This window comes from Anomaloglossus baeobatrachus, unplaced genomic scaffold, assembly GCF_048569485.1.
Source record: "Anomaloglossus baeobatrachus isolate aAnoBae1 unplaced genomic scaffold, aAnoBae1.hap1 Scaffold_68, whole genome shotgun sequence".
Classification (NCBI taxonomy): domain Eukaryota; kingdom Metazoa; phylum Chordata; class Amphibia; order Anura; family Aromobatidae; genus Anomaloglossus; species Anomaloglossus baeobatrachus.
The window spans coordinates 719,881-791,969 of NW_027445052.1; the positions used below are offsets into that span (position 1 = coordinate 719,881).

The 72,089-nt window shown below is 47.6% G+C and overlaps 1 protein-coding gene and 1 long non-coding RNA gene across 2 annotated transcripts; one reads left to right on the forward strand and one right to left on the reverse strand.

The window, feature by feature from the left end:
• The first annotated feature begins 22,870 nt into the window (after window positions 1–22,870).
• Window positions 22,871–23,420, forward strand: LOC142286646 (uncharacterized). Its single transcript, XR_012747739.1, has 3 exons — window positions 22,871–23,123; window positions 23,256–23,315; window positions 23,396–23,420. It is a non-coding gene; the product is annotated as an uncharacterized LOC142286646 (long non-coding RNA).
• A 2,889-nt stretch (window positions 23,421–26,309) lies between these two features.
• On the reverse strand, window positions 26,310–54,915 carry LOC142286647 (uncharacterized). The gene is made up of 2 exons (XM_075333381.1): window positions 50,899–54,915; window positions 26,310–26,471 (listed from the first exon to the last, which is right to left on the reverse strand). The coding sequence occupies exons 1-2, from the start codon at window positions 54,913–54,915 to the stop codon at window positions 26,310–26,312; spliced, it is 4,179 nt and encodes a 1,392-aa protein (XP_075189496.1).
• Window positions 54,916–72,089: the final 17,174 nt, after the last annotated feature.

Sequence of the window (72,089 nt, forward strand, 5' to 3'; positions counted from 1 at the left end):
AACATCCGACAATAAAATGTTCCAATGTTTCTCTAGGTTTCTGAAAGGTTGTAATAAATCGTTCCTGGTTGTCATTATTCACACATTTTTTATGCTGACTGCTGTACGACAAATAATCTCTAAAAACCGAGATTGCTGTTTGATAGCCCTTCCGAATCTGTGTCCTGCTACATCCTCAATCTGCAAATCTATGTGCAAGGTCCTGTGATTGTCATTCACAAAAACAGGACTAGAAGTAATTCCGCATATCAAATATAGAAATATTTTATTTTTAGAAAAATTAATACAGTAAGTCAGGGGTGGGGAACCCCCGGCCCGCGGGCCGTATACGGCCTGTGACGACTTTTTATGCGGCCCCCGGGCACTTTTCCCGGCTGCCGGCACTTTAAATCCCACTGCCTGATGCCTTGTGGGTAGATGCTAGAATGTACGGGCTCTATACAGATCCTGACATCCAGGGCCTGACTGCAGCCCATACATTCTGGGCTTATGGAAGAAGGCAGAGAAGAAAAGGATGAGCCGGCACTGATTCTTCTTTAAGATAAAATCTCTGTAATCTTTATTAGAAATATTAAAAGCATCGTGAAGGCCGAGGTATAAATCAATACATGGAAACTTTACGCGTTTCGGACTACACCATAAAAACAGAAAGAGTCCTTAATCATAAGTGTTCCATGTATACCACAACGTTACTAAAATAGACTGACCCGCTGGATGGGTGGAAGGGAGGGGCGGGATGTCATGATTGCATGAAAAAACAGGTGAACATCGCCGTGCATATGGACAAAAGGAACACCATACTGGGTCAATATAATCCTTAGTAAATAGTGCGTGATAAACCATAAAACATTCATTCATATATTAATAATCATTTCAATAGAGGAGCTGACCTGAAATTGCAATAGGGCTGCAAATACAAGCCCCTATATATTCATAAGAATAGAAACGAAAAATTTCATGATACAGATAGAGCTAAAAATGAAATTAGATTATGTGGGTTAGTTACCAAAGGACCCAACCCTAGGTTGATAAGTAAATTATATGGAGATCACAAGTTAAATAAAATATACATTTATAAGGTTCTCAACAATATTTGCAAAGTATATCAAAAAGCAGCTCCTCCAGTGAAAAAAAGGGGGGGGGGGGAAGAGGACATGTTCAATATAAATAAGCAAGCTCCAATATGTGCATATCGTCTGACGATAAAAAGACCATAAAAAAAAATATATATACATCAGGATGAAACATGTGTGGCGCTTGACTGAAGGAATGCTCATTACAATATGTCCGAATTATGGCATCCGTGCAGGAATGGATGAATTTCATCAAAGAATGACTATAACAAACACATAAGCATAAAAGCACCTCATTGAATGTCAGAAAACGGATCAGAAATTATTCTATATCTATCGATCTAAAAAATAAATCGCAAATCGGAGCGATAGTTAAAGCCACCTGGGTATCTTGTATTTAGCTTCAAAATCCATTTTGCCTCTGCCAAAAGCAGGGCTTGGAACCAGTCCCCCCCACAAGGGTATGCTTGGCCTGAGAGGTATTACATAAATAATTTAGCCAAGGTCTTTTTCCCTGACGGGATATATTCCCGATCAAGGTTATATCTATCTATTTATCCTCTGTTCATTTAGATCAAAGGTTCTCTTTAAGAGTAGCCTCCAACCCTTAGAAAGCCTTATATGGACCTGTGGTCAGTTAGGCCAGGTTTGAGATATGGTTCCAGGCTGGGTAACATTAACCTATTAAATTGCCACTGGTAGAAACTTATATGGTTTTGTATAACCACAGGGTGTAATTCCTAAAAGTGCTGATAGAAGGATGTCCACAGGTTCTGGGGTATTCCATCCTCCACAGTATAGGGAGTTTTCCTTTAAATAAGATGCCTCCCTATATATATATATATATATATGTTTTTTGCCCTGTTTTTTAAATCACAGTGAGCTATAGTCCTAACCCTGGGAGCTATATGTGGAAAGGCTGTCCTGCTGTAACATATACGGAATGGTAGGAGTATACACGGGATAGATATCATCCACAAAAGCTCCGTGGTGTGTTCATTGCGCATGCCTGTGGATGACGATATTATATACAGAATGGGCAGACTGGGAAGGATTGGAAGATTTCGTTTGCCGGAAGTGATGTAAATAGTCACTTCCGGTCCGGCACTGTGAACCACATTGCACTACGCATACACGGAAGCGGTGTGCTTGGTGACTTCCGGCTCTGCATTGTGGAGCGCACGATGCTGCGCAGATGCGGAAATGACCTCAAGATAACTTCCGGTTGGTTTCCATGGTGCGCAGCAATGCGACTCCACGGAACGGAGACGGAAATGACATGGTTGATCATTTCCGGGGTGATACCTGGGAGCCGGGAACTTTTAGAAGTTCACCATATAAAGGACTGGGATGGATAAGGCAGGGGGTACCACATGGCAGCCGACACTTTGGGACCTGCAGATTCTGAATGCAGCCAGTGACTACACATCGGTTTTTGGACCCTATTATGGGCTGTTTTGCCATGCTGTGATTATGGACATTTATTTGGTCCTCCAGGTATGTTCCCCCAATATATAATGATTCCAAATGGCACTCCTTTTTGAGAACCTACTGTAACTATAAGAATTTAGAAATGCATTGTGTCAGAGATATATTTATATCTTTTATAGAAAGAAACCTCGGATCAGTTATTCCCCTGATGAACCCCTAAGAAAAATATATAGGGGGGAAACGCGTCGGGATTACGGGATAGACTACCGGATGATCCTGGCAGATAAGTTATCCCTGCTGGGAATTCGGATTCACATAAAGATTACAATTTTTCATTGGTCTGAGACATATGTAATATTTATAATACGGCTGGCACACATTGCTGTACGGCTGGATAGCTTTGTGGCTATTTGCATAATTTTTGTAATATTTACAATATGGCTGGCACATATTTTATGTACAGCTGAACAGTTTTGTGACTATTTGCACTAATTTCTTGGTGGCGGGTCTCCCGGTTGCAACTGATAAGCTGCAGGGAGAAAATAGGGAGAGACGACGTGGAGCGGGGGGTACCCAATAACGTATGGTGCGCCTCCGTTGGTAGGTAGGGGACAGGGAGGGATAGATAGTGTATCCCCCATCTCCCTATAAGAACCATTTGGAGTAAGAAGTGCAACTATCTAAGTTGTCCCTACCTTGAGAATAGAAAATAATAAACACTGCTCCCACGAATCGGATCTATCACCTCTCTACACGCACTTAATTCTTGTGTTTTTATATAAAAACTACGTAAAAGCAATTTTGTTTTATATTGATAAATTTTAATAATTAATTAATAAAGGTATACATTTTAGGAGTTTTTCTCATTTTGGTTTTCACTAAGGAAGAAAAATCCGCTGAATGACATTCAATGTAGTGCCTGGTCAGACCAGATAAGGAGCGTTTCTTCACCAATGCAACATAGCTTAAGGAGGTCCTGTCATGAGCTGCTGAAGGTATGCGGACGTGCTCAGAGATCCTGGTTCTAAGTGCTCTAGAGGTGCAGCCGACATAGCCCTTGCGGCATAGTGTGCACGTTGCCACATAGACCACATGTGCAGAAGCACAATTAATAAATGATCGAATTACAAAGCTTTCCCCATTATTCCCTAATAGGGATTTGGTATTGTGCATGAACCTGCAAAGGCCACATCGGCCGGACCCACATTTATAAGACCCAGAGACACTGAGCCAGGTTCTGTTACATTTCTTAGATGTGAACATGCTGGTTGCCACAAGGTTCCCAATGGTACGAGCTCTCTTGGCTACTATATTGACCCCCGGCTGAAGAACTGAATTTAGTATGGGGTCCTGACGTAAAAGGGGGATAAAACGCTGGATGGTCTGTTTAATTTGAAAAAATCAGTGCTAAATGGTGTTGAAAAAGTCACACGATTTCTAGATACTGAGGAAACAGGGCGATCTTCCAACCGATTGGTTCTGGTCCTATTCGCAACAATAGAAGAGGCCCTGTTCAAAGTCCGATCAGGATACCCCTTCCTACTGAGTCTCTCTCTAATGCGGACAGCTTCACAACGATAGGAAGCTTCAGATGAGCATAAACGCTTCACTCGTAAGAGCTCACCCACAGGTAAATTCTGTAAGGTGTGGGGCATGTGACAGCTACTCGCATGGAGAGAGGTATTGCCACAAATGGGCTTCCTATACAGAACAGAATGAATGGAACCAGTCAAGGGGTCGCCAGATAGCAGGATGTCCAGGAAGGGAGCTGAGTCCACATATAGGTTCATGGTAAATCTCAAATTGAGAGGGTTGTTGTTAAAATGTGCATTGACGGCTTCCATGGCCTCCTGGGGGGTACCAAAATCTCCTGTATTACATATCAAAACTTGATCATCAATATATCTTGCATACCAAATAATGGTATGCAACAATGGATTATCACTTGTATAGATATATTGCTCTTCCCAGTAGGCCATGTAAATATTAGCCAATGCACATGAAAAACTTGCCCCCATAGGACAACCGGCTATCTGGAGATAAAATGTACCGTTAAACTGGAAAAAATTGTGGGTCAACAGAAAACCTGTTGTCATGAGAATGAATTCTTTGAGGACATCGTCAAATGAGCTGTGTTTATTTAGATGAAAATCCAGAGCCTGTAAGGCTTCCCTATGCGGTATGCTAGGATATAATGAGACCACGTCGCTCATTATCCAAAAAGAACCACTCGTCCAGGACATCTTCTCCAAATCCTGTAAGAGACTCTTTGTGTCTCTAATATGACCAATAGTACGTTTCATGAGCGGCTGGATATAATGATCTAGCCAGTCACTCAGATTGCTGGTTAGAGACCCAGTCCTGGCTACTATGGGTCTCAATGGGGGAGGGAAAGTGCCCTTATGGACCTTGGGAAGGCCTTGAAAAATGAGACACACCAGAGAGTCGACAAAAAGATATTCGTGGACCTTTTCGTGGAATTTTGCCCCTAATAATAGGGCTGATCTTTTCCAGACTCTTAAGCTGGTGTCACACATAACGACGATGACAACGACGTCGCTGCAACGTCACCATATTCTGTGACGTTGCAGCGACCTCAACAGCACATAACAACGATCAGAACCCTGCTGCGAAATCGCTGCTCGCTCCTGAATGTTCCAGGTCATTTTTTGATCGCTGTTATCCCGCTGCACATGCTGATAAGCGCTGCATTCTTGTGTTTGACACCACAGCAGCGACCATCGCTACGACGCTGAAAGCAGTGACGTAGGGCTGAAGGCAGGATAAGGGCGTGTTTTTGCGCTCTATTTTGCAACGCCCCTACGTCTCCGATTGGTGGTTACAACAGCGTTCCGATTGGGTACCTTGCCGAAGGCGTCACTGTGATTTCATTCTTTAAGTTCTATTTTTTGTTCTACGAACTACATTCTCTGTTTGGCGTCGCTAGTGTGTCGTGTTTTCTGGATCTTTCATCAGACCTCTTATCAGACCTTGTGATTGAAAAGGTAGGTATGCTTTGAATTTGTTGTGTATAGGATAGTACTTTTGTATACGGGAACAGTATTGTACTACTTGAATTCTTGTACTTAGGGAACCAATATTATCTATATATATAATTGCCTTATTCTGTCTGTCTGTCTATCTGTCTGTCTATCTGTCTGTCTGTCTGTCTGTCATGCTCCGAAATTGTGTCCTTACGGTGACACAAAGCTGATTGGCCGCTGGGCTCGCCATGGCCCCGCCCCCCCACACGGATTGGCCTCTCGCCCCGGCTCTCTGCAGGCCCCGCCCCCTCACGCAATGCACGCTCGCTGTGGCCCAACTGACACGGGGCTCCGATTCCCAGGTGAGTACACACACATCAGATCACACTCACTCTCACACTCACTCTCACACATCACATCCACACACTCACAACATGCTGGGATATCGCTTGCTTCTACACCGGCTCCGTCAGGATCCCGGCAGCGCCAGACATAACCTTGCGATGCTGGGATCTTAACGGAGGCCGTGAAAGCTGGTAACCATTATACACATCGGGTAACTAAGGTCCCTTAGTTACCCGATGTGTATCATAGTTACCAGTGTACACCGGCTCACACTCACACACACATCACATCGCATCCACACATCAAGGTCCTGCAGCTGCAGAACATACATAACATAACAGCACACACACACACACACACACACACACACAAATCAGATCACACTCACTCACATACACACATCACATCGCATCCACATACTCACAACATCCTGAGATATCGCTTGCTTCTCGGCGGCGATATTGTGCTGTGAGCTTCCAGGACCTGACGGAGGATCACATGGCCAGAAGCATGTGATATCCCCGGATGTTGTGAGTATCAGCGCGTATGTGCAATATCGTCAGTGTCTGTGTGTGTGAGTGTATGCGATCGGGTGTGTGTGAGTGTATGCGATCGGGTGTGTGTGTGAGTGGATGCGATCGGGTGTGTGTGTGAGTGGATGCGATCGGTTGTGTGTGTGAGTGGATGCGATCGGTTGTGTGTGTGAGTGGATGCGATCGGTTGTGTGGGTGAGTGGATGCGATCGGTTGTGTGGGTGAGTGGATGCGATCGGGTGTGGGTGAGTGTCGGCAGAGGAGCACGGCGTGCTGGAGGAGGCTGGGAGCAGAGAGGCTGATCTTGGGGAAGGCTGGGAGAGGGGGGCTGATGCTGAGGGAGGCTGGAAGGAGAGAGGCTGAGCAAACGTGCTCCATCCGCCATACTGCGCACTCCCCATCGTGCTGCATCCCCCATGCTGCGCACTCCCAAACGTGGTCCATCCGCCATGCTGCGCACTCCCAAACGTGGTCCATCCGCCATGCTGCGCACTCCCAAACGTGGTCCATCCGCCATGCTGCGCACTCCCAAACGTGCTCCATCCGCCATGCTGCGCACTCCCAAACGTGCTCCATCCGCCATACTGCGCACTCCCCATCGTGCACCATCCGGCATGCTGCGCACTCCTAAGCGGATGGAGCATGATGGGGGGTGCGCAGCATGGCGGATGGAGCACGTTTGGGAGTGCGCAGCATGGCGGATGGAGCACGTTTGGGAGTGCGCAGCATGACGGATGGAGCACGTTTGGGAGTGCGCAGCATGACGGATGGAGCATGTTTGGGAGTGCGCAGCATGCCGGATGGTGCGCGATGGGGAGTGCGCAGTATGGCGGATGGAGCACGTTTGGGAGTGCGCAGTATGGCGGATGGAGCACGTTTCGGAGTGCGCAGCATGGCGGATGGAGCACGTTTGGGAGTGCGCAGCATGGTGGATGGACCACGTTTGGGAGCGCGCAGCATGGCGGATGGAGCACGTTTGGGAGTGCGCAGCATGGCGGATGGAGCACGTTTGGGAGTGCGCAGCATGGCGGATGGAGCACGTTTGGGAGTGCGCAGCATGGCGGATGGAGCACGTTTGGGAGTGCGCAGCATGCCGGATGGTGCACGATGGGGAGTGCGCAGTATGGCGGATGGAGCACGTTTGGGAGTGCGCAGCATGGCGGATGGAGCACGTTTGGGAGTGCGCAGCATAGCGGATGGACCACGTTTGGGAGTGCGCAGCATGGCGGATGGAGCACGTTTGGGAGTGCGCAGCATGGCGGATGGAGCACGTTTGGGAGTGCGCAGCATGGTGGGTGGAGCACGTTTGGGAGTGCGCAGCATGGCGGATGGAGCATGATAGGGGGTGCGCAGCATGGCGGATGGAGCACGTTTGGGAGTGCGCAGCATGGCGGATGGAGCACGTTTGGGAGTGTGCAGCATGGCGGATAGAGCACGATGGGGAGTGCGCAGCATGGCGGATGGAGCACGTTTGGGAGTGCGCAGCATGGGGGATGCAGCACGATGGGGAGTGCGCAGTATGGCGGATGGAGCACGTTTGGGAGTGCGCAGCATGGCGGATGGACCACGTTTGGGAGTGCGCAGCATGGCGGATGGAGCACGTTTGGGAGTGCGCAGCATGGGTGATGCAGCACGATGGGGGGTGCGCAGCATGGGGGATGGAGCACGATGGGAGGTGCACACCTCCCCCCAACACACACACACACGCGCACTGCACAACACACACACACTAGGAATCACAAACAACGCCCTACACAGACACCCACACACACAGACAACGCTGCACACACAAATATACGCACATACTGCACAACACACACATTGCTCAAAACATACCTCCCCCCAAAACACACCACACCCACACAAACCGCACAACACACACACACACACAACGCTACAGACACACAGCGCTCCACAAACAACGCAACACACGCAACACACATACAACACCGCTCTCACCCCCCGCGACACTCAGAACATGTACAGCGCCCTACACAAACACTTGGTAACTACACACAACAACATCTATATATATAACAAAAATCATACATGAACTACACAATACGTAAATTCTAGAATACCCGATGCGTAGAATCGGGCCACCTTCTAGTCTATATATATAATTGCCTTATTCTGTCTGTCTGTCTGTCTGTCTGTCTGTCATGCTCCAAAATTGTGTCCTTACGGTGACACTAAGTGTCCTTACGGTGACACAAAGCTGATTGGCTGCTGGGCTCGCCATGGCCCCGCCCCCCCCGCACGGATTGGCCGCTCGCCTTGCCTCGGCTCCTCCCCCGCATGGATTGGCCGCTCGCCTCGCCTCGGATCCGACCCCCCCGCACGGATTGGCCGCCACTCACACTCAGACTCACACTCAGACGCAGACTCAGACTCAGACGCACACTCAGACGCACACTCAGATGCAGACTCAGACGCACACTCAGACGCAGACACAGACTCAGACGCACACTCAGACACACCTCAGACGCACACTCAGACTCACACTCAGACTCACACACTCACACTCAGACTCACACTCAGACGCAGACTCACACTCAGACGCACACTCAGACGCACACTCAGACGCACACTCAGATGTTGACTTAGACACAGACTCAGACGCACACTCAGACGCACACTCAGACGCAGACGCACACTCAGACGCACACTCAGATGCACACTCAGACGCAGACTCAGACACAGACTCAGACGCACACTCAGACACAGACTCAGACTCACACTCACACTCACTCAGACTCACACTCAGACTCACACTCACACTCAGACTCACACTCAGACTCAGACTCAGACTCACACTCAGACTCACACTCACACTCAGACTCACACTCACACTCACACTCAGACTCACACTCAGACTCAGACTCACACTCAGACTCACACTCACTCAGACTCACACTCACACTCAGACTCACTCACACTCAGACTCAGACTCAGACTCAGACTCACACTCAGACTCACACTCAGACTCACACTCACACTCACACTCAGACTCAGACTCACACTCAGACTCACACTCACACTCAGACTCACACTCAGACACAGACTCAGACTCACACTCAGACTCACACTCAGACTCACACTCAGACTCACACTCACACTCAGACTCAGACTCACACTCAGACTCAGACTCACACTCACACTCACACTCAGACTCACACTCAGACTCACACTCAGACTCACACTCACACTCACTCAGACTCACACTCACACTCAGACTCACTCACACTCAGACTCACACTCACACTCAGACTCACCCTCAGACTCACACTCAGACTCACACTCAGACTCACACTCAGACTCACACTCACACTCACACTCACTCAGACTCACACTCACACTCAGACTCACTCACACTCAGACTCAGACTCAGACTCAGACTCAGACTCACACTCAGACTCACACTCAGACTCACACTCAGACTCACACTCAGACTCACACTCACACTCAGACTCAGACTCACACTCAGACTCACACTCACACTCAGACTCACACTCAGACACAGACTCAGACTCACACTCAGACTCACACTCAGACTCACACTCAGACTCACACTCACACTCAGACTCAGACTCACACACAGACTCACACTCACACTCACACTCACACTCAGACTCAGACTCAGACTCACACTCAGACTCACACTCACACTCACTCAGACTCACACTCACACTCAGACTCACTCACACTCAGACTCACACTCAGACTCACACTCACACTCAGACTCACCCTCAGACTCACACTCAGACTCACACTCACACTCACTCAGACTCACACTCAGACTCACACTCACACTCAGACTCACACTCAGACTCACACTCAGACTCACACTCACACTCACACTCAGACTCACACTCAGACTCACACTCACACTCAGACTCAGACGCAGACTCAGACGCAGACTCACACTCACTCAGACTCAGACTCACACTCAGACTCACACTCACACTCAGACTCACACTCAGACTCACACTCAGACGCAGACTCAGACGCAGACTCAGACGCAGACTCACACTCACACTCAGACTCAGACTCACTCAGACTCACACTCAGACTCACACTCAGACTCAGACTCACTCACACTCACACTCAGACTCACACTCAGACTCACACTCACACTCAGACGCAGACTCAGACGCAGACTCAGACTCACACTCACACTCAGATGCAGACTCACACTCACACTCACACTCAGACTCACACTCACACGCACACGCAGACGCACACGCAGACGCACACTCAGACGCACACTCAGACGCACACTCACACTCACACTCACACTCAGACTCACACTCAGACTCACACTCAGACTCACACTCAGACTCAGACTCACACTCAGACTCACACTCACACTCAGACTCACACTCACACTCACACTCACACTCAGACTCACACTCAGACTCACACTCACACTCACACTCAGACTCACACTCACACTCACACTCAGACTCAGACTCACACTCAGACTCACACTCAGACTCACACTCAGACTCAGACTCACACTCACACTCAGACTCACACTCAGACTCACACTCACACTCACTCAGACTCACACTCACACTCAGACTCACTCACACTCAGACTCACACTCAGACTCACACTCACACTCAGACTCAGACTCACACTCAGACTCACATTCAGACTCAGACTCAGACTCACACTCAGACTCAGACTCACACTCAGACTCACACTCAGACTCACACTCACACTCACACTCACTCACACTCACTCACACTCAGACTCACACTCAGACTCACACTCACACTCAGACTCACACTCACACTCACAAGCACACTCAGACTCACAAGCACACTCAGACTCACACTCAGACTCACACTCACACTCACACTCACACTCACACTCAGACTCACACTCACACTCAGACTCACACTCAGACTCACGCTCACAAGCACACTCAGACTCACACTTACACTCACACGCACACTCACACTCAGACTCAGACTTACACTCACACTCACACTCAGACGCACACTCACACTCAGACTCAGACTTACACTCAGACTCACACTCAGACTCACACTCACACTCACAAGCACACTCAGACTCAGACTCACACTCACACTTACACTCACACGCACACTCAGACTCAGACTTACACTCAGACTCACACTCACACTCAGACGCAGACTCAGACGCAGACTCACACTCACACTCACACTCAGACTCATACTCACACGCACACTCAGATGCACACGCAGACGCACACGCAGACGCACACTCAGACGCACACTCAGACGCACACTCACACTCACACTCGGACTCACACTCAGACTCACACTCAGACTCAGACTCAGACTCAGACTCACACTCAGACTCACACTCAGACTCACACTCACACTCAGACTCAGACTCAGACTCACACTCACACTCAGACTCAGACTCAGACTCACACTCAGACTCACACTCAGACTCACACTCACACTCAGACTCACACTCAGACTCAGACTCACACTCAGACTCACACTCACACTCACACTCAGACTCACACTCACACTCAGACTCACACTCACACTCACTCAGACTCACACTCACACTCAGACTCAGACTCACATTCAGACTCACACTCACACTCAGACTCACACTCACACTCAGACTCAGACTCACACTCAGACTCACACTCAGACTCAGACTCAGACTCACACTCAGACTCACACTCACACTCACACTCAGACTCAGACTCACACTCAGACTCACTCTCAGACTCACTCTCAGACTCAGACTCACACTCAGACTCACACTCAGACTCACACTCACTCACACTCACACTCAGACTCACACTCAGACTCACACTCACACTCAGACTCACACTCACACTCACACTCAGACTCACACACTCACACTCACAAGCACACTCAGACTCAGACTCACACTTACACTCACACGCACACTCACACTCAGACTCAGACTTACACTCAGACTCACACTCAGACGCACACTCACACTCAGACTCAGACTTACACTCAGACTCACACTCAGACTCACACTCACAAGCACACTCAGACTCAGACTCACACTCACACTTACACTCACACGCACACTCAGACTCAGACTTACACTCAGACTCACACTCACACTCAGACGCACACTCACACTCAGACTCAAACGCACACTCACACTCAGACTCAAACGCACACTCACACTCAGACTTACACGCACACTCACACACACTCAGACTCACACTCACACTCAGACTCAGACTCACACTCACACTCAGACTCACACTCACACTCAGACTCAGACTCACACTCACACTCACTCAGACTCACACTCAGACTCACACTCACACTCAGACTCACACTCAGACTCACACTCAGACTCACACTCAGACTCAGACTCACACTCAGACTCACACTCACACTCAGACTCACACTCAGACGCAGACTCAGACGCAGACTCACACTCACACTCACTCAGACTCAGACTCACACTCAGACTCACACTCACACTCAGACTCACACTCACACTCAGACGCAGACTCAGACGCAGACTCAGACGCAGACTCACACTCACACTCAGACTCACTCAGACTCACACTCAGACTCACACTCAGACTCACACTCAGACGCAGACTCAGACGCAGACTCAGACGCAGACTCACACTCAGACTCACACTCACACTCAGACGCAGACTCAGACGCAGACTCACACTCACACTCACACTCAGACTCACACTCACACTCAGACTCACACGCACACTCAGACGCACACGCAGACGCACACTCACACTCACTCAGACTCACACTCACACTCAGACTCACTCACACTCAGACTCACACTCAGACTCACACTCACACTCAGACTCAGACTCACACTCAGACTCACACTCAGACTCAGACTCAGACTCACACTCAGACTCAGACTCACACTCAGACTCACACTCAGACTCACACTCACACTCACACTCACATTCACTCACACTCACTCACACTCAGACTCACACTCAGACTCACACTCACACTCAGACTCACACTCACACTCACAAGCACACTCAGACTCACAAGCACACTCAGACTCACACTCAGACTCACACTCAGACTCACACTCACACTCACACTCACACGCACACTCACACTCAGACTCAGACTTACACTCAGACTCACACTCAGACTCACACTCACACTCACAAGCACACTCAGACTCAGACTCACACTCACACTTACACTCACACGCACACTCAGACTCAGACTTACACTCAGACTCACACTCACACTCAGACGCAGACTCAGACGCAGACTCACACTCACACTCACACTCAGACTCATACTCACACGCACACTCAGATGCACACGCAGACGCACACGCAGACGCACACTCAGACGCACACTCAGACGCACACTCACACTCACACTCAGACTCACACTCAGACTCACACTCAGACTCACACTCAGACTCACACTCACACTCAGACTCACACTCACTCACACTCAGACTCACACTCACACTCACACTCACACTCAGACGCAGACTCAGACGCAGACTCACACTCAGACTCACACTCACACTCAGACGCAGACTCAGACTCACACTCACACTCACACTCAGACTCACACTCACACTCAGACTCACACGCACACTCAGACGCACACGCAGACGCACACTCAGACGCACACTCAGACGCACACTCAGACGCAGACTCAGACACAGACTCAGACACACACTCAGACACAGACTCAGACTCACACGCACACAGACTCACACTCAGACACAGACTCACTCACACTCAGACTCAGACTCACACTCAGACTCACACTCAGACTCACACTCACACTCACTCAGACTCACACTCACTCACACTCAGACTCACACTCAGACTCACACTCAGACTCACACTCAGACGCAGACTCAGACGCAGACTCACACTCACACTCACACTCAGACTCAGACTCACTCAGACTCACACTCACACTCAGACTCACTCACACTCACACTCACACTCAGACTCACTCACACTCACACTCAGACGCAGACTCAGACTCAGACGCACACTCAGACGCACACTCAGACGCACACGCACACAGACTCACACTCAGACACAGACTCACTCACACTCAGACTCAGACTCAGACTCAGACTCACACTCAGACTCACACTCAGACGCACACTCAGACGCAGACTCAGACGCAGACTCACACTCACAATCACACTCACACTCAGACTCACTCAGACTCACACTCAGACTCACACTCAAACTCACAAGAACACTCAGACTCAGACTCACACTCACACTTACACTCACACGCACACTCACACGCACACTCACACTCGCACGCACACTCAGACTCACATGCACACGCACACTCAGACTCACATGCACACTCAGACTCACACACACACTCACACTCAGACTCACACGCACACTCACACTCAGACTCACATGCACACTCACACTCAGACTCAGACTTACACTCAGACTCACACAAACACTCACACTCAGACTCAAACGCACACTCACACTCAGACTCAAAAGCACACTCACACTCAGACTCAAACGCACACTCACACTCAGACTTACACGCACACTCACACTCACTCACACTCAGACTCACACGCACACTCACACTCAGACTCACACGCACACTCACACTCAGACGCACACTGACACTCAGACTCAGACTTACACTCAGACTCACACAAACACTCACACTCAGACTCAAACGCACACTCACACTCAGACTCACACTCACACTCAGACTCACACGCACACTCACACTCAGACTCACACGCACACTCACACGCACACTCAGACTCAGACTCACTCGCACACTCAGACTCACACGCACACTCAACGCAGCAGACACACAACACCCAACACACAAACACCGCGGCACACACAAATATACGCACATACCGCACAACACACACATTGCACAAAACATACCTCCCCCCAAAACACACACACCCACACAAACCGCGCAACACACATACACAACGATACAGACACACAGCGCTCCACAAATAACGACACACAACGCAACACACAAACAACACCGCTCTCACCCCCCGCTACACCCAGACAACACCCAGAACATGTACAGCCCCTACACAAACACTTGGTAACTACACACAACAACATCTATATATATATATATATATATATATAACAAAAATCATACATTAACTACACAATACGTAAATTCTAGAATACCCGATGCGTAGAATCGGGCCACCTTCTAGTAATATTTATATTCTTATACACAGGGAGCAGTAGTTATATTCTTGGATATAGTGGGCAATATTATAGTTGTATTCTGGGTCAGTATTATAGTAGTTATATTCTTGGATATAAGGGGCAGTATTATAGTTGTTATATTGTTGCATATAGGGGGCAGTATTATAGTACTTTTATTCTTGTATATAGGGGGCAGTATTATAGTACTTACATTCTTGTATATAGTGGGCAGTTTTATAGTTGTTATATTGTTGCATATAGGGGGCAGTATTATAGTACTTTTATTCTTGTATATAGGGGGCAGTATTATAGTACTTAGATTCTTGTATATAGTGGGCAGTTTTATAGTTGTTATATTGTTGCATATAGGGGGCAGTATTATAGTACTTATATTCTTGTATATAGGGTGCAGTATTATAGTTGTTATATTAATTTATTTACATAGCTGGAAGTATTTTAGCTTTTATATTCCGGTATATAGGAATATACATACATATTGTTGAAAATTCTCTTATTTCGTATTATTTTTACAGTTTGAACATCATGGATGATATGCAGTGTGCTGTTGTAGTTGCTGCAATGCTGGTGGAGGAAGCTCAGCGACAAGATGAGGCACGGATGCTAGAGAGGCGTTCAAAGCGAAAGCGTCGCATGTGGACCAGAGAGTGGCTGCAGAGGAGGTCCGAATTCTCACACATGCAACTTATCAGAGAGCTGCAGGAGAAGGATCCTCATGATTTCCGCAACTATCTGCGGATGTCAGAGGAATCCTTCAAAATGTTACTGGAAAGAGTTACGCCACTCATTCAACGAAAGGATACAAAGATGCGTGCTGCCGTCCCCCCAGATGAAAGATTGGCAGTCACACTGCGATTCCTGGCCACAGGACGCTCCCTCCAAGACTTGCATTTTTCTGCTGCTGTTTCAAGGTCCCTGCTTAGCGTAATAATTCCTGAGACATGTAATGCAATTGTTCGCAGTCTACGCAGCAATAATCAATTTCCTAAAACAGTGGAGGCATGGAATAAAATTGCCAAGGATTTTGAGCAGCTCTGGCAGTTCCCAAACTGTGGTGGGGCTTTGGATGGAAAACATGTGCGCATCACGCAACCACGGAACAGCGGATCCTATTTTTACAATTACAAGGGCTATTTCAGCCTCATAATGATGGCCCTTGTTAATGCAAACTATGAATTCATAAATGTCGATGTTGGCATGAACGGCAGGGTTTCTGATGGTGGTGTTTTGGAGCACACAGCATTTGGTGAGCATTTGCAGAACGGTGCCCTGCACTTGCCACCCAACTCTGAGACCACAGGAAACCTTAATTTTGTTTTTGTCGGCGATGAAGCCTTCCCACTTCATGCCAATCTTCTAAAACCGTTTCCACAAAACGCTCTTACGCAGGAAAGACGCATTTTCAATTACCGCTTGTCAAGGGCACGTCGGGTAGTAGAAAATGCCTTCGGGATCATGGCCAACCGCTTCAGACTTTTCCACACTCCGATTAACCTAAAGCTACAATCAATAGACTCTGTTGTTTTGGCCTGTTGCACGCTGCACAACTTCCTTCGTCGTCAAGATGTAAATGCGTACAGTCCGCCTGGTTTCATGGACTCTGTGGAACCAACAAATGGGGAAGTGGTTCTTGGTGAGTGGCGTGCTAACGCTCCCGCAATCGCAGGCCTTCAACCGGTCATACATGGCAGAAACAAGGATGATGCGAAGGCCTGCCGAGAAAACTACTGCCAATATTTTAACGGTCCTGGTGCTGTAAGTTGGCAGCAACAGATGTTATAGAGGCCTACTGAGCATTTTGCTGTCTATACTGTTTTTTTAATAATATATTTTTGTTGTCCGTTTTATTTTAATCTTTCTGAATTTTATAATGTTTGCATTTGTTCAATAAAATGTTATATATACTATTATGGTTGATGACTTTTATTACATTGACTGCCATTTGTACCAACAACCATTTAGGTCCTCTGTACCGATACCCCATCGAGTATAATTGCATGTCCGCTCTATTCTCCTTCCCATAATAGATTTGTAAATCAAAATGATACCACTAACACTTTATGCCATTGCTATACCCAGCAAAAAGTCATTGGGCCCCGGGACAACCCTCCCTACCCGCGGAGGGGTTAACATCCAGCTGCCACTACCTCTCCCCTGGGTGCCCAACAACAACAGCGGTGGTGTCCCACCTGCCCCGATGTACAAGAATATAACTACTATAATACTGCAACCTATGCACAAGAATATAAATACTTTAATACTGCCCCTATGCACAAGAATATAACTACTATAATACTGCCACCTATGCACAAGAATATAAATACTTTAATACTGCCCCCTATGTACAAGAATATAACTACTATAATACTGCCACCTATGCACAAGAATATAAATACTTTAATACTGCCCCCTATGTACAAGAATATAAGTACTATAATATTGCCCCTATGTACAAGAATATAACTATTATAATACTGCCTCCTATGTACAAGAATATAACTACTATAATACTGCCCCTATGTACAAGAATATTCCATAACTTTACATTCCATAATTCCATAACACAAAAATCCAATACACAAACATAAATCAAAGATTTAAGTGCTATCTATGCCTTTTGCTATCTGACTCGGTTACAGCCGGGATCGCAGACGGGAACGCTACTGTGACTCTGTGCTAGCTTTATTCAGACCGCTAGTTTCACGAACGGGAACGCTACTGTGACTCTGTGATAGCTTTATTCAGACCGCTAGTTTCACGAACGGGAACGCTACTGTGACGCGGTTCGAGCGGCTCGTTGATAACGAGACCGCTAGCGGGATCGCTATTGCGACGTTGTTCAGAACGTGACGTGATGACGTTGCTCACGTCGCCTTTGAAGTCTGTTGGGCGGCGTACATGTTCTGTTAATGCTCAGAGGCGGGAACATGGCGGCTAGGAGTCGCAGTTCTCCATGGGGGCCTGTGGAGGTCCGTTATTTAGTAAAAATGATGGTCAAAAAAGACTATTTCTGCGAGGCACAGCATGACCATCCCATGCTTCATAAGCAGGCTGTGCTGAGGCTAATTAGTAGAGGCCTGGCCCGTCGATTTGGGGTGGAGCGATCCACAACCCAAATTAGGAAGAAACTGGCAGACCTGCGCTATAAATCCAGTGATCTCCTCGCCAGCATCCGAGCAGACATCGAGAGGCGTCATGGTGAGTGCTGTTTAGCGGCTTTGGTCCGGTTCGGTTTTGTTTACCCATGAACAACCCATGGCTTTATGGTTCATGGATCATGGATCTAAACATCGGTGTTACCATTTAGTAAACATGTTAAATCTAATATCCCCAAAAATATATTGTAGGATCACCTTTTATGGCCTAGAGCATACCTGGGCAAGGGGCGGCCCGCGGGCCACATCCGGCCCGCCTACTCTCTGTGACCGGCCCGCCTGGCTCCGGGCATCCTTGCTGGCCGGTCACTGATGAGGGCAATCTGACGTGTTGTCCAGAGCTCCAGGCTCCGGGCGGCCTGTGGTCAGATTGCCCTCATCACACGCTGCGTGCCGGCAGGGAACAGAGGACTGATACTGCAGCACCGCACAGTGCAGCAGCGGAAGACAGGAATCTGTTCTCTGTTTCCTGCCGACACTTTCCCTGTGACACACACGCACGCGCCCTGATGTCGTCAGTACGGCGCGCGTGTGTGTCATTTGAAAAGTTCCCGCCCCGGCAGGAGAAGAAGATGCAGCAGCCGGACCCCGTACGGAGAGAGGAGGCAGCTCAGCGGGGAGCCGTACAAGAGAAGAAGGATGTCAGCGGGAGCCCGGGTGTAGTGATGTATATTACAGGTGGATATAGGGGTGTAGTGATGTATATTACAGGTGTATATGGGGGTGTAGTGATGTAGTATATGGGGATTGTTTGTGTATATATGTCTATAGCGTGTGTGTATGTATGTGTGCGTGCGTGCAGAGAGTAAAGCCCGTAACTGCGAGTGGTACCATGTGCTCTCTCCCCGCCCCCTGCAGCGCCATTCCGCCATTACAGGGCCTGATTGCATTTCTCCGGTACCTGTTTGCATACATGTGTCAGGTACCGGCGAAAACACGAGTCTGTGAAATAAAAAGATTTTCCATATTTACCTGCTTTCTTCAGCTCTGCTGCCTCCCGCTCCTGACCACTGCTCATTCATTGATTATTCACCGCACTCAGGACCTGGAAGCCGGAGCGGCGCGATGACAGCACCGGGCACAGCACCGTTGAGGGCATCAACGCAGGGACAGGTGAGTATTCTGCAAGCACAGTGGCCTCCAGGAGGTCATCAGAGTTTCCAATGAACTTTGATGACCATCCTGCGACACCCACGCTACAGCTTCATGGGTTCATCAGAGTTCATTGGGAACTGTGACGAGTCCCCGAGATGCTCCGGCTTCCAGGTTCTCAACATACACACACACCTGTATACTCACCCAGCGATGCGGTCCCCAGCACTGTCCCTGCTTCCAGCTGCTCACTGCAGTGAATATTCAGTGAGTATAATTACCATCGATAAGGAGCGGGAGGCAGCAGAGCCAGAGACAGCAGCGCTGGAGAGAGGTAAATATAGAAAATCTTTTTATTAAAAAGACCCGTGTTTTCTCTGGTATTTGTCACACTGATGTCACACAGATCACATCAGTGTGCGATCCGTGTGACACCTGTGCTGCCAGAGAAAAAAAGGATAGGTGTGCATGCAGGGCCACGAGGGGTCACACAGTCCGTAACTTACTGTTTGTGTATGAAGGATAGTATATATGCTATATACAGTATTGGTTAAAACTGAGTTAATTATATTAGTCCGGCCCTCTAAAACCATCCCAATTTCTCATGCGGCCCCATGGGAACATTAATTGCCCACCCCTGGCCTACAGGCTACTTTACACACTGCGATATCGGTCCCGATATCGCTACTGTGGGTACCCGACCCCATCTGTTGTGCGGCACGGGCAAATCGCTGCCCGGCACGGGCACAACATCGCCCAGAGCCGTCACCTATACTTACCTGTCCGGCGACGGTGTCTTTCTAAGGGTGGCGGTCCGTGCGGCGTCACAGCCACGTCAATGAACCGCCGCCCAATAGCAGTGGAGGGGCGGAGATGAGCGGGACGTAATATCCCGCTCACCTCCTTCCTTCCGCAATGTGGCCGGGAGGCATGGAAGGGGAGCTTCCTCGTTCCTGTGGCGTCACACGCAGCGATGTGTGCTGCCGCAGGAATGAGGAACAACTTCGTTACTGCTGAATTCACGATTTTTGAGAATGGACACCCATGTCGCCGATTAGCGTTTTTGCACATTTTTTCAACGATGCAAAATCGCTCATCGGAGTCACACGCAACAGACGGCATCGCTAATGCGGCCGGTTGTGCGTCAAGAATTCCATGATGCCATCGACTTATATTTGCGATGTCGTAGTGTGTCAAGCCCCCTTTAATGGTGTTGGACGCAGCTTACAGCAATAAAAAGTGGTGTGAGGTTCCCGCAGAAAACATATGGGAACATTGACTGAAAAATCTGAAAAGTTCTGTCTGGTGGAAAAATGAAAGGTATTGAAAAAAATCAGTAAAACAAAAATAATAGAACACATGGGTGCTGAACAAGTTATCGAGGACCTGTCACCCACTCCCCACGCATGCATAAGTGCAGCAATGAATGCAGCATACATACTTTCATAACATGGACATTAACTGTGATATTCTTCCCCGACACTGGTGACCCAGTGATTACAATTGGAAAAACATGGCACAAAATGCCAATGACCAATCATTAAAATAAAAAAAAAAAATCTTAATTTATATAAAATTTACAAAGAATAATAATACAATTGTGTAAAATATGAGGTAGTTTGGCGAGGACCCAAAGGAGGGGATTTATTTCTGAAACATATGAACTAGAAATATACACACACATATGGCTTCTAAACTTGCTCACTCAGATATGCAACGAGATAAGAAGGATAGTCAGATGACTGGACAATGCTCCAAACGCGATTAGAACAAGGTTGTTTGGAAAGCACAGTGTAGTTCAAATGCAATATATTGCAAAGAAAATAATCACATTATACCGAGATATCTAGTGTGCATATCAGAGGGACAAGGTGGCGAAAAAGAGCTAATTATCCTTTGTAAAAGGTATGGTATGCAAACTTGATCATAGGTAAATTTCAGATACCTAAAAACTTCAATGCTCCTGGGGTAATGGGATTATTTACTCTTTGCATATATTAGGATTTGATCAACACTGTGCCAGTCTTTACAAAAACCATTTCGCAATAAACCATGCTGTGTAATCGCGTTTGGAGTATTGTCCATTGACCTGATTATCATTGTTATCTCAGTGCATATCTAAAGAAAATAATTACATTATACCAAGATATCTAGTGTGCATATCAGAGGGTCAAGGTGGCGAAAAGGAGCTAATTATCTAACTTGATCATAGGTAAATTTCGGATACCTCAAAACTTCAATGCTCCTGGGGTATAATGGGTTTATTTTCTCTTTGCATTTGCATCTCTGATTATCATTGTTATCTCGGTGCATATCAGAGTGACATTAGAAGCCTTGAGTACAAGCCATATGTTATACTATTTACAGAACAGAATAAAATAGAATAATTTAAGTGATTGATTTTTGTGCCTTGTTTTTCCAATGAATGCAGCATGTTTGCTGCTTTGAGGCAAGTGGTCCCCATGTGTCTGGTGCCCCTAGAAAAAGGTTTGTCAAACATACGTAAAAAAGCAGGCTATACACGGGCTTTACATGCTACAATATATCTACCGATGTGTCGGCGGGGTCACGTTGTAAGTGATGCACATCCGGCATCGTTAGAGATATTGTAGTCTGTAAAACCTACATGCGATTACGATTAAACGAATAACCGTTCATCGCATACACGTCGTTCAATTACTAAAAATTGAACGTCTGGTTGCTCAATGTTCCCGAGGCAGCACACATCGCAGTGTGTGACACCCCGGGAATGATGAACTGCAACTTACCTGCGTCCCGCTTCTTACGTATGGATGGTCGTATAGAAGGGTAAGTACTTGTGACAGGAACAAAGCATAGGTGCGACACGGTCAACAAATTTCAGTTGTCGCACATAAGATGGGGGCGTGTCACATCACATACGATATCGTATGCAGAATTGTATGGTGTAAAGTAGGCGTAAGCCATAGTGGCCTGGAGTTATGCGCTCAATAAAAGTTTTCTCCTATACCTAGGACCACCTCCAGCTGCACAGGCAGCTCCACCATCTCCACCCTCTCCGGCTGTGGATCCACCATCTCCGCCAGCTCCACCATCTCCTGCTGCGGATCCACCATCCCCGCCGGCTCCACCATCTCCTGCTGCAGATCCACCACCTCCGCCTGCTGCGCCTGCTGGGACACCCTCTCCTTCTCCAACCCCATCACCTGCTGCAACCCCATCTCTTCCTTCAACCCCATCACCACCTTCTACCCTGTCTCCCCATACTTCTCCTTCTAACGATGCCTTCTCCCCCGCATCAGTTGGTGAGTTTTGTGCAGGCTACCCTTCCTGTAATTTATGCACATAACATGGTGTCCCTACAAGTTGTAAAGGATACAGGGATGTTTAAATGATGGTGGGCTGTCGTGTACTAATATTTGATTTGTGTTCCCTAGCCACAGGATCTGGTTGGGCCATCAGCGCCTCAGAGGAAGAAGGTGATGAACCCCAGAACCGTAAGTGGTCAACCAAAAACATATACCTGACAGTTCGATGTTGGAACAAGGATGGTTAACTTTTCCCATTCCCTCCACAGAAATCCCCACACTACAGGACCTGGTGGAATCACAACGGCGTTTGTCAGAAGCCGTCCGGCGTCATGGGGAGATGCTGGAACAGTTTTTGGCAGCCCAACAGCAGGGCCACTAAATGTGAATGTTTGTGATTTAAATGTTTTTTTTTGTTTTGTATGTCACATAAATCTTTCTAGTTTATTTTCGCTGTTGCTTACATTTTTGGACAAAACTTTCAAACAGGGTTTGGGAACCTATTTACTGCCGGGGACCATTTGGAATTTTCTACCAACCAACGGGGGCCACACCAAATTATCAACTTGAACACGACCAGGCTATATTTGTTAAAATAATTAATAAAATCAGCCCCAGAGTGGTGGCTGGAGAGACTGTGATGTTCGGTGAGATGGATCATTTTGATTCTCACCACTACATTTCCATGTTTGTCTTGGTCTGGAGAGGCTGGGGGCATACACAACACAGGAGAAGCTAGGGCATATACATCACAGGAAACACTGAGGCATATACATCCCAGGAGAGGCTGCGTCATATACATCCCTTAAGAGTATGGGGCATATACATCACCCTGAGCAGTAGTTGGCAGCACAAAGAGCACTGTGCCGCCCTGGCAAAACCTGGGTGTTACAGAGGTCTGCATACATGTTATTGATGCTGATTTAACTCTCCCTTGGGGAGGTTCCCACACACAAACACACACCAGCCAATCAGACCCCACTCACCCCCTCCCCACGAAAACAGGAGGACATCAAGACTGTACAGTGGCAACAAGGTTTTTTTTTTTTTCAATGATCTTGACTGTCCAGGGGAGGGTGTGTGTGTGTGTGTGATGTTACCTCTGAGACCACCTGGCTAGTCCAGGGCGTCACATAAGCAGCCCCTGTGTGGGGCTGGGGTGAGTGGTACTCACGGCCTCAGGAATGGGCCAGCCTCTTGTGGGACCCGAAGTGGACCAGGAGAGGGGTGCCAGCTGTCGGGACCCAGTACGGACCAGTGTGAAAAGAAGACACATACCTCGGGCAGGAAAAGATCACCTGAATTACACACACGGGTGTGGGACCCGTCTTCACAGCAGCGGGCCGTTGGCACCTGTTACCAGCAACTTGGTTAATTACTGGACTGGGGTTAGTTATTGGTTTATACTGTGAGTACTCCTGCACCACCCGGTACAAGGCGAGGACTGTACCCGTCACTCTACAAACTACCTCTCCCAATTGGGCCCTGGGACTATAAATCCCCCTACCCGTGGAGGGTATCCCACCTAGCTGCCCCACACCATCAGTCCTGGGCACGGTCCCCAGAGGCAGTGGCGGTGCCACCACCTTATCAACGCAACCCACGGGTGGCGTGACAGACAATTCCCCCTACCTAATCCCCCTCTTTTTTGGGAGCTTGACATTACAGACCGGGTCACGACACCGGGATACCTGCAGAAGTAACCCCTTGGCCAGGATCTCATTTCCCCCCCAATCCCTGGGCAACACAGCAATAGGTGGCAGCACAAAGAGCTGTAGGTGGCATAACACAAACAGCACTGACAGTGACAGCACTAGAAGGCAGCTCGGAGAGCATTAGGTGACAGCACTATAAGGCAGCAGGGAGAGCACTATGTTCCCCACCACAGCTTTAAAACAAAGAACCCACAAAAACATTCTTAATTAAAAAAAAAACACCCACACACACACATTATATATGTGCATCTGTAGAGTTGTGCCATGATGGCGACCCTGACCTCCACCCAGCCCTTTACCCCGTGAATAATGTTATGCAGAATTCATGAAAGCTGTACAAAAGTTTGAAATCAAAGACATTTTTTATTACAATTCCCTAACATTGCTTAAACAACAACAAAAACAGCATAAATATTATAACAAAAAACAAAAACTATAAATTTTGATATTGGTTACTAGAGTCATTTAAATGTTGCCTCTGTGGGCTGAAAAATTGGTTCATTGGGGGGAACATGGGATACTGTGCGGGGGGGTCATGCTGGAGGTGCGGTCGAGGCTCCATCCTCATCCATGGCACTTGGTTCCATGAAGAGTGTTGTTGATGATCTACTTCGCACACTTTTGAGGAGTCTGTCAGTTTCCCCAATGCCACCTTGTTGAGGGCCTCCAGCATGACCCTTTCGACATGACCTCTTTGTTTGTCATCCAGCTTACGGAGTCTTTCATCCGTAAGCTGGGCAAATCCGCAAATGGATGGTCTGCTGTGCTGCTCCAGGATTTTCTTCGCCATATCCATAAGGTCTGTTGATGATGTGTTGTTCGGCTGCCTCTTACGGGTTGAGGAGATCCGCCGCGGTAATGGAGCTTCTGCGGTCTCCTCGGAAGTCCCGGCAATTTCATCATCACCACCTGTCGCTATTGGCCCAGCTTCACAACGATCCTGCGGAACAATAAAAATGATGTTAAACTCAGATATCATGAGCAACAGGCACAGGGATACACATGCACTGGAAACTAATGGGAGGGGCAGACTAGTACTACAAGATATGAAATGTCATTACATGGTATGAAAATAGAGTGTGGAGAAACTAGTAAAGGAGTATACTTATCTGAACTGGAAGGGATACATTTTGAAATCTGCAACAGTAATCATAGAAAACCGTAGTAACTATTTTCAATTAAATAATGCCATGTACATCAAAAGTTTCACAAAGGTACTTACATCTCCAACTGTGGTGTCAGACCGGACCTCAGGCTGTGTTCCGGGACCAAAGGACAGCGATGTTATTGTACGTGGTACCTCTTGGTCTCTTATGAAGGCCAGCAAATCGTAGTACCAAAGCTTTGGAACGTAAAGTTCCTCCGTTCCGGCACCAGATTTGCTGGCCTTCTCCACCTTATTTAGTTCCTTTTTATAAACGGTGCGAAGACCCTGGATTTTCTTTCGCACAATCTCAGTCGTAATGGTCTAAGTAGGGTTATGCCTCTGGAACAATTCAACAAGCTGCTCATAGGCCTGCTTTTTCTTGTATCGATTGCTATAATCGACAGACTTAATCTTCCACAAACAAGGCAGGGATCGATACATATCAATCATCTCCCTTATAAATTCTTGTTTGTTGGAAGACATCTGAAAAAAAAGGAAATTAATGTATTACTACATTGTTATAAACTAAGCACAAGAATATAGCTGCTATAATACTGCCACCTACGTACAACTACTTTAATACTGCTCCTATGTCCAATAATATAACTACTATAATACGGCCCCCTATGTACAAGAATATAACTACTATCATACTGCCCCCTATATACAAGAATTTAACTACTATAATACTGCCCCTATGCACAAGAATATAACTACTATAATACTGCCCCTATGTACAAAAATATAACTACTATAATACTGCCCCTATGTACAAGAACATAACTATATGTACAGCGGTATTGAATATATAAATATATATACATATATACCTATATATATATATATATATATATATATATATATGTAGAAAATAGCTATATGTTCAAGAATATAATTGCTATAATACTGGCCCCATATATATATTTATTTTTATATATATATATATATATATATATATATATATATATATATATATATATATATATATATATTCCTATGTACAGGAATAGAAAAGCTATAATACTTCCCCCTATGTACATAGATAAATATAACTATAATACTGCCCCAATATACAAGAATACAGTTGCTATATTAATGTCACGATGTACTAGAATATTGGTATAATACTGCCCAAAATTACTTACCTTTAAGTCAGGAGAATATTAAAAATCCAAGACGAAATCAACAAATTGAAAGAATCACTGCAGCAAACTGCGTTCTGAAAAAGCTCAGGTAGAGTGAATGGAAGCGCTACTGCGTCGTCTTTTGTTTGATACGGTCACCCAATCAGGCGACGCTGTAGTGATGACCAATCGGAACAGAGGGGCGTGAAGAAAGACAACGCAAAGCGCTGTAGCGATCACCAATAGGAACAGAGGGGCGTGAAAAGAGATAACGCAAACCGTATCTAGGGGTTAAAACCACACCTCTGACTCGTCGTGCAATGACATGTCTGAAACCACACAACGACCGTCGACGTCGCTATGATCTCTGCTCCGTCGCTGCTTTATTTAGCATGTTTGACAGCTTACTAACGATTATCTATGGTCGCTGCAACGTCACAGAATATGGTGACGTTGCAGCGACGTCGTTGTCGTCGTCGTTATGTGTGACACCAGCTTTAGAGATGTTAATAGGTTTGTCAGGAATCTCACAATAAAAAGACATTTTTCCAATACTGATGCGGACAATACTGATAGGCCCAACTCACCTGATCCTCCGACCAACAATTCTACTCATGTCCCCCTATTTTGGAATTTGAGGGAACAGATTGCGGTTACGCACTTACAAGAACTAAGTGACACCTGTACGGGTATATCTGAACCTTCTCCTTTTGTCAATAAGAACCCGAGTTTTTATCCTATTGCCTCCAGGGTTCCTGTTATGGACACGTTCCAGGACCTTATAGAATCGGAGGTCAGAAATATACTCTTGATGAAACCCCAGATTCAGGACAATTTGTCATCCTCTGAAAAAAGAGCACTTAAAGATCTGAAGGACAATAGTCACATTGTGGTCCGGGGGGCGGACAAGGGGGGCTCAGTAGTAGTGCTGGACAGCAAACTGTATGAAAGAGAGATTAATACCATATTGAGTGATAAATCCACTTACAGGCAATTGCCTTGCGATCCCACATCTGATTTTTCCTCAAAGTTACGGGTCCTCTTCTCACAAGGTTTTCAATGGGGAGTTCTTAATGAAAAGGTCCACGAATATCTTTTTGTCGACTCTCTGGTGTGTCTCATTTTTCAAGGCCTTCCCAAGGTCCATAAGGGCACTTTCCCTCCCCCATTGAGACCCATAGTAGCCAGCACTGGGTCTCTAACCAGCAATCTGAGTGACTGGCTAGATCATTATATCCAGCCGCTCATGAAACGTACTATTGGTCATATTAGAGACACAAAGAGTCTCTTACAGGATTTGGAGATGTCCTGGACGAGTGGTTCTTTTTGGATAATAAGCGACGTGGTCTCATTATATCCTAGCATACCGTATAGGGAAGCCTTACAGGCTCTGTATTTTCATCTAAATAAATACAGCTCATTTGACGATGTCCTCAAAGAATTCATTCTCATGACAACAGGTTTTCTGTTGACCCACAATTTTTTCCAGTTTAACTTAACATTTTATCTCCAGATAGCCGGTTGTCCTATGGGGGCATGTTTTTCATGTGCATTGGCTAATATTTACATGGCCTACTGGGAAGAGAAATATATCTATACAAGTGATAATCCATTGTTGCATACCATTATTTGGTATGCAAGATATATTGATGATCAAGTTTTGATATGTAATACAGGAGATTTTGATATCCCCCAGGAGGCCATGGAAGCCGTCAATGCACATTTTAACAACAACCCTCTCAATTTGAGATTTACCATGAACCTATATATGGACTCAGCTCCCTTCCTGGACATCCTGCTATCTGGCGACCCCTTGACTGGTTCCATTCATTCTGTTCTGTATAGGAAGCCTATTTGTGGCAATACCTCTCTCCATGCGAGTAGCTGTCACATGCCCCACACCTTACAGAATTTACCTGTGGGTGAGCTCTTACGAGCGAAGCGTTTATGCTCATCTGAAGCTTCCTATCGTTGTGAAGCTGTCCGCATTAGAGAGAGACTCAGTGGGAGGGGGTATCCTGATCGGACTTTGAACAGGGCCTCTTCTATTGTTGAGAATAGGACCAGAACCAATCGGTTGCGGATGCCCTGGAAAGACCCATCTCAGAGGAGGAGTACTGGGCTGCAATTAAAAATTCCCCCACTGGTAAGGCCCCTGGCCCAGATGGCTTCCCCCTGCTTTACTACAAAAAGATGGGCTCCATGCTGCTCCCCCATTTCTCTCTGCCTTTAACAATATCTCACTCTCCGAAAAGGTCCACTTGCCGAGAGACTCTTTGGCCGCTAATATAGTAGTCATCCCTAAAGAGAGTAAAGACCCTACCTCTTGTTCTAGTTACCGACCCATCTCCCTCCTCAACACAGACTTGAAGCTCTTCACCAGAATATTATCAGAGAGACTCTCTCCATTGCTGGGGGGGATTGTCAACCCGGACCAGGCTGGGTTCATGATGGGAAGGGAAGCGAGGGACAACACCACTAAGGCGCTGAACTTAATCCACAGGGCTAATTCGGAAGGGTTGCCCCTGATGCTCCTGTCGACCGACGCAGAAAAAGCGTTCGACAGAGTCAATTGGATATTCATGGAGGAGGTTCTGCGGGAGGTGGGGTTGGGGAGGATGATGCTCAGGTGGATATGCTCTCTGTATAGTAACCCCTCTGCCGCGGTCAGGGTGAACGGTCTGGGTGAACGGTCTCCTTTCAGATAGATTTCCCATTCTTAACGGCACAAGGCAGGGATGCCCCCTCTCACCCCTGATCTTTATCCTGACCCTGGAACCCCTGCTTAGCCGAATTAGAGGTAACATTGACAGGAATGATACCAGGCCACATAGGTTTGAGCTCTAAGCCTGAGCCATAACCACGATTTTCAGGTGTTTCAAGCCTCCCCTGATGAGCAGTCGTTGTGAAACGCGTCGGAAGTCACCTGCTTGATGGATATTAGGGTCAGCCACAACAGGGCCAGCTGTGGACTGCCCTTGTAAGGGCGGGAGTTTTTGTGGATTATCTTAGGGTCAGTTGTATCCCAGACAGGGCCAGTGACCAAGCCACTGCTCCCCAAGTGCCGGTAGTTGGACTAAGCAGCACTGGAGAAGGACGACACCTCACCGACAAAAAGACTGGGTGAGATGGTTCCACTTTAAGTGGTCCTAATATTGCACTGTATATGACATCCTATTGTCCCTGACCCCTGCCGTTGTTTGTATAGAGCATGGTACAGGTATTATGAGGTCATTATTTCCTGGGCACCGCATGTCATGGTGCATATGTTTGGTTGTCCCCTGATAGAGCGTATCACACTAGCTTAGCTCTATAGTGGGACATTCACACTATTTTTGGTCTGGTGTTGATGACGCTGAGTGACAACATTCTGTCTGTTGAGTGGCATGCTACTTCTTGTGTATACATTTATCTTTGAAGGCTGCACTTACACAGCATCTGTCTAATCAGCGATACCACATCAGCTTTTTGTGTGTTGAAAAACTCATTACATCTCCGGTGTTGTTCATCTAGGTGAACGTTACCCGTTCCCCTTTTTCTGTAAATGATGGTGCCATAGATACACGCAGCACACATTGGTCCCATCATTTCCAGGTTTTAAATGGTGTTTGGATCACAGTTTGTATATTTATTTTAAATAACCCAATTAAAGGTTAAGTTTTATTATCACATGTTGCTAGATCTATATAAGTTGTACATGTTGGAATTCTTTTCTAATACCTACTGGTTCTGAATTGGTGCTATATTCATAACATTGACATTTCCGGCCCTATAGTTGCTGGTTCCACCTACAAAATTGCGGCGTACGCGGACGACTTACTTTTCTTTATTACCAACCCTCGGGTCTCCCTGCCCAATCTACTGAGAGAGCTGGAAACATACTCCTCTCTTTCTAATTTTAGAATTAACATGTCAAAATCGGAGGCTATGAATGTATCTCTCCCCCAAGATCATGTTATTTCGCTACAATCTGCGTTCGGGTTTAAGTGGGCTAATCACTCTCTGAGGTACCTGGGGGTCCAGCTGGCAGCGGACACTAGCCAACTATATAAGCTGAATTATCTCCCTCTCCTGCAGTCCATTAGAACAGACTGCGCAAATTGGGCGAGGGGCCTTTTCACATGGTTTGGGAGATGTGCAATATTGAAGATGAATATATTACCACGACTTCTATACCTCTTCCAGGCCCTGCCAATTAAGATCCCGAGCTCTTTCTTCAAGGAATTGGCCTCACTATATACTAAATTTATCTGGGCGAATAAGCCGGCGAGACTTTCCCGTTCCCTACTGTGCAGACCTAAGTGTAGGGGAGGGCTGGGAATACCTGATATGAAAAAATATTACTGGGCCACACATATGGTTAGGGTTCTGGATTGGTGCCACCACTCTAGGATGAAACCATGGGTCGCCCTGGAACAGAGCTTCTCGGAGGTACATTTACCGGCCATGCCTTGGGTCGCAAGCTTTTTCCCGTCTACTTTGAGATCTCACCCCACTATTGGCGCTACTCTGGAATGCTGTTCGAGGGGCGAGGTTCGGCGCCTCCTCCTGCCGTTGCCTTCCCCCATGTCACCAATTATAGGAGATCCGGATTTCCGTCCTGGCCTCTTGGACCCAGTTTTTCGGAGCTGGGTACAGGGGGGCAGATTCAGAGCTTACCAGCTGGGAGGGGAGGGTGACTGGCTATCTCTTTCGGATATTTGTGGTCTCCTGCCTCCGGACCCCCTGGGGAGATGGAGGGCCATGCAGTTGAGGCATTTCATGAGCTCCCTTCCCTGCTTCGCCCGGTATGCTGGGCCTCCCACAAGATTCGAGAAATTGTGCTTGGGAGAGGGGGCCCTGCGGCACTCACTTTCCCTGGCATACAATTTGCTATCAGACCCGGGAGATTTGCCCACCCCGGTCTATTTGCGGCAGTGGGAAAGGGACCTTGGGACGGCTCTATCTGACACGCAACGAAACAACGTCCTAATGATGGCACATAAAACCTCGATCAGTTCCAGACTGTTGGAGGCCAACTTCAAACTGCTGACTAGGTGGTATAGAGTCCTGACCAGACTTCATAGGATATTCCCCTCAGTTGACCCCGTTTGCTGGAGGTGTGGCTCGGGGGAGGGTGATTACGTGCACATCTTTTGGTCCTGCCCTTCCTTGCAACGGTTTTGGTCAGAAGTGAGGGAGGTAATTAGACTGGTGACCGGCACGGTTGAGACATTGGGTTCGGAACTGTTTATCTTACAGCTTTTGGAACTCCCGGCTCCTAGATACAAGCGCTCTTTGCTTAGATTTCTGGTAATGGCTGCCAGGTCTTGCATCCCGCTTGGCTGGAAGTCTTCTACCACCCCCACACTGGCACAGTGGGTTTCAAGGGTTAACGACCTAAGGCACATGGAGGACTTGACATCCTCTCTCAATGACAGACAGGAAGATTTTCATAGGACTTGGTTCCCATGGTTGGAGTTCACTCACTCGGTGGAATACGCCAGATTACTCTCTGTTCCACGGCTGCTGTGAGGCTCTGGGGAAACACTCTCCCCCCCCTTTTTTTTTTTTTTTTCTCTCCTCTCCCCCTTTCCTCTTTTTTCTTCTCTCGCTCTCCCTTCTTCTCACTTCTTTGTCCCCTATCTTCCCCTATTCTCCCCTCCCCCCCTATTCCCCTTTAGCTCTTTCTCTTAACCTGTTCTAAACTCTTTTCGGGCTTTGCTCTCTTTCTATGTTCTGTATTCCACCCTTGTTGGGTTGGTTCATAAAAGGATTAAATTGGGCCTGACTCGAGCAGTTGCAGCGACTAGATATGTACAGGGGTGCGGAAGGGTGGGCTACATGTCAATGTTAAATATTTGAAATCTGTTATTCTGTTCTTTGTGGAGCAGGTGTTACTTTGTATGTTCTCGAGTCGGTCATTAAAATAAAGAATTTAAAAAAAAAAAAAGAACCAATCGGTTGGAAGATCACCCTGTTTCCTCAGTATCTAGAAATCGTGTGACTTTTTCAACACCATTTAGCACTGATTTTTTTCAAATTAAACAGACCATCCAGCGTTTTATCCCCCTTTTACGTCAGGACCCCATACTAAATTCAGTTCTTCAGCCGGGGGTCAATATAGTAGCCAAGAGAGCTCGTACCATTGGGAACCTTGTGGCACCCAGCATGTTCACATCTAAGAAATGTAACAGAACCTGGCTCAGTGTCTCTGGGTCTTATAAATGTGGGTCCGGCCGATGGGGCCTTTGCAGGTTCATGCACAATACCAAATCCCTATTAGGGAATAATGGAGAAAGCTTTGTAATTCGATCGTTTATTAATTGTGCTTCTGCACATGTGGTCTATGTGGCAACGTGCACACTATGCCGCAAGGGCTATGTCGGCTGCACCTCTAGAGCACTTAGAACCAGGATCTCTGAGCACGTCCGCATACCTTCAGCAGCTCATGACAGGACCTCCTTAAGCTATGTTGCATTGGTGAAGAAACGCTCCTTATCTGGTCTGACCAGGCACTACATTGAATGTCATTCAGCGGATTTTTCTTCCTTAGTGATCACGGGTATAGAGTCTGTTCCCAGACCACCTCGTGGGGGGGACTGGTTCCAAGCCCTGCTTTTGGCAGAGGCAAAATGGATTTTGAAGCTAAATACAAGATACCCAGGTGGCTTTAACTATCGCTCCGATTTGCGATTTATTTTTTAGATCGATAGATATAGAATAATTTCTGATCCGTTTTCTGACATTCAATGAGGTGCTTTTATGCTTATGTGTTTGTTCTAGTCATTCTTTGATGAAATTCATCCATTCCTGCACGGATGCCATAATTCGGACATATTGTAATGAGCATTCCTTCAGTCAAGCTCCACACATGTTTCATCCTGATGTATATATATTTTTTTTTTATGGTCTTTTTATCGTCAGACGATATGCACATATTGGAGCTTGCTTATTTATATTGAACAAGTCCTCTCCCCCCCCCCTGTTTTTCACTGGAGGAGCTGCTTTTTGATATACTTTGCAAATATTGTTGAGAACCTTATAAATTTATATTTTATTTAACTTGTGATCTCCATATAATTTACTTATCAACCTAGGGTTGGGTCCTTTGGTAACTAACCCACATAATCTAATTTCATTTTTAGCTCTATCTGTATCATGAAATTTTTCGTTTCTATTCTTATGAATATATAGGGGCTTGTATTTGCAGCCCTATTGCAATTTCAGGTCAGCTCCTCTATTGAAATGATTATTAACATATGAATGAATGTTTTATGGTTTATCACGCACTATTTACTAAGGATTATATTGACCCAGTATGATGTTCCTTTTGTCCATATGCACGGCGATGTTCACCTGTTTTTTCATGCAATCATGACATCCCGCCCCTCCCTTCCGCCCATCCAGCGGGTCAGTCTATTTTAGTAATGTTGTGGTATACATGGAACACTTATGATTAAGGACTCTTTCTGTTTTTATGGTGTAGTCCGAAACGCGCAAAGTTTCCATGTATTGATTTATACCTCGGCCTTCACGATGCTTTTAATATTTCCAATAAAGATTACGGAGATTTTATCTTAAAGAAGAATCAGTGCCGGATCATCCTTTTCTTCTCTGCCTTCTTCCACAAACCGGTCGGGACTTACCGGCGGATCCGAGGCACCCGCAAGGTCTAGCAGTCCGGGCAACAGGTGAGCTGAAGAATCCCTTTTCCTTTACCCATTCTAGGCTTATCCCCAGCCTGTGCTAGTGTGCTCTGGTGGACGGAGCAAGCAGCACGCTGCGATAAAGGCACAGAAAAGCTGCAGCAGGTTTACCAGCCTCCCGAAACTGTGCTGTGTGTGTGACTCCCCCCCCCTCACTGTGAGTACTCAACCAATTGCTGCCCCCCCCCGCTCAGTGCTGTGTACCCCCTAGTGCTGTGTGCACCCCCTCGTGCTGTGTGTACCCCCTCGTGCTGTGTACCCCCCAATGCTGTGTGTACTCCCTAATGCTGTGTGTATCCCCTAGTGCTGTGTGTACCCCCTAGTGCTGTGTGTACCCCCTAATGCTGTGTGTACCCCCTAGTACAGTAAGTACCCCCTAATGCTGTGTGTACCCCTTAATGCTGTGTGTACCTCCTAATGCTGTGTACCCCCTTGTGCTGTGTGTACCCCCCAGTGCTGTGTACCTCCTAGTACAGTGTGTACCGCCAGTGCTGTGTACCCCCTCATGCTGTGTGTACCCCCCAGTGCTGTGTACCTCCTAGTACAGTGTGTACCCCCCAGTGCTGTGTACCTCCTAGTACAGTGTGTACCCCCTAATGCTGTGTGTATTCCCTTGTGCTGTGTGTATCCCCTAATGCTGTGTGTTCCCCCTAATGCAGTGTACCCCCTAATGCTGTGTACACCCCAGTGCTGTGTACTCCCTAGTACAGTGTGTACCCCCTAAGCACGGTGTAACCCCTCACTGCTGTCCGTGCCCCCCTAGTGCTGTCTGTACCCCCTGGGTGATGTCTACGCCCCCCCCAGTGCTGTCCGCACCACCTAATGCTGTCCATGCTGCACCCAGTGCTGTCCATGCCACGGTGAGTGCTGTCTGTGCCCCCCTTATGCTATCCATGCTCCCCAGTGCTGTGTGTCACCCCTCAGTACTGTGTACCTCCCAGTGCTCTTAACTCGCTACTGCTGTCTGTACCCTCCCACTGCTTTCTATGCCCCCCAGTCTGTGCCCTCTTGTTGATGTCTATGTTCCACCAGACCTGTCTGTCTCCCTAGTGATGCCACCTAGTGCTGTCCATGCTGCCACCCAGTGCAGTCCGTGCTGCCACCCAGTGCAGTCCGTGCTGCCACCCAGTGCAGTCCGTGCTGCCACCCAGTGCTGTCCCTGTCCCCAGTCATGTCTGTGCCACTGCCAGGGCTGTCCATGCCCCCTACTGATGTATATGCCCCAGCCCCTCCTGTGATATAAACTCCCAGTGTCTCCTGTAATTTATGCACCCCTGCCCCTCCTGTGATGTTTATGCCCCCAGCATCTCCAGACAGAGACAAACCTGGAAAAGCAGCTGTGAGAAACAAGATGATCAATATCACCAAACATCACAATTGCACCAAAGAGAAGCAGCTCCTGCCCCCACAGTAGGGGTGAGTTAATTAATTGTTTGACCAAATATAGCAGGGTTATTTTTCAGGTTGATAATGTTGTGCGGCCCCCAAAGGTTAGTACGAAATTCCAAATGGCCCCTGCCAGTAAAAAGGTTCCCCACCCCTGCAGTAAGTGATAGACATACAAAAACACATTAAAAATATAGTGTTACAGTTGTGAGGTAGCGACCACCAATGTTGTGGATGGTCGCTATGTGTTGCAGTGGAGAAGGATTCCCTGCCCTATTGAACTGAAGATGTGACTGTGGGACCTGTAGTTTCACAGGACTTGGGTTGTAATTAAGGGTTAGCTTCCCTTTAAACTATGGGCGGCGTGATGGACAGGGCTGGAGAATCACATACCTCCACCTGTGGGTGTGTCCGGTTGGGTTTAAGAGACTGTTAGTTTTAGAGACAGAAAAAAGTCTGAGTGTGCTGCACATGGAGATTGTGTGCTGCACATGGAGATTGTGTGCTGCACATGGAGATTGTGTGCTGCACATGGAGATTGTGTGCTGCACATGGAGATTGTGTGCTGGAGGTCTCAGTCTGTGTGAAGACTGAAGAGAGACTTCTGGAAATCAGTCCAAGTGAGGACTGGGGATAAAACTGCAGCCTGGCTGGAGGCTGCAGGAAGGAACCACAGTGAGTGGTGTTCGCTGGCAGGAGCCAGAGTGTGGAGACTCCACTATGGACATTTAATTGGACTGGAAGCCCACGGTATGTTATATTTTCCTTTAAGCCAGGAGAGGCTTTGTTACATTTTGTTTAGCAGTTTATGTTGAGTCTATTAAATAAACTGCTGGGTTTTATAAGAGACAGTGATACCTGTGTTGCCTAAGCTACCTAATACCGCTGCAAGCGAGTGAAACCCCCAAGTTTCGGTAAGCAACGTTATACAGTGTACAAAACACACAAGGATGCAGAGGGTTAACACGCTGTAAGTTGGGTTAAATTATACAAACCCTAGGAGTATAGTGAACAGATAAAGCCTAATTGGCTATTCCTTTGGATTTGGATGTAGATAATAACAGAGGTAACAGTAATAGGGCTGTCGAAATTTACAAGATGATGGTCGCGGTGTAAGTAAAGTGCAACGGCTGGCTGTAAATATATATATATATATATATATATATATAGTTCCGGAATTGCGACAGTGCAGACCTTCATTGGACCTGTGGGCTGACTAATAAAGTGTACATGTGCACTCAAAATTCATCGGTATAGACCTGTATGTTCCCAAATGCTGGTATCCCCATCATTGATGGGTCCATACCCAGGGACTCAACACGTGAATTTCACATATAATAGTGAGAGAATGATAGTAAAATTCTGTAGTAAATATTATATCTCATCACTATAGAAACAGGACTAAATGGTAATCTCAGCAGCTACAACTCTGCCTAATGGCTGAAATACTAATAAACGCACTGAGTAGTGGAAAATACCAAAGGCAGAAAGAGTGTGCAGGAGAGTAGAAGGCACCTTGCATTAAATTCAAAAGAGCTTGTTGCATTACCTGGTGGTATATGGGGCTGGTTCTGAAGGCAAGAGTAAACCTCCTTAAAGACTATTTTTATAAAGGAACATTTCTCCTTTCCACACCCTTGGTGACCGATTCCATGTTCTGTATGTCTTTTTGTACTGTTTTGTATTTGTTCTTTTAACCTTTACCAATAAAAACTTAATATTTTCAATCATAATTGTGCCTTATCTCCTTTCCTCCTCTTTTGATATGCCTTTCGGAGTTGGCATTACCCCCGAGGGATGCTATTGTGTTATCTCCTCGGTGTATTAATCATGGCCAAATTTATGTGTTTAATCCTTATATGATGTGTTTGCTTAATGGCGGCCGCTTGCAGTCTGACGCCGGCGCATGCGCGCTACTGTCCACCGACCCCAACGGGGAAGCGCCGCGCGTCAACGGTGCCAGCACATGCGCAGTGGCTATAGAAGCCAGTGCACATACGCAGCCCTAATGACAGCGGGCAGGTGGAGGACAGCGGGCACGCGCACCAGACTGCAGTAAGCAACTTACGTCACATTCCCATATGCTGCACTATAATATGCGCTTGCTTACTTGCTAATCACTATGCATGATATGCAAAGTTGAAGCGACCAAATGGTCATGGAAACCTATAAATTTATAAATTCCAAGTATGCCATACATAACGATTGAGACATATGGTAATTCATAACATGCATCAGGTCGTGCAATATTGAGAGAATATCCACGTCAGGAATATGAATCCATTAGAGTGGGTTCTTCACATACAAGGTGATCCTTAGAGTTGGTAGAAGTATACTGTAAACAAATACACTAATTAAAACCGATTAAAAACAATACAGGAAAACAGTGGAAGAGATCAATCAAATATAATGTACTAAATTGCATAAATGATCGTTGCTGCGCAGAGAGCCAGATGGATTAATTGGGGACTATAGAGCTAGTACACAGGCATTTTTTTAGGGGAAAGAGAGTCCAACTTATAAGAAACAAGCAAATTAATTGGTTTCATTCAATCCCATAGTTTCCAATAGTGTAATCCATTTGTATTCTTGCTGTAATAGTTTCTTATTTATATTGCCGCCTCGAATCCCTACGGACACATGTTCAATCCCCCTTACCTTAAAGGTACAGGGATCACTATCATGTTTTAATTTGAAATGTCGAGGGATCGTTTTCAATTCCTCCAAATTGGAGATGGTTTTTGAAGCGACAATGTCGCGTACGTGTTCCCTTGTCCTGACTCTTAGTTGGCGTGATATCAGCCCCATATAAAAATGTGGCCACAACCACACATCGCATAGTATATCACCTGCGTGGTGGATCAGGTGGATACTGGCGACTTTCAAATTCTTTGTCTCCCCATGATGACCTAAAGGTCTTAGTCCTGCACATATTGGTGCATGCCCTACATCCACCACAGGGGTATCTAGTATATACTTTTTTAGGATTGGTTTGGTCTGGAGAACTGGCCACTGGCCAATGGCGCCAATTTGTCGCTAATTATTTCTGTGTTTTTCACAGCATCCAGTAATAAGAATAAAATGGATTATGAAGTCAGAGAAAAGTTAATTGCTTTCAAAAATGAACGCAGTGTTCAGTGATGAGCCCATATTGGTGTCTACGGAAAGCAGTGGAGAGATGCAAAATAGTATAGATCGATATAAGGAGTTGCTGTGCAAGAGAACCAGAATCTGGTGGAATAGGGCATTTTTAGAAAAATATCTGGAGAAAAACCTCATACCACGGAGACTTAAGGGCACTTTACACTCTGCGATATCGGTATCGATATCGCTAGCGATTGTACCCACCTCCGTCGGTTATGCAACACGGGCAAATCGCTGCCCATGTCGCACAACATTGCTTACATCCGTCACACGCACTTACCTGCCTAGCGACGTCGCTGTGACCAGCGAACCGCCTCCTTTCTAAGGGGGCGGTTCATTTGGCGTCATAGCGCCCAATAGTAGAGGAGGGGTGGAGTTGAGCGGGCCGAACATCCCGCCCACCTCCTTCCTTCCTCATTGCCGGTGGGACGCTGATACGGTGAGTTTCCTCGTTCCTGCGGTGTCACACATAGCGATGTGTGCTGCCGCAGGAATGACAAACAACCTCGTTACTCACCTGACAACAATATTTGGTGTTTGGACGACCTCTCCAAAACCAACAATTTTTACCACTTTTGCAATTGTTGAAGGTCGCTCGTACATGTTACACGCTGCGATGTCGCTAACGATGCCGGATGTGCTTCACAAACACCATGACCCCGACGATAAATCGTTAGTGATATCGCAGCATGTAAAGCACCCTTTATAGTGCAGGTCTTTCCAGCCTTCAAGGAGCCGGATGATTAATTTAGGAATAGGTGGGAACAGGCGGCTACCACCTGCTCTAGAGAGTTCATGGAGCTGCTAGTACAACTAAATAAACAGTCAGTGACATGGATACAGAAATTGAACAAATACAGAAAAAGCTACAGGATGGCCTATCCAGTGATGCGCTGGTAAGACTAAATTCTGAGATTGAAGATGAATCCATTAAGTGGGAAAAAGAGGTAAGCGATGTTAAAATCAAAAAGTTTCAGAGATACTATGGATCACAACCAAAATAACATCTATAGATGGCATAGGAGACAGCGGGGTAAATGGAAGAACGCTGGATCAAGATCAGGGTCGTTTGCTTCCTGCACGTCCAATGAAGTTCAACGAACCAAGAATCAGGGTCTGGGAGTGGCATGACCTTGCGATCCACGGACAAGAGACAGAACAACTCTAGTAAAAGCATGCCCTCGGGATCATATAGGAAGAGTCACAAGAAAAATGATACGAACAAATTACAGGTGATTAACTTATCAGAACATGTATTGACTTATAATAAAAAAAAAAGTTGTTTGAGAGGGGGCTAACCTTTGCACCCACTAATGGCTTTAATCTTTTCACAGTTATAAAAGATGTTAATCTTTTATCAAGGAAATTTATTCTTAAAAAGCTGCATTATAAAAACAGCGATGACCATACGACCATGTCAGACTCTATAATAGAAGAAGCCTGGAGAAATTTGAATTTTTTGTTGGACGAGCAGGATGGAACGACCCAAGGTAAATACCCCAGGCATTTATATCCCAGATCGGTAACATTTCCCCCGATGTCGGCATCTCCTGCGGTGGAGATCTTCACTGATCTGGTTATCCATGATCTCAAGAGGATCTCTACTGCATGACTGAGTGACAACCTTACTCAGGGAGATCGAACGGCACTTTGTGAATTACAGTCGCTCGATGACCTTGTCATCAAACCAGCCGACAAAGGGGGAAACATTGTCCTATGGCCCAAAAAGATGTATGAGAAGGAGGCACAGAAACAGTTGAGGGATAGAATCACATATATAAAATTATCCAAAAATCCTATGTCATCATATTCTGCTGAATTAGGTCTGATACTATATGGCAGGGCATTATCCCTAAAAAAAAAATAATCTATGACGGTCTAATATTTAAATACCCTAAGACACCAACCACTTACTTCATCCCTAAAATCCACAAAAATGCCACCGAACCCCCGGGCAGACCTATCGTGTCTGGGTTGGAAGGCCTTTATGACCCGGTGTGCAAATTTGTGGATTTTTGTTTGCAACCACTGGCAGAAGCTCTCCCATCATACGTCCGTGACACCACGTACGTATTAACCAGAATTAACGGGATACATTTGGAGGATGATATGTACCTCGTGACTGCAGATATAGAGTCACTCTATACTTGCATTGATCATCAGCAGGGGTTGGAGGCGGCCCGCTTTTTTCTCGTGAACAGCAACTTGGATGGTCGCACATGTGAGTTGGTCCTTGGGCTGCTTGAGTTCATCCTAACGCATATTTTTTTTTCCTTTTAAAGAGCAATTTTATCTACAGCGGAGGGGTACTGCAAAGGGGGCGGCCTGTGCGCCTTCATTTGCAAACCTCTTTCTTGGGTTTTGGGAAAGTGGTTTGCGGGGGGGCGAGGACGCGTGGGCTGTAGACCATATACCCCTCTGGCCATGATACATTGACGATATTTTATTTATTTGGCAAGGCAGTGAGGATGGGCTTAGGCAGTTCATGGGCCAACTCAATGTGAATGATTTTAACATCAGGCGGACCTATGTGTATAGCAGGGAGGTGGTGGACTTCCTGGACATCAAGATCGATATTGACAGCAACCGACAGCTACAGTCAGACTTATTCAGGAAGCCCACCGCAATCAATTCCCTGTTGCATGCAGAGTCTAGCCACCATTACGTCACTATCAAATCTATCCCAGTTGGGCAGTTTATGAGAACGAAGCGGATTTGCTCAACCCCACAGAAATTTCAAGCTGATATATTGAGAAAGAGATTTCAGTCATGAGAGTACAGCAACAGATCCATAAAGGAAGGGTATAATAGGGTGAAGAAGTTCACATGAGAAACTTTACTCCAGTCCTCCAATGGAGTATCCAAGGACAACAATAATGTCAGATTCATCACAACATATAATTCACAATGTGAAGAGGTGAAAAGAAGTTTGCAGCGCCATTGGCCAGTTCTCCAGACCGAACCAATCCTGAAAAAGTATATACTAGATTACCTCCAGATGACCTATAGGAGAAGCAAAAATCTCAAAGATATATTGGTTAGAAGCCACTACGTGGCGACTACCAATACGCCCTTTGACACAGGGTCACCGGTTAAGGGGTGTTACCCCTGTGGTGGATGTAGGGCATGCGCCAATATGTGTGTGACCTTTAGGTCATCAGGGGAGACAAAGAATTTGAAATTCGCCAGTATATCACCTGCTCCACCACACAGGTGATATACTATGCGATGTGTGCTTGTGGCCTAAGTTATATTGGGCTGACATCACGCCAACTAAGAGTCAGGACAAGGAAACACGTACGCGACATTGTAGCTGCAACAACCATCTCCAATTTGGAGGAATTGAAAACAATCCCTCGACATTTCAAATTAAAACATGATAGTGATCCCTGTACCTTTAATGTAAGGGGGATTGAACATGTGTCCAGAGGGATTCGAGGCGGCAATATAAATAAGAAACTATTACAGCAAGAATGCAAATGGATTACACTATTAGAAACTAAATCACCTACAGGATTAAATGAAACCAATTAATTTGCTTGTTTCTTATAAGTTGGACTCTCTTTCCCCTAAAAAATGCCTGTGTACTAGCTCTATAGTCCCCAATTAATCCATCTGGCTCTCTGTTTAGAGCACGGTAGCTAGTATGCCGTGCGAATGCATGATGGCACAGGCCTGGTTATATATACAATGGAATGGCCATTATTATTGAATAAAGGTTTTTATGTTCACTATATGTGTGGTGAGTGAAGGGTTAAGAACAGCTGTGTTCTGTCATGAGGAGACTGGTTAAACCAGTTTAGGCTGGTTCTGCGCACCCGTTTTTTCTAACAGCTGATTGGTCAGCTGTTAGAAAAGTGCGGGAAATTTGTAAATAAAAGCAGGGGCTCTCCATCAGCTGGCTGTCAGAATTTCTGAAGATCAAAGAAGAACAGCTGATGGGAGCCTGCTGCAAGACCGGATGAAGAGGGCGAGCGAGGACAGTGGAGAAGCCTGGCTGAGACAATGCCTGGAGGCGTCTAGGCAGCCAGCAGACGTTGGAGAAGCTGAGGATCGTGACGCCGCGGTTATCCAGCATACCAACCCAGAAGAGATGGCAGCGCTGACAGCGGATATCCCGGAAAGAAGGCGGTCCCTGCGGCGCAGCGTCCTTCCAGCGGCAGTCGGTGAGAATGAGCAAGAAGCGGAAGCCGGAGCATCCCCGCCAATCCTGGCTGCGGAGGCGCGTCATTGTTCAGCGCCGGACAGAGCAGCCACGAAGAGGAAGAGTACGTCATCTAGTCGGCGTCGCCGTAAAAGCGCGGCACCGGCCCAGGGATTTGAAATTCCTGGTGGCAGCGGGAGATCATAGGGGAAGATCGTTCCTGAGGCCAGAAGAGCGACGGGGGCCCCCTGGTCCGAGTCCCCGTCTGAAGAGGAGGAGGTGCTTTGCCGAGGCCAGAGGCAGGAGCCTGAGGCGCGAAGCTGCTGGAGACCAGGGACGTCCACAGGAGGGCCGAGAACTGCAGAGCAGAGGACAGGGTGAGAGTTTCAATGTCCCTCTGTCTGTCTCGTGTGCCAGCCCTCTTCCTTTTAGTATAGAAGCTGTAGTGAAGAAAGTGTTATGTGAAATGTTAGCAGGGGGGCGGTGGCTAGGGAGAGTAGTGCAGGTCTTAGTGGTTGTCAGGAGTCCATGTCTCTGCATGGTTTTTTATTTAAGGAGGCTTTGACATGTGACATGTCCCCCCTGGGATTTCATTTGCCGCAGCCAGTTAGGGATAAGATTTACGAGGGGGATTATGTTGATTTGTTTTCTCTGCTTCCGTCTAGTAGAGAGAATGTTAAAAAGGATGAGAAGACGGATTTAGATGATAAGAAAAAGGCCGCCTTTAAATCATTCAATAACTGGCTGCAGGCATTTTGCATTTTTTCTTCTGTCTTGGGTGAAAAGAATCCGGCAGTTTGTTCGGGTCTTTTTCAGCACCTGGAGAACATATTAGAGGCATATCGCAGTTTTGGTGGCATTGCATGGCTGAATTATGATGAGAGTTTTCGTCAAAAATTAGCCATCCTCCGGAATATGCAATGGGGCCAAAAAGACGTCGGTCTATGGCTAAACCTTATGCTTCCTCAGAGGACTAATTTTAACAGATTTTCTCAAAATAATCCTATGGTTAAAAAAGGTTTCTGCTTTGCATTTAATGAGTCGTCATGTAAATTTACATCCAATTGCAGATTTCGACATGAGTGCTCCTTTTGTGGCGGCAATCATGCCATCTTCAAATGTTTCAAAAAACAGAACCAGAGTACACAGCAACAACACAACACTAAGGAGTCCATATTTAAAGGCGGTGACACCAGTGATAGTACAAAACATGCTGGGTTGGTTAGATCGCTATCCAGTCAGACAGAATGCTTAGTTAATTTTGGATGGATTTGTGAACGGGTTTTTTGTTCCTGAGTTTAAAGGGTCAGGGTGCATTTGGGTGGAGAATCTTCTTTCAGTAAATGAATTTGAGTCAGTGGTAGCTTCCAAAGTGCTAAAAGAGATTCAATTAGGTAGGGTAGCTGGTCCTTTTGTTAGTCCCCCGTTCAAGAATTTTCGGCTTTCGTCACTCGGGATAGTCCCTAAGAAGGAGAAGGGTAGTTTCCGTCTATTCCATCATTTATCGTTTCCAAGATATGGTTCTTAAATGTTGAGATTGAGCCGGATATAGTCTCGGTTAAATATTCCTCATTTGATCAAGCTGTGGATTTGTTAAGGGAAGCAGGTAGAGGGGCTTTAATGGCAAAATCAGATATACAGTCAGCATTCAGGCTTTTACCAGTGAATCCTTCGGGTTTCAATTCTCTGGGTTTTCAGTTTAGGGGGCACTATTTTTTTGACAAATGCCTCCCGATGGGTTTTTCTTTGTCTTGTTTTTATTTTGAATCTTTTTCATCATTTTTACATTGGGTTGTTGAGGTTGAGGGAGGTAAGGGAAAATTCTGCATTATTTAGATGATTTTTTATTTCTTGGTAAGGCGGAGTCTGAGGATTGTTTAAAGTTGTTAGTTAAGTTTCGTGAGTTGATGTGTTTGTTTGGTGTTCCTATAGCGGAAGAGAAGACGACTTTGCCCTGTCGGTGTTTGGAGTTTTTAGGCATCACTATTGATTCTGATAGGATGGAGTGTAGGTTGCCTCAGGATAAAGTTGCTAGGTTGGAAGCGGAGCTTTTGAGCTTGATTGTCAGAAAAAAAGACTACTTTGAAGAATCTGTAATCATTGCTTGGGCTTTTGAATTTTAGTTTGCAGATTTTTCCAATAGGTAGGGTATTTTCCATTTTCCGTTTTTTCTAACAGCTGATTGGTCAGCTGTTAGAAAAGTGCGGGAAATTTGTAAATAAAAGCAGGGGCTCTCCATCAGCTGGCTGTCAGAATTTCTGAAGATCAAAGAAGAACACCCACCCGCCATCCCTGGAGAAAGAACTTCTCGTGGAGGATCGCACTCGTCGTGGCATTTGTTAGAGGGAAAAGTCGTCAGCTTTGCTGGCGGACTAGTTTATGGACTGTGGTGATGAAATGGTTAATAAAGATTTGGTTATTTATTGGTAATTTTAATATGCTATTTAACCCTTAATAAATGTCACGGCCATTTAATGCCATCAAAATTATTCAGAGTGTCACGTCTATTTATTTTATATAGGCCTTGTGTTATCATGCGCAGCAATGATCATTTATGCAATTTAGTACATTATCTTTGATCTCTTCCACCGTTTTCCTGTATTGTTTTTAATCGGTTTTAATTTGTGTATTTGTTTACAGTATACTTCTACCAACCCTAAGGATCACCTTGTATGTGAAGAACCCACTCTAATGGATTCATATTCCTGACGTGGATATTCTCTGCATATTGCACGACTTGATGCATGTTATGAATTACCATATGTCTCAATCGTTATGTATGGCATATGTCGCGGGCGGAGGTGGGGACGCCGCGCTCTCCCACTGCTCGGGTCCGGCTGCCGCTGCTGCTGCGGCCTGCTGCTGCTCGGTGGCTCGAGCGATGGGCCGGATCCCGGGGACTCGAGCGGCGCTCCTCGCCCGTGAGTGAATGGGGATTGGTTTTTGGGATTGTTTATTGTCCGTGACGCCACCCACAGTTGTGGTGATTGTGTGGACACCACCGCTGCTCTGTATGGGGATCCCGGGAGCGGTGACAGGGAGCAGCAAAGTTGTTGGTTCTCCCCTCCGTGGGTAGGGGGTGGTTGTCCCGGGGCCCAGTGATGAGATGGGGGATGAGGGATGGCGGGGCCGGTGCAGGGCTTGGTGGGGTGCAGGGATGCGGGGCAGCGCTGTGCCTCACGGCACTGTGGTACTCACTCAGCCTGAGACGGGGACACAGTTCTCGGTAAAACACACGGCTGGAAAGACGGTTCCCACGGACGGCTGCTGTTGCTTTTCCCCGGTAGTTGACGATGACGGTCCCTTTTCCTGCACGTAAGTCTATATTGGTAGCGATGGGTTCCCACCGGAAAACCCACTCCCTGGCTTGGATATGGGCCGGAGGAGCCCCACTTTACCCGCAGGCGCTGGCCCTGAGAAACTGGTGCCTTGGCGGTGGCGGTGTCTCTCTCCTACGGTTGGACTGTTGCCTTCAATCGGGACTTAGTTGTTGGGAGACCCGGAGGTCCCCTTCACTGACGGATTTGGCAAATTCACGGCGACTCCTAGCCTTGCCGGGATCCGAAAGGCCCCTGCCAATGTTGCTGGCTTCTCTTCGTATACCATTCTGGTACCGCCGGGCCACCACCCGTCCACGGTCCTTTCGACAACCTCCGATCAGCCTCTCCTGCAGACGGTCACCGCCGTCTGCTGACCTTGCTGTCTCAGTCCGGGGCACGCACCCGGACCAACTTCAGGCTTCCTCAACTGTCACTTTCTCTTCCAGTTTTACTCCTCTCTCTTGCTCCTCTACCACTTCACTCTCACTTCAAACTCTGACTAAACTGATCTGACTGGTTCTCCCGCCTCCAGGGTTGTGAACTCCTCGGTGGGCGGAGCCAACCACCTGGCCCACCCCCTGGTGTGGACATCAGCCCCTGGAGGAAGGCAACAAGGATTTTTGGTTTAGCTTCGGTGTACCTATCCGGGGTGTAGGGTGTGGTGGTGTCATGACCTGTGACCCCTGGCTTGCCCAGGGCATCACACATACTTGGAATTTATAAATTTATAGGTGTCCAAGACCATTTGGTCGCTTCAACTTTGCATATCATGCACAGTGATTAGCAAGTAAGCAAGCGCATATCATAGTGCAGCATATGGGAATGTGACGTAAGTTGCTTAATGCAGTCTGGTGCGCGTGCCCACTGTCCTCCACCTGCCCGCTGGGTCACGCCGCTGTCATTAGGGCTGTGTATAAGCCCTGGCTTCTATAGCCACTGTGCATGCGCTGGCAACTCTGAAGAGCGGTGCTTCCCCGTTGCGGTCGGTGGACAGACTGCAAGCGGTGGCCATTAGGCGAACACATCATACAAGGAGAGGGAAAATTGATCTGCAATAGCCCCCTGAGGAAGCGTTTTATGCGAAATGTACATAGGGGCGGAAGTGGATGCACTGCTGACCCACCAACTCTAACATGGGTAACAAAGAAATATGATGTTTATATCTGATACTGGGTATTTACTATTTTAGCAAAGCCTGTTAGCAATGACAGATATCATATTCCTTATAAATATATATATTTATAAATATATATATATATATATATATATATATATATATATATGAAAGAGGTAAGAGTCCCGGTGCACCACCTACTCCGTGTGTTACTACACGTTCAGCTACTTGAGCCCTACTGAGCCATGGAGGGGATCATGGTGCAGACTTGCGGTGAAGACCAAGATAAATCCAAAGGAGAAAGAAAGTCGCACTTCAGATGATCACCATATAACTCCGTCTTTATTGCAGGGGAAACATGAGGGTACAAGCGGTGGGGAGGGTGAGACAAGCCATACAACGCCGGACGACGGCGTGCCGTTTCGCTAGAACTTAGCTTCCATGGGTCCAGTGCAAACTGCCATGCAGCACCGCCCTTTTAACACAAATGGTGCGGGTACTGCATTAGCAGAGTGATTTAAAATGCAAATGCAAGTATACAATTAGTAGCTGCAAAAAACAGGTGAAGACTTCAAGGGTATTAACATATCACAGTCTAATACACATATCTCTCAAAATACAATAATATACAAAAGGCGGACAGAATCACAATCCCTACAAGAACAGAACAAAATTCTGATGTACAGTACAGCGAGCACAAAAACAGTAGAAATTATTTTAAATTTGTGAAAAAAAAAAAAAAAATTTCAGAGACAGTGTATGCAATAATGTTAAAATGCAAAACAGTAGCTATTAATCAACGCCATGATCAGATAGTGCTAGCAAAACAAGGGTGTCACAGTCAGGATGTCATATAGTCGACATGCCAAAAAAAAAAAAAGGTCTTTCAAGAAAAACTGACAAGTTGTTTCTGTCATTCAAACCTAGCGGTCCCATTGCGTTTAGATCCAGAATCAATCTGGATTCTTTTTGTAACAGCGTGCGGTGCGTGTCGCCGCCTCTGCTGCTAGGATTGACTTTAAACAGACCAGCAAAAGAACAGGACAGGACTGCGATGGCGACGAATGATCGTGATAGACCTCGCAAATTTTTTTTTAAAAAAAATACCAGGAAAAATGCCGCATAATGCCGCCGGGGATAGATGCACCTTCAATTTCAAATACAATTCTGTTTGACATTGTGAGATCCAGCATAAAGAGACACTGGCATTTGTTGAAAAACGATAAAGACCTTAGAGCCCTGGTTAAAGAGGGTCCCTTGGTATCTTACAGAAGAGGCCATAATTTAGTCGACCTTTTGGTAAAAAATAGATTCGTGCCCACAAAGGAAAAGACATGGTTAGACAAGAAAAAAATTAAGGGTAATTTTAGATGTGGGAATTGTCCTTTCGGTTCGGCCCATAAAACGGGGGATGTAATAAGTGGGGTGTGAGTACCTCAGGGTTAATGATTTCATATCGTGCAAGTCCACTTATATAGTGTATGCATTATTCTGCCCCTGCAATTTTTATTACATTGGAAAAACTATCCGGCCCCTTTACGTCCGTTTTAGGGAACATTGCAAATCCTTAATATCAGGGATAGGTTCAGCAAGACTTATTAAACACATGCAGGAATGCCATAATAGTAATTCCAATCTACTTTCTTTTGCTGGTCTGTTTAAAGTCAATCCTAGCAGCAGAGGCGGCGACACGCACCGCACGCTGTTACAAAAAGAATCCAGATTGATTCTGGATCTAAACGCAATGGGACCGCTAGGTTTGAATGACAGAAACGACTTGTCAGTTTTTCTTTAAAGACCTTTTTTTTTTTTTTTGGCATGTCGACTATATGACATCCTGACTGTGACACCCTTGTTTTGCTAGCACTATCTGATCATGGCATTGATTAATAGCTACTGTTTTGCATTTTAACATTATTGCATACATTGTCTCTGAAATTTTTTTTTTTTTTTTCACTAATTTAAAATAATTTCTACTGTTTTTGTGCTCGCTGTACTGTACATCAGAATTTTGTTCTGTTCTTGTAGGGATTGTGATTCTGTCCGCCTTTTGTATATTATTGTATTTTGAGAGATATGTGTATTAGACTGTGATATGTTAATACCCTTGAAGTCTTCACCTGTTTTTTGCAGCTACTAATTGTATACTTGCATTTGCATTTTAAATCACTCTGCTAATGCAGTACCCACACAATTTGTGTTAAAAGGGCGGTGCTGCATGGCAGTTTGCACTGGACCCATGGAAGCTAAGTTCTAGCGAAACGGCACGCCGTCGTCCGGCGTTGTATGGCTTGTCTCACCCTCCCCACCGCTTGTACCCTCATGTTTCCCCTGCAATAAAGACTGAGTGATATGGTGAGCATCTGGAGTGCGACTTTCTTTCTCCTTTGGATATATATATATATATATACTAGAAGGTGGCCCGATTCTAACGCATCGGGTAGTCTAGAATGTGTATGTTTGTTAGCAGATTGAATAATAATGTAATAAATTGTTTGGATGGGTTAGTTTTAATTTAGTATTCTTAAAATAGTTTATTGGTTTAAGAATGACAAATAGAACAAACAATTTTATTTTCAATAATTTATTAGATAATGAATTGGTTTCAAACTATCAATACATATATTTCATATACTATAAATGGTTACAATTTTTTTTGTATGAGAGGAAAATGAAAGGATGGGAGGGGTAAGAATATTTTATTAGGGAAGAAAGCAGGGGAACAATAAGGTAAGTGGGTACTATGGAAAGAGGTTGTGGAAACATTCCTGGTTATTTAGTTCATGTTAAATATTTTTATGATCGGTGATTAATATGAACAGTTTTAATAGATGAGTCTAATGTTTAATGATGTCCATGGCTTGTAATGAAAGAAGGTTATGAACAGTGTAAAGTTAATTAAAAATATTTTTATACACCACATTTTGTGTAAAGATCTTTTCACTCTCTTTAAGTAACTTTCCTTGTAAAGGTGTGTCAAGAACTTGTACTTTGACGTTGCATCTCATTGTCACTCTTGAAAACGCAACGTACAGTTGTCCATGGCCAAAAACTGGTTCAGGTAGATATATGCCAATACGGTGTAGAGTTTGGCCTTGTGACTTGTTTATTGTCATGGCAAATGCAGGTTTTAGGGGAAACTGACGACGGCGAAGTTTAAATGGAAGGCGAGTGTCTGAAGGACATATATCAATACGTGGAATTAACACTTCCTTTTCTTTAGCTGATCCAGTGATGACTCTTGCTTGAATAAGGTGTGAATACATTCCAGTCACAATAAGGCGCGTTCCATTACATAGTCCTTGTTTGGTATTTAGATTCCGGAGCAACATAACAATGGTTCCAATTTTAAGTTGAAGTATGTGGGATGGCATTCCTGATGGTGTTACACTGTTTAAAAATTCAACGGGATAATGTTCACGTTCATCTTCATTATCTACATCGATTGAATCATCACTTTTGTACAACTTATATTCACCTGGCATGCGATCCATTACACGGGAATTTAGTAGAGTAACGTCTTCATTTTTGGCACAGAGAATTGCATAGGAAGAGGCTTTGTTAACATTGTTTTTGTCGTTAATATCAATGTTCAAACGTTGTCCAAAAACCTCAGTTACAATGCAGTCTTTACATAACATGTCTTCAGGTATTTCTATAATGTCTTCTCCAAGGTTATATTGATTGGTAAGTTCACCGTTACCAAGTTTCAGAAGCCATTTGCTGTAATCTGGATCAGTAGATCGCATGTTGTTAATTAGTTGGAGTTTGGTAAAGTTTTTCCAAAGTTCTGACATTTTTAAGCTGGACTCAATAATATCTGTTCTTGTTCCACTTGGTATAACTGGAAGGCATTGTCGAAAATCTCCCCCAATAACAAACACTTTTCCACCAAATGGAATTACATTTTTTTCTGCTACCTTTGTGGTCATTACTTCACGTAGAAGTCTGTCAATTAAGGTCAAAGCATATTTGGAGGCCATAGTGCATTCGTCAATTATTAAAAGACTTGCATTTTGTAAAAGTTTTCCTGCTACTGTATCTTGTTTGATTCGTGAAACGGATATTTCATTGACTGGAACTGGGATGCCAAATAGTGAATGCATAGTGCGACCTTCGTTTAATAGATTTGCTGCAATACCTGTTGTAGCAGATGTCAACACTTTTTTTCCCAACCCTCTAACGTGATGTATTAAAACATCATAAAGGTATGTTTTGCCGCTTCCTCCAGGACCGTCAATAAAGAAACATTTAGGGTTCGCATTTCCTTGGTTAAGAATGGCACTTAAAATGGTGTCATATGCAATTTGTTGTTGTTCATTTAAGGAGATTCTCAGCTCTGTTGCTAACAATAATTCTGAAGATTCATTATACTGCGGAGCTTGTGGAAGTTGTATTTCAGGGTGTGGCAAATTAAAGTCAGCATACGTTTTTCCATGTAGTAATAAAATATTTTGGACATCTTGCATGGCGTAAGCTTCACATTTGCAACAATGACCAGTTTGGTTGTGAAGATGTAAGCAGTAATCTTCAATTAGATTTTCTTTGAAAAGTGTCCAAAGTTGATCAGGGTTTGTAGGGGGGCCAAACACACAAATGTAGGCAAACAATTCACGAAGTTGCTTAGGCATATGTAGGGTTACTGCGTCTTGTAAAGTAAGTTTCCAAACTGTATCATCAAATAGAAGTCCCAAAGCCAAAGCTGCAGCTTTAAATGTATCATGTAATACTCCATGAACGGTTTTTAAATGGTTATAACTTGTAGCTCCTCTGACATGCAGTAGTAAGAGGCGAAGGCAATATCTTTCTTGATCTTTGAGACTAACAGTATACATGCGTCCAATTATTGTGCTTACTCCACGTAGTCTTGGATTCCAAGTTTTTTTCCAAACATAATGCTCTGGAATCTCTCGATACAAATATTGCCTTGCATTTTTATCTCGTTGGTTTAGCAAAAACCATTCTAGTAATGTTGAGGTTGTGGTTAAAGTTTTGGACACATCTTCGACTTGAGCATCTTCAAAAAAATAAAGTTGTTGTTGATGTGGTAAATGAATAGCTAATCGTATAATGGCATGGGACTGTGAATGCATTGGAAAGGCAAATATTCGCCACGCAGCTTCGGGAGCACTGACATATCTTGAGTCTACAAAAGTTGAAGATTCATCATGGTTCAGAGTTTTCTGTTGGATTTCGACATTAGCTTTGTCATGGCCTTTGTAGATATACTTAAAAAGATATTTAACACTTTTGATTGAACCACAGATTTCCACGTTGATGTGACAGTTGTAGCGTTTTAGTAGGTATGGATTGTATGGAACTATCCATGAGTTATTGATATGTTTATTTTTGTGAACAATGTTCTCAATATCTTGTCGTCGGTATGATGGGTAGCCATCTAAATCTTTAACAGTGTGCTGTTTTAAGTCCTTTGGAAATTTTTTAGTACATTTTCCATTTTGCATGCATGGACTTGCTGGATTAAGAACTCCACATGGACCATGAACCATATGAGACACTACAATGTCATAGAGCTCTGGATATTGTTGTTGGTTAGGAATCTCAGCCCATACTATGTTGTCGATGTCTTCCTCAGTGTGAATCTTAGAATTGGTGTCTAAGATAAGGAGAATATGTGCATGTGGTAGACCTCTTTTTTGAAACTCGATGACATGAACCATTGCTATGACTGTTCCAAACAGGCCATTTTTGATGTCTTGTAAAAGGCTTTTTAGTTTTAGCCGAAATATGCGTGCAACTAAGTCAGGCCTATGTTCTACGTGTTGCCATGGTTCCAGATGCTCGGTGATTTCAACCCATTTGGGATTACAGGTCATGGTAACAAAAATGTCTGGTTTTCCATACTTAGTGACTATTGCCATTGCATCTTGATAACGTTGTTGCATGTTGCGGGGGCTTCCTTCAAATGACGAAGGTAGAATAACTGTTTTGCCAATAGGTATTCCCTTTTCAATTGATTTTTGTTGCAAATGTTCTTGAAGAACACAGTAGTCTTCTACTTTGAGGATTTTTTGATTTTGTCTTATGTAATTCAGGCGATTAGCTTCTATTTTAACATATGCATCTACTAAGTACTGTTGTGTTAGTTTTCCACCGTTTAAAATTGGATTAAAGTGATTGCGGACAGAGAGTTGAAAACTGTAGTATTGCAGTTGTGTTATTCTTCTAGTAGTACCTTGTTGTTGTAGGTTTTCATGCCAGCCTTGATCACCTCTTGGAAAGAAAAGCGGATATAGAAGAGCATCAAGGTTGCTGTGCAAAATGCTAATCCGCTGTGTTTTAGGAAGTAAAGGGTTGTTTTTGTCTGGGTGAAGATGAACTAATATATCCCTGTTAAAAGGAGGCTCTCCATCATCATTTTGGAAAACTACTGCGACCTCACTAATGCGTGGTTTGTTGTATCGCCGTGGATCTTGTCCACGTTCTTGTTTAATGGCCATGACAATAGAAGGCATTGAAGTTCCATATGTGATAGCCTTCTGTTCTTCTTCGGCTTCTACGTCTTTTAGCATGCGATATGCAGCTGCAAATGGATTGATTTGTTGTAAAAGTTGTGCAATTTGATGCATCATTTCAGTATTACACTTTTTGTTTTCGTGAACAGTCAGCCGTTGTTCTGTTGCTTCATTTGGATCCAAAATGTATAATTGAGCATATTTTGGAGTTTGGCCCATTTCTGGATGAAGTGTCCCTGTGCGGTGGTAAATTTGACCATGAATTTTAAAACAATACGGGCCAAATCCTGGCGGCGGTGCAATATTGGCTCCAAATGAAGCAAATGCATGTGAACTGTTGATGCTTCGGATATTGTCCATAAAATTTTTACTGTGTGGATGACTTCCTTTCATCAATTGCTCTAACAGATCTGAGTATTGAGGTATGGGCAACTGAATTTTCCCTTTTTGGCAGCATTGAGTGAACAGATTGTCTGCTGGTTTTTCATCGGTAAAATTGTGCGAGTTGCATTTGGAGCAGAGTGAATTCATCTTTCCACAGTAATGCTGAATAATTGTATTTTCATTATGTGTTCTGCTGGCTGTAAAAAGTTGAATATTGTGTTGAGTTTGGCTGAGATGGTAGATCATTCTTTTGTGATGAATTAGGCGATCATGTTGTTGTCTTTTTAGTTTGGAAGATGGGGATTCCTGTCTCCGTTGTTGGCTGTGGGCTTCTGCATCCTGAGCTTGTCTTGCAGCAGTTTGTTGTGGTGTCTCTTGTTTTCTACGTTGTGTGTGAGCTGTGGCATCTTGTGCTTGTCTGTCCACAGTTTGTTGAAGTGTCTCTTGTTTTCTACGTTGTGTGTGAGCTGTAGCATCTTGTGCTTGTCTGTCCACAGTTTGTTGAAGAGTCTCTTGTTTTCTACCTTGTGTGTGAGCTGTAGCATCTTGTGCTTGTCTGTCCACAGTTTGTTGAAGAGTCTCTTGTTTTCTACGTTGTGTGTGAGCTGTGGCATCTTGTGCTTGTCTGTCCACAGTTTGTTGAAGAGTCTCTTGTTTTCTACGTTGTGTGTGAGCTGTAGCATCCTGAGCTTGTCTGTCCACAGTTTGTTGAAGAGTCTCTTTTTTTTCTACGTTGTGTGTGAGCTGTAGCATCTTGTGCTTGTCTGTCCACAGTTTGTTGAAGAGTCTCATGTTTTCTACGTTGTGTGTGAGCTGTGGCATCTTTTGCTTGTCTGTCCACAGTTTGTTGAAGAGTCTCTTGTTTTCTACGTTGTGTGTGAGCTGTGGCATCTTGTGCTTGTCTGTCCATAGTTTGTTGAAGAGTCTCTTGTTTTCTACGTTGTGTGTGAGCTGTGGCATCTTGTGCTTTTCTGTCCACAGTTTGTTGAAGAGTCTCTTTTTTTCGACGTTGTGTGTGAGCTTGAGCATCGTGGGCTTGTCTATCGGAAATTTGTTTAGGTGAGGCTTTGTGTCGACATAGTCTTTGAGAATTAGCTTCTCTGGCTTGTCTTTCAGTAGTTTGTTGAAGTGTCTCGATGTTGCGACGTTGTTGTCGCATTGATGCTGCTGCTATTTTTCTATCATGTTCGCTGGTGTATTTTCGCTTACGCCCCCTTGTAAGACAGAGCTCGTCAAGTATTCTTGAGTGAAGCTGTAAAAGGCAGACAGATAGACGAAATAATACAGTTAGACTGTTGAGTGAAGTAAAGGATTTTTTTGTTAGAGTACTGTGCATGAGAGAAGGTGTTGAGTTGACTTGTGAGAGCTATGTTGCACTGTGTTACTGAGCAGGTCTTTACAAATGTTGCTGAAAGTATGTTACTACATGGTTTACATTATGTGTGTGTTCCACGTGGAAAAACTGTAGGAGTGTGGGAGTGTTTATCGTTGTGTTGTGACCTTCTTTGTGGGCTACGATACAGCAAGGTATGTGATGGGTAGAAATCTGGATAGTTTTTTGCGTTGTTAGTTGCCTCCATTTGTAATGTAAGGCAGTTGATGTGACAGTACTTGTCCCGTTGCTAAGGGGGCGTTGGCTTATAGAGAATGCATTGGGGCATTAATTTATCTGCGCAGGCAGATGCAAACTGGAACCAATGGAGGCAAGACATGTTAGTGAGGTGGGATGATTTTGGTAGTTACTATGTGTATTTTGTGTGTGTCCATTCTCTTCTTCTTCTGACTTACCTCTTCATTTCTAATTTCTTGTGGTGTCTCCTGTTGTGTTGGAAGTGCGGGAGGTGATACTTCCAAGGCTTGTCTGTTGTCCTTTTTTTGAAGATTATCTTGGTGTAGCTGTTGTGTGTGAGCCGTACCCTCGTGGGTTATTGTGCAGGCAGTTTGTTTACGTGTGTCTTGTTCTGGAGGCTGTGTGCTAGCGTTGGCATCACATCGTTGTCTGTTGACCTCTTGTTCTATTTGCCTTTGTTTTTGACGTTGTAGTTGCCTTCTTTTTGCTGCAGCTGCTTTTCGTTCCTGGTCGGTGGTGTACTTGCGCTTCGGCCCCATTATAAGGCAATCAGTGTAAATCGTGCTAGACGTAATCTGAAAAAGACACGAAAATTGCAAGACATGGCAAATGATATGGTAGACTACAGGCAAGAAGTATGTATTCAGCAGCATGTTAGTTTTTTTTTTTTTTATAGGATTTTGAGAAAGGTATGTAGCAGTGGTTATGAGGTAAAGTCTTGAATAATGATGGTTCATTTATTGCTTGTTGGTGTTCCGCTGTGCAGCACGCATCAGCGTGTTTGACAGCGGAAGATCATCGATCTGAATGGGCATGGAACCGGCATATACTGGTAACTATGGTAAACGATCAGGTAAGTATGCAAAGCGCAAAACTCTAGAAGTGTGGGAGTGTTTATCATTGTGTAGTGAGCTTCCTTTGGGGGCTACGATACAGCAAGGCATGAGATGGGTTGAAATCTCGTTACTTTTTAGAGGTGTTAATTGCTTCCATTTGTAATATAAGGCAGTTGATGTGACAGTACTTGTCCCATTGCTAAGAGGGCGTTGGCTTATAGAGAATGCATTGGGGCATTAATTTATCTGCGCAGGCAGATGCAAACTGGAGCCAATGGAGGCAAGACATGTTAGTGAGGGGGGATGATTTTGGTAGTTACTATGTGTATTTTGTGTGTGTCCATTCTCTTCTTCTTCTGACTTACCTCTTCATTTCTAATTTCTTGTGGTGTCTCCTGTTGTGGTGGAAGTGCGGGAGGTGATACTTCCAAGGCTTGTCTGTTGTCCTTTTTTTGAAGATTATCTTGGTGTAGCTGTTGTGTGTGAGCCGTACCCTCGTGGGTTATTGTGCAGGCAGTTTGTTTACGTGTGTCTTGTTCTGGAGGCTGTGTGCTAGCGTTGGCATCACATCGTTGTCTGTTGACCTCTTGTTCTATTTGCCTTTGTTTTTGACGTTGTAGTTGCCTTCTTTTTGCTGCAGCTGCTTTTCGTTCCTGGTCGGTGGTGTACTTGCGCTTCGGCCCCATTATAAGGCAATCAGTGTAAATCGTGCTAGACGTAATCTGAAAAAAACACGAAAATTGCAAGACATGGTAAATGATATGGTAGACTACAGGCAAGAAGTATGATTTTTGTTCAAGGTATTTAGCAGTGTGTGTGAGTTAAAGTTTTGAATAATGATGTTTCATTTTTTGCTCGATGGTCTTCGGCTGTGCAGCACGCATCAGCGTGTTTGACAGCGGGAGACCATCAATCTAAATGTGCAGGAAACTGTCGTAGACTGGTAACCATGGTACACAATGGAATAACTATGCAAATTGCTTTGCTTATTTACCCAATGTGTACCATAGTTACCAGCGTACGCCGACTCCCGCACACGTGTACCGTGAGCCGGGGTAAGCTGGTAACCATAGTACACATTGGCTAACAAACCAAAATGCTTTCGATATGAAGAAAAGGAGAGATTCCAGCAACTCCAGGAGAAAGTAGAATTTTATTTAAAAATGGATTCTTTATTGATAATAAAAATATTCCATCCAAGCAAGACAAAAAATAGTGAGGCAAGACAGAGGAGTCGTTTCCTACGCGTTTCAACGTAGATAGGTTGGAATCATGGCATTCCATGATTAAGACCTATCTAGGTTGAAACGCGTAGGAAACGGCTCCTTTGTCTTGCCTCACTAAAAATCATTTTGTTTTGCTTTGATGAAATATTTTTATTATCAATAAATAATCCATTTTTAAAGAAAATTCTACTTTCTCCTGGAGTTGCTGGAATTTCTCCTTTTCTTCATGTGTTCTCACCCAGGTCCAGGGTGTTTCCGTGCACCAGAGGTAAAATTTGGGAGTGAAGAGGGGAGAGCTGAAGTTAGTTCGTTTTTGAAAATGCTTTCCATAGTTACAGGATTGTATACCATTGTTACCTGTGTAAGTCGTTAAGCTGCTAACCAGAGTGCAAATTGGCTAACTATGCAAATCGACCGTGGTGGTTTATTTTTTGCTTGTTGATCTCTTGCTGTGTAGCTGTGTGCACCCCCATGCTGCGCATTCCCCATCGTTCTCCATCCCCTATGCTGCGCACTCCCAAACGTGCTCCATCCCCCATGCTGCGAACTCCCCATCGTGCTCCATCCCCGATGCTGCGCACCCCCCATCATGCTCCATCCCCGATGCTGCACACCCCCCCATCGTGCTCCATCCCCCATGCTGCACCAGCATCAGCCTCTCTGCCCCCAGCGTCAGCTTCTCTGCCCCCAGCATCAGCCTCTCTCCTCCCAGCATCAGCCTCTCTCCTCCCAGCATCAGCCTCTCATCCTAGCATCAGCCTCTCTCCTCCCAGCATCAGCCTCTCCTCTCTGTCCCCAGCATCAGCCTCTCTCCTCCCAGCCTTCCCCAGCATCAGCCTCTCTCCTCCCAGCCTCCTTCCTCCCACCCTCCCCCAGCATCAGCCTCCCCCTCCCAGCCTCACCCAGCATCAGCCTCCCCCAGCATCAGCCTCTCTTCTCTCAACCTACCCCTCCCAGCCTTCCTCCTCCCAGCCTCCCTCAGCATCAGCCTCCCTCTCCCAGCCTCCCCAAGCATCAGCCTCCACCAGCATCAGCCTCTCTCCTTCCAGCCTCCCCCAGCATCAGCCTCCGCCAGCATCAGCCTCTCTCCTTCCAGCCTCCCCCAGCATCAGCCTCTCTACTTCCAGCCTCCCTCAGCATCAGCCTCCCCTTCCCAGCCTTCCCCAGCATCAGCTTTCCCTCCCAGCCTCCCTCAGCATCAGCCTTCCCTAGCATCAGCCTCTCTCCTCCCAGCCTCAGCCTCTCTCCTTCCAGCCTCCCCCAGCATCAGCCTCTCTCCTTCCAGCCTCCCTCAGCATCAGCCTCCCCTTCCCAGCCTTCCCCAGGATCAGCCTCTCTCCTCCCAGCCTCCCTCCTCCCAGCCTCCCTCAGCATCAGCCTCCCTCTCCCAGCCTCCCCAAGCATCAGCCTCCACCAGCATCAGCCTCTCTCCTTCCAGCCTCCCCCAGCATCAGCCTCCGCCAGCATCAGCCTCTCTCCTTCCAGCCTCCCCCAGCATCAGCCTCTCTCCTTCCAGCCTCCCTCAGCATCAGCCTCCCCTTCCCAGCCTTCCCCAGGATCAGCCTCTCTCCTCCCAGCCTCCCTCCTCCCAGCCTCCCTCAGCATCAGCCTCCCTCTCCCAGCCTCCCCAAGCATCAGCCTCCACCAGCATCAGCCTCTCTCCTTCCAGCCTCCCCCAGCATCAGCCTCCGCCAGCATCAGCCTCTCTCCTTCCAGCCTCCCCCAGCATCAGCCTCTCTCCTTCCAGCCTCCCTCAGCATCAGCCTCCCCTTCCCAGCCTTCCCCAGGATCAGCCTCTCTCCTCCCAGCCTCCTTCCTCCCAGCCTCCCCCTCCCAGCCTCCCTCAGCATCAGCCTTCCGCTCCCAGTCTCCCCCAGCATCAGCCTCCCCAAGCATCAGCCTCCACCAGCATCAGCCTCTCTCTTTCCAGCCTCCCCCAGCATCAGACTCTCTCCTTCCAGCCTCCCTCAGCATCAGCCTCCCTTTCCCAGCCTTCCCCAGGTTCAGCCTCTCTCCTCCCAGCCTCTTTCCTCCCAGCCTCCACCAGCATCAGCCTCTCTCCTTCCAGCCTCCCCCAGCATCAGCCTCCGCCAGCATCAGCCTCTCTCCTTCCAGCCTCCCCCAGCATCAGCCTCCCTCTCCCAGCCTTCCCCAGGATCAGCCTCTCTCCTCCCAGCCTCCGTCCTCCCAGCCTTCCCCAGCATCAGCTTTCCCCTCCCAGCCTCCCTCAGCATCAGCCTTCCCTAGCATCAGCCTCTCTCCTCCCAGCCTCAGCCTCTCCCCTTCCCAGCCTTCCCCAGGATCAGCCTCTCTCCTCCCAGCCTCCCTCCTCCCAGCCTCCCTCAGCATCAGCCTCCCTCTCCCAGCCTCCCCAAGCATCAGCCTCCACCAGCATCAGCCTCTCTCCTTCCAGCCTCCCCCAGCATCAGCCTCCGCCAGCATCAGCCTCTCTCCTTCCAGCCTCCCCCAGCATCAGCCTCTCTCCTTCCAGCCTCCCTCAGCATCAGCCTCCCCTTCCCAGCCTTCCCCAGGATCAGCCTCTCTCCTCCCAGCCTCCTTCCTCCCAGCCTCCCCCTCCCAGCCTCCCTCAGCATCAGCCTTCCGCTCCCAGTCTCCCCAAGCATCAGCCTCCCCAAGCATCAGCCTCCACCAGCATCAGCCTCTCTCTTTCCAGCCTCCCCCAGCATCAGACTCTCTCCTTCCAGCCTCCCTCAGCATCAGCCTCCCTTTCCCAGCCTTCCCCAGGTTCAGCCTCTCTCCTCCCAGCCTCCTTCCTCCCAGCCTCCCCAAGCATCAGCCTCCACCAGCATCAGCCTCTCTCCTTCCAGCCTCCCCCAGCATCAGCTTCCGCCAGCATCAGCCTCTCTCCTTCCAGCCTCCCCCAGCATCAGCCTCCCTCTCCCAGCCTTCCCCAGGATCAGCCTCTCTCCTCCCAGCCGCCGTCCTCCCAGCCTTCCCCAGCATCAGCTTTCCCCTCCCAGCCTCCCTCAGCATCAGCCTTCCCTAGCATCAGCCTCTCTCCTCCCAGCCTCAGCCTCTCTCCTTCCAGCCTCCCCCAGCATCAGCCTCTCTCCTTCCAGCCTCCCTCAGCATCAGCCTCCCCTTCCCAGCCTTCCCCAGGATCAGCCTCTCTCCTCCCAGCCTCTCTCCTCCCAGCCTCCCTCAGCATCAGCCTCCCTCTCCCAGCCTCCCCAAGCATCAGCCTCCACCAGCATCAGCCTCTCTCCTTCCAGCCTCCCCCAGCATCAGCCTCCGCCAGCATCAGCCTCTCTCCTTCCAGCCTCCCCCAGCATCAGCCTCTCTCCTTCCAGCCTCCCTCAGCATCAGCCTCCCCTTCCCAGCCTTCCCCAGGATCAGCCTCTCTCCTCCCAGCCTCTCTCCTCCCAGCCTCCCTCAGCATCAGCCTCCCTCTCCCAGCCTCCCCAAGCATCAGCCTCCACCAGCATCAGCCTCTCTCCTTCCAGCCTCCCCCAGCATCAGCCTCTGCCAGCATCAGCCTCTCTCCTTCCAGCCTCCCCCAGCATCAGCCTCTCTCCTTCCAGCCTCCCTCAGCATCAGCCTCCCCTTCCCAGCCTTCCCCAGGATCAGCCTCTCTCCTCCCAGCCTCCCTCCTCCCAGCCTCCCTCAGCATCAGCCTCCCTCTCCCTGCCTCCCCAAGCATCAGCCTCCACCAGCATCAGCCTCTCTCCTTCCAGCCTCCCCCAGCATCAGCCTCCGCCAGCATCAGCCTCTCTCCTTCCAGCCTCCCCCAGCATCAGCCTCTCTCCTTCCAGCCTCCCTCAGCATCAGCCTCCCCTTCCCAGCCTTCCCCAGGATCAGCCTCTCTCCTCCCAGCCTCCTTCCTCCCAGCCTCCCCCTCCCAGCCTCCCTCAGCATCAGCCTTCCGCTCCCAGTCTCCCCCAGCATCAGCCTCCCCAAGCATCAGCCTCCACCAGCATCAGCCTCTCTCTTTCCAGCCTCCCCCAGCATCAGACTCTCTCCTTCCAGCCTCCCTCAGCATCAGCCTCCCCTTCCCAGCCTTCCCCAGGCTCAGCCTCTCTCCTCCCAGCCTCCTTCCTCCCAGCCTCCCCATCCCAGCCTCCTTCAGCATCAGCCTTCCCCTCTTCCCCATGATCAGCCTCTCTGCTCCCAGCCTCCTCCAGCACGCTGTGCTCCTCTGCCGACACTCACACACCCGATCGCATCCACTCACACACACCCGATCGCATCCACTCACACACACGATCGCATCCACTCACACACACCCGATCGCATCCACTCACACACACCCGATCGCATCCACTCACACACACCCGATCGCATCCACTCACACACACCCGATCGCATCCACTCACACACACAGACACTGACGATGTCGCACTTACGCGCTCATACTCACAACACCCGGAGATATCACATGCCTCTGGCCATGTGATCCTCCGTCAGGTCCTGGAAGGTCACAACAGGCTGAGAAGCAAGCGATATCCCAGGATGTTGTGAGTATGTGAATGCGATGTGAATGCGATGTGAATGTGATGTGAGGTGTGTGTGAGGTGTGTGTGAGAGTGAGTGTGATCTGATGTGTGTGTATGTTTGTGTGTGTGCGTGTGGATCTTCCGCCGCAGCAGGCAGCAGGACCTTGATGCGCTTGTAACCATGCGAGCATGGTTACCAACGTATCCACACCACTCCCGTGCGAGCGGGGGCCGGGGGAAGGGGGGGGGAGGGAGTACAGTACTCACCTCCGTGACAGCGCTTGTAACCATGCGAGCATGGTTACCAACGTATCCACACCACTCCCGTGCGAGCGGGGGCCGGGGGAAGGGGGGGGGGAGGGAGTACAGTACTCACCTCCGTGACAGCGCTTGTAACCATGCGAGCATGGTAAGCAACGTATCCACACCACTCCCGTGCGAGCGGGGGCCGGGGGGGGGGAGGGAGGGAGTACAGTACTCACCTCCGTGACAGCCGTGTCAGTTCGGGAAATGCGCGGGGGAGGGAGGGGGCGGAGCCAGAGCTAGCGTGCATTGCGTGAGGGGGGCGGGGCGTGGCGTGGCCGAATTGCCAATGCCTGCAGGGTGCCGGGGCGAGAGGCCAATCTGTGGGGGGGGGCGGAGCCTGGGCGAGCGGCTGGCCAATCCGTGTGGGGGCGCAGCCTGGGCAAGCGGCCAATCCGTGTGGGGGGGCGGGGCCATGGCGAGCCCAGCGGCCAATCAGCTTTGTGTCACCGTAAGGACACAATTTCGGAGCATGACAGACAGACAGATAGACAGACAGACAGACAGACAGACAGACAGAATAAGGCAATTACATATATAGATATTGTCACGGCTGGGCGGTCGGGCAGACCCAGGAGGTGGATCCACTGGACCGAACTCGAAGATGGTGGTAGGGAGTCCGGCAGCTGAAGCACTGATGGGCAGCAGAACAGTCCGTGCAAGTGAAGACAGCGGAGGAGTCCCTGGGACCACGGAGTCACAGATGGTAGTCCTGGTGACGTAGCTCAGGTTCGGAAGCCGAGATGATATCAGGCGGGGTCCGGAACCTCAGGAGCGAGATGACGTGTCACCGCAGGGATCCGAGATGGTACGGACTGTCAGATGGCAGACGGACAGGGTGCGGGGTTCAGGATACGGCTGACTGGATGGCGAGGCAGGTACGGCTCTACAAAGAGAGATAGGTGAGTACAGGCACATAAACACCAGGAGACCTGACTCCTAGCTCAGGGAACACGAAGATCAGGCCCCGCCCCCTTGGACAATAACCCCTTTTATACCCAGTACCTGTTCAACCTCATTTCCTGTTAGTGGACGCTGGCCCTTTAAGAAAGGGTCAGTGACCGCGCGCGCGCCCTAACGCGCATGCGCGCCGCCCGGGTGCCAGAAGCCAGGGAAGGAGGCTGAGAGGAGGACGCAGGAGAGTCGGCCAGGTCCTGGGAAGCCGTCGGGCGCCGGGATCGGGGACCAGGGGGCCTGGGACGGACGGAATCCGGGGGCTGAGGAGCGGGCAGCGTGGCAGGTGAGCCGGGGAGCGGGGGTGAGGACCCGGGGAGCGTGACAGTACCCCCCCCCCCCACGCCCCCCACCCCGCAACCGGGACATGAAGGCACGGACCAGAGGAGTGCCCACGTTCTCCCTGGGCTCCCAAGACCTATCCTCAGGACCATACCCTTCCCAGTCCACCAGGAAGAACTGCCGACCTCGTACGGTCTTCATGGCCACGATATCCCTTACCGCATAGATGTCGTCATCGGCAATAGGTGGAGGGGCCGGACCGGCAGCATCGGAGAAGGGACCAAGGATAACCGGCTTGAGCAGGGAGACGTGGAATGAGTTGGGTATCCTCATCGTGGCCGGGAGCTGTAGTTTGTAGGAAACCTCATTGATCTTGTTGAGGACTTTAAACGGCCCAATGTAGCGAGGACCCAGCTTGTATGATGGTATCTTCAGGCGGACGTACTGGGAAGCAAGCCAGACGAGGTCTCCAGGAGAGAAACACGGAGGGTCCAGACGTCTCTTGTCGGCGTGTCTTTTCATCCGCAGGGAAGCACGCCCAAGGGACGATTTGACAGAGTCCCAAATGTTTGCAAAGTCACGGGCTACTGTATCTGCAGCAGGGACATCCGAAGAGGGGGATACAGGCAATGGGATGGAAGGCTGAAGCCCGTAAACAACATGGAAGGGAGAGCTGGAGGACGACTCACTGAAGTGGTGGTTGTGGGAGAATTCAGCCCAAGGTAGAAGGGCGGACCAGTCGTCATGATGGGCATTGACGTAGTGACGTAAGAAAGAGGTCAAGATTTGATTGACCCTCTCTACCTGGCCATTAGACTGAGGATGGTATGCAGATGAAAAGTCCAGAGTCACTCCCAGATGGTTACAGAGAGCCCTCCAGAAGCGGGAAGTGAACTGAGTTCCTCTGTCTGATACGATTTGTAATGGAAAGCCATGCAAGCGGAAGATGTGTTGTATATAGGCGTCCGCGAGTTCCTGAGCAGAGGGCAGTCCAGCCATAGGGACGAAATGGGCCATTTTAGAGAACCGATCCACCACGACCCATATGACTGTGTGTCCGGATGACAACGGCAAGTCCGTAATAAAGTCCATAGCTATGTGTTGCCACGGAACTGAGGGTATCGGTAGAGGCAGAAGATGGCCATAGGGCAGGTGTTTGGGCGTCTTGTTCCTGGCACAAGAGGAGCAGGCAGAGACAAAGGCGGCGACGTCAGTGCGAAGGGATGGCCACCAGTAATGGCGTACAATCGCACCCCATGTTCTCTTCTGGCCTGCATGGCCGGCTGTTTTTGAGGCATGACCCCAGTGTAACACTTTTAGCCTGTCGGTCTCCGAGACATAGGTCTTCCCAGGTGGTATTTGGGCCAGAGTAACGGGAGCCACCGGAACAATCTTGCTAGGAGGGATGATAGGTTGGGTAGTCTCTTCCTCCTGCTCCATGGGCATGAGGGACCTAGACAAGGCATCGGCGCGTACATTCTTGTCCGCGGGTCGGAAGTGGAGCTGGAAGTCAAACCTGGCAAAGAATAAGGACCACCTGGCTTGCCGTGGGTTCAGTCGCTGAGCGGACCGCAGGCATTCCAGGTTCTTGTGGTCCGTGTAGATGGTCACGGGGTACACTGCTCCTTCCAGGAGGTAGCGCCACTCCTCCAGAGCTAGTTTGACCGCCAATAATTCTCGGTCACCGATGGTGTAATTCCGTTCAGGTGCTGAGAAGCTCTTAGAAAAGAAACCGCAAGTCACCATCTTCCCGGAGGAGGATTTTTGCATGAGCACTGCTCCGGCTCCTGAGGAGGAGGCATCCACCTCCAAGGTGAACTGGCGGTTTAACTCCGGTCGGTGGAGTACAGGAGAGGAGGCGAAAGCTCGCTTCAAAGAGCAAAACGCGGCGTCGGCCGCAGGTGACCAGTCCTTTGGTTTAGCCTCCTTTTTGGTCAAAGCGGAGAGAGGAGCAGTCAGGGCGGAGAAGTGCGGGATAAACTGGCGGTAGTAGTTGGCGAATCCCAGGAACCGTTGGATTGCCTTCAGTCCAGAAGGAGGAGGCCAGTTGAGTATGGAGGAGACCTTCTTTGGATCCATCTGCAACCCAGTACCCGAGATGATGCATCCCAGGAAAGGGAGAGAAGACTGCTCAAAGACGCACTTCTCATATTTGGCGTAGAGACGATTCTCTCTCAGTCTTTGTAGAACCAGCTTTACGTTCTCTCTGTGGGTCTGGAGGTCCGGAGAGAAGACAAGGATGTCATCCAGATACACTACTACACAGAGGTAGAGGAGGTCCCGGAAAATGTCGTTCACCAGTTCTTGGAATACGGCAGGAGCGTTACACAGACCGAAGGGCATCACGCAGTATTCGTAGTGCCCGTCGCGAGTATTAAATGCGGTCTTCCATTCGTCCCCAGAGCGGATACGAACTAGGTTGTAGGCACCCCGAAGATCCAGTTTGGTGAACACACGGGCTCCTCTGAGCCGGTCGAACAATTCGGGGATGAGCGGTAGGGGGTACTTGTTTTTTATGGTGATCTGATTCAAGCCCCGGTAGTCAATGCATGGGCGAAGGTCACCCTCTTTCTTCTTAACGAAGAAGAAGCCTGCTCCCGCAGGAGAGGAGGATCTCCGGATGAATCCCTTTGCCAGGCTTTCCGTGATGTATGTGGACATGGCCCTGGTTTCAGCTGGAGACAACGGATATATCCGTCCTCGAGGTGGTGTTGTTCCTGGGAGCAGGTCGATGGCGCAATCGTAGGGACGGTGTGGCGGAAGTACCTCAGACTCCTTCTTGTCAAAAACGTCCGCGAAGGACCAATAGGCCGAGGGCAGTTCCGGTAGGTTCTCTGGAGCCGGGGGACGTCGGATTGGTTGTAGGGACTTTAGACATCTCTCATGACAGGCAGAGCCCCAACGAGTGATTTCGCCAGTACCCCAGCTGACCGATGGTTCGTGTGTCCGCAACCAAGGAAGTCCCAGCAGGATTTGATGGGACATGTGTGGAAGGACGTAGAGAGCGATGTTCTCGGTGTGCAGAGCACCTATACGCAATTCCACCGGCTTGGTGATCCAGGAGATGGTATCAGAGAGGGGTCTCCCATCCACCGAGGCAATCACTAGGGGCTTATCGAGTGGAGTAACAGGCAGCTGGTACTTGTCCACCGTGGCCTGCTGGATAAAATTGCCTGCTGCTCCGGAGTCGAGGTATGCCTCAGCCGTGAAGCGCGTCTCTCCTGTTGACACTTGTACCGTCCACATAACTGGGTCTGAGAGAGTCCCAGCACCTAGGGTGGCCTCTCCTACCAACCCTAGGCTTTGGAGTTTCCCGGCCTTTCTGGACAGGAGCGTAAGAGATGAGTGCCCTCTCCGCAGTAAAAGCAGAGGCCTTTGGCGAGCCGCTCTGCTCTACGTTGGTCAGACTGTCGTACTCGGTCAACCTGCATGGGCTCGTGGACAGGAATCCCAGCCGTTGATGAGTGAGGCACAGAGGACTTCTGTGGAGGAGGGGAGTGCCGTACTGCACGTCTCTCACGATACAGCTCTTTGGAGCGTTCCTGGAAACGAATGTCCACTCGAGTGGCTAGGGCAATCAGGGCATCTAGGGTGGAGGGCACGTCACGACCCGCCAACTCATCCTTGATGCGACTCGAGAGTCCTTCCCAGAAGGCGGCTGTCAGGGCCTCATTATTCCACCCGAGTTCAGAAGCCAAAGTACGGAAACGGATGGCATATTGGCCCACCGTCAGTGTTCCTTGACGTAGGCGGAGGAGGGATGAAGCAGACGCAGAGGCGCGTCCCGGCTCGTCGAAGGTGCTGCGAAAGGCCTGCAGGAACTCTTGAAGGTTCTTGGTCATGGGGTCCTCCTTCTCCCACAAGGGGTTCTTCCACGCCAGCGCCTCGCCCTCCAGATGAGACATTATAAAGGCGACCTTGGCTTGGTCAGAGGCGAACAGATGTGGCAGCTGCGTGAAATGAAGGGAACACTGGTTTATGAAGCCCCTGCAGGTCTTGGGATCTCCAGCATAACGAGGTGGTGACGCCAAACGGAGACGGGAAGCATCTGAAGAGGCTGCCACTGGTGCGGGAGCCATGGCTTGCCTAGCTGGGGACCTGGGTGCCGCAGGCGTCATTGATGCTTGTAACGTGTACAGGCGGGTGTCCACGGAGGTCATAAATTGCAACATGCGGGTCTGGACTTCATGCTGACGTTGGAGTTCCTCTTGCAAGGCCGCTAGTGCTGCAGCGGGATCCATGGCCTGATCTTACTGTCACGGCTGGGCGGTCGGGCAGACCCAGGAGGTGGATCCACTGGACCGAACTCGAAGATGGTGGTAGGGAGTCCGGCAGCTGAAGCACTGATGGGCAGCAGAACAGTCCGTGCAAGTGAAGACAGCGGAGGAGTCCCTGGGACCACGGAGTCACAGATGGTAGTCCTGGTGACGTAGCTCAGGTTCGGAAGCCGAGATGATATCAGGCGGGGTCCGGAACCTCAGGAGCGAGATGACGTGTCACCGCAGGGATCCGAGATGGTACGGACTGTCAGATGGCAGACGGACAGGGTGCGGGGTTCAGGATACGGCTGACTGGATGGCGAGGCAGGTACGGCTCTACAAAGAGAGATAGGTGAGTACAGGCACATAAACACCAGGAGACCTGACTCCTAGCTCAGGGAACACGAAGATCAGGCCCCGCCCCCTTGGACAATAACCCCTTTTATACCCAGTACCTGTTCAACCTCATTTCCTGTTAGTGGACGCTGGCCCTTTAAGAAAGGGTCAGTGACCGCGGCGCGCGCCCTAACGCGCATGCGCGCCGCCCGGGTGCCAGAAGCCAGGGAAGGAGGCTGAGAGGAGGACGCAGGAGAGTCGGCCAGGTCCTGGGAAGCCGTCGGGCGCCGGGATCGGGGACCAGGGGGCCTGGGACGGACGGAATCCGGGGGCTGAGGAGCGGGCAGCGTGGCAGGTGAGCCGGGGAGCGGGGGTGAGGACCCGGGGAGCGTGACAGATATATAACGATTGAGAGGATTTGGCATTTACGTTTGATGTTTTGAACCTGAGTTACCTGAGTGGTCTTATAATGGCTGTTAGTACATAGATCTGCATTTAGTCCTGTTTCTATAGTGATGAGATATAATATTTACTACAAAATTTTACTATCATTTTCTCACTATTATATGTGAGATTCAAGTGTTGAGTCCTTGGGTATGGTCCCATTAATTTATTGGCCTCCCTTCCAACACTCTTGCACCCCTCCAATTTATCCTAAACTCTGCGGCCCGCTTAATCCACCTCTCCCCTCGCTACTCCCCAGCCTCGCCACTCTGCCAATCCCTTCACTGGCTTCCCATCGCCCAACGACTTCAGTTCAAAACATTAACCATGACATACAAAGCCATGCACAACCGGTCTCCTCCCTACTTCTGTGACCTAGTCTCCCGGTACCTACCTGCACGCAACCTCAGATCCTTACAAGATCTCCTTCTCTGCTCCTCTCTTATCTCCTCTTCCCACAATCGCGTACAAGATTTCTCCCGTGCATCCCCCATACTCTGGAACGCTCTACCTCAGCACATCAGACTCTCCACTACCGTGGAAAGCTTCAAGAGGAACCTCAAGACGTACCTCTTCCAACAAGCCTACAACCTACAATAGCCCTCAGTCCAGTACACCACTGCGCAACCAGCTCTGTCCTCACCTATTGTACCATCACCCATTCCCTGTAGACTGTGAGCCCTCGCGGGCAGGGTCCTCTCTCCTCCTATACCAGTCTGTCTTGTACTGTTAATGATTGTTGTACAAATACCCTCTCTCACTTGTAAAGCACCATGGAATAAATGGCGCTATAATAATAAATAATAATAATAATAATTAATGATGCGGATACCAGCATTTGTGAACATGCAGGTCCATACCGATGAATTTTGAATGCACAAGCACACTTTATTAGTCAGCCCACAGGTCCAATGAAGGTCTGCACTGACGCAATTCCGGAACTATATATATATATATATATATATATAGATATATATATAGATTGTGAGATACCGAGGGGAGAAGTACTAGAGAACAGGTATGTTTCCCATCGGTTCATTTCATATGTCTCCATGTACTGACTGTGGAGCAGTCAGCCCATGCAAATGGGCTGGGAAAAGCTCGGAAAGTTATATCTGGCTCAGCAATAAGTTAGTCACTGAAGCCTGTTTATTTCAGTGTAATTTTGGTTTCGGTTTTTCCTGGACTAATCAGTAGGAATGGCAGTGGGACTGGTTGCTCCCTTCTCCACATTCAATCCAGGTTTTGATTCCTCACTGGATCAGCTGAAATAATCAGGAGGCATTCAGAACAAGGAGACTGCTGAGGAGAGCAGTACAGGCTCATGGCTGCTGGTGCTGAGACTCCATACCTCCGCTTGCTGTGCTGAGGAACCGACACAGTAAGAGAATACTGTTTTGTTTGTTACATAGGTTTATTTTGTAGTTACCATTCTGTTGTTAGTTAGTGGCCAGACGGCCTTAAACATTTATTTTCCTGTTTTTGCATGTGTAACACTGAGAGATAAGTGTACACAATAAAACATTGCAGTGGCCGTATCTGTATGGAACCTGCCAGTCTGCCGCTGTCATCTATGAATCCATAGCCACTTTCTTGGACCAAAGCAAAGATCCCAGCTGAGCTATATCCCCTGTCTCACAAATGGTGGAGAATGCGGGCATTAGTGGCTATTGGACTGTAACTACAGATAAACCATTCTATGGGCATTGGCTCTTGTTAATGTCCTGGCTGAAAGCTCCTGTGCTGCTGAAGAGCCAAGAGACCAGCAATATGGAGGAGCTGCTGAATCAGTTGGTGCAGGCCAAAATTAACCAACAACAGACCAATACTTACCTCCAGAAGGCGCTGGAGTAGCAGCACCAAATGCAACAAGAGCAGTTAAATGCAATAAAAAAGTCCTTGGTTCGGCAGCCGCGAGACGCGGAGGACTGTGCACAAGGCTCTGCCAGTGCGCAGAAAGCCGTACAAAAGACTTTACTTAAAATGACTACTGATGATGATGTGGAAGCATGTCTGGCAGTGTTTGAACGTATTGCAGAACGTGAGCGCCTACCGGTGGACAAATGGGCTGAAGTGGTCGCTCCATTCCTGATCGGAGATCCGCAAAAAGCATATTATGATCTAAGTGGAGCTGATGCTATGGACTATATTAAACTAAAAGGTGAAATCCTGGCAAGGCTGGGAGTAAACACATATGTACGGGCACAGAGGGTACATCTATGGACTTTTGTGGCACATCACCCAGCTCGTTCACAAATGCATGACCTCATCCATCTGGTGAATAAATGGCTGCAACCAGAAACTTTGGCGCCCACACAGATGGTGGAACGTGTTGTCCTAGACAAGTACCTGCGATCCTTACCAGCTAAGATCCAAAGGTGGGTCGGACAGGGTGACCCAACTAGCGCTGACCAGTTGGTGAAAATGGTCGAGCGTTACAGCACTTCTGAAAGCCTACTCCAGGGGATGCTTTCGCTTTGCTGGGGTTCTAGGAAATCGCCTGAAAGTCCTGCTAAAACTACTCCTTTTCAAAAGAAGAGAATGTTGCAACTAGGGGTAGCAGGTCCACAAAGGACTATGTTAGCGGTGTAATTTCTCAGCAACTCAACAGGCCCAGACTGAGGTCCCCAACTGGGAAACAAGGGCCTATTCAGTGT

Coding starts and splice junctions, on each gene's coding strand:
- LOC142286647 (XM_075333381.1), bottom strand. CDS start 54,915: ATGAATTCACTCTGCTCCAAATGCAACTCGCACAATTTTACCGATGAA. Junction 26,472..50,898: donor CAATGAGATGCAACGTCAAA/GTACAAGTTCTT, acceptor CTTTTTTTTCAG/ATGTCTTCCAACAAACAAGA.